This window comes from Opisthorchis viverrini (genome assembly GCF_000715545.1).
Source record: "Opisthorchis viverrini unplaced genomic scaffold opera_v5_174, whole genome shotgun sequence".
NCBI classification, from domain to species: Eukaryota; Metazoa; Platyhelminthes; class Trematoda; order Opisthorchiida; family Opisthorchiidae; genus Opisthorchis; species Opisthorchis viverrini.
Genome location: NW_008751832.1, coordinates 250,327 through 322,415, shown reverse-complemented (window position 1 = coordinate 322,415; position 72,089 = coordinate 250,327). Strand labels below are relative to the sequence as shown.

Here is a 72,089-nt window from a genome sequence, read left to right as displayed (position 1 = left end):
GCTGATTGATTTGGAGACACTTCGTTAATTATTCGTTATACTAAAGCCTTCGCCGTATGTGATTGGTGAGTCTTTACAGTTTGGTGTACTAATGAACACCTTATACATTCCTAGGCCTGTTAGCACGGTTTCGGACTGCGATTCGTAATTTCTCGCCTAGCTTCGTTCATGTCATTTTTCAGAATTCCTAACGCAAGAAAGCTTCAACCTGTGAGCCTGCACAAAAAACCAACCTTCACTCTCCAATTTCCGGTCAACGTTGGTTACTGTTCCAGCCAACCACTATCATCTACAAATCACGTGTCACTACTTGGAACGACACCACAAGCTAGATCAACTTTTACTGGTATTCCTCACTTGATCCCTACTGCTGAACGGCGTCGTCCTGGATTTGTAGAATACACTAGTACCTTCTCTTCGTTTGGTCTTCAAGGTCCCGTCGCCACTGATTCATCTGCGGCTGTAACGGCTTGTGACAAATCCGCCTTGACTTCCTGTTCTGCACTTCAACATACGAGTACAAAACAGGGACTTGTAGATAAATATGATTTGTATGGATCCGGATCACAATGGTTTGGTTCAACTACCAACCCAGGGCACACTTTGAACAATTCTGTTCGGTCCACAAGCAACGCCAATCCTGTTTTCGGTGCTCGACAGTCGAAGGAATCAAATCACCTTCACCGTATCCCTGAAAGTACGTCCCTCATTGAATCAGTGTCTGTACAATTAGTCTGTTTCTCGAAACTTAGACGCAGCCCTCAGAGTTAGTGCACGATTCTGTACTCAGAGGAGACGGTTGGCTCACATTAGGTCACGTTGTGCAGGTGCATATGTTTGACCTTGAATACTCACAAGGTCACGGTGAACTGTCATCGGTTTCCGGGTTTGCTTGTCACATCGAACGACGCCAGTGGACCCCCACATGTGTGACCGAATGAACTTGCCTGACTGATTCAAACCCGGTGGTTTAAAGCAAGAGGAGACAGAACGGGACAGATTTAAATCCACCAGTACATACAACTAATGGCCCTTAGTGGTCAAGGCCACGTAAAAAACGAAACTTTCGAGTTTGCCCTCAGTAATCACAATTGAAACTCAGTTGAAACAAAGAAATCTGGTTAGTAAGTGCTATCCACTTTTCAGCCTGGTCAGCACATAACTGGTCACTGAGCCGCCTTAGCAATATTGTATCCTTAGCGCTTCGGGGTGTCCAAAATCTTGTAGTTGCCATTTGCATATTTATGCATGAAGTCCACATCAAACACGATACAATCAATAAACAATAAGAGGAATCCCACCACAGCATAATACAACAAGACACAGTGCAAAAATGTGAACGTAAGCTAGCAAACAGCCCATACAGCAACCCAAACCAGGGGGCTAAATTGGCGAGCGCCCAGCAGGCCGCCGACCGATGAACGTACAAACGGACGTATTTTGTGAGCATATAATGCTATACTGTAATCTACACGGTGTATTCTGTTATCGAGGGCTCATGTGACTGATCCCTCCTGCGCTTTGCTGGCGCTGTTTGAACCACTAACACATTTCCGCCAAGAAATTCTGGTGAAATTCCCAACCCTTTGTACGGAAAATTTCAGGACCTCAAGAGGAACCGATTACCGGTTGAATCAACTGGACTGTTTGAACAGGGCAACAAGCAGATACACACCGTAGGATGAAACCATTTCACTTATTTTTGTTATCGAAAAGTTTGGGACAAGCGGTCTATTCACAGCCAGACTTGTAGAAACGCAAATACGCCCGTGAGTGACCTAAAGTGAAGTAGGTGAATATAAAATCAAGCTCTGCGCCGTCTCCTTGCTGAGCACAACCTACAAGTAAAGTGACAAACATGAAGATCGGTTAATCAGATAAATTTTGGGAGCTGCGTTGAACGTTGAACTCCTAGTTTTTTGTCGTGCAATTCTGGTGACGTCATCATTAGAGTGCTTCTTAACCATTCTCAGCTAACATTGGTCTCACTGAGCTCTCCATACTGATGCCATCTGTAAGCAACACTTACAAAGTTAAGGTGGATATCATACGTAAATAGGAGAATTCTCTTATCGAGAGCAATCAAATAAGATACATTTTTGTCCAGGATGTCTGGAGAAGAAGGCGCAACTGAATCTATTCTGGTTTGGAATAGGATATTCGTGAATAAGTAGGCCACGTCGATCCAGAAGAGCATGTGCGAACTTTCTGTAGTGTGTTCCACGATAACCGCTAACTGTAAATTTTCCTTCGGAGAATGTGCTTCAAAATATCAAGTACCCACGTCGCAACAATTTTGGCTTTTCCGGTCTCCCAGTATAAACCTCAAAGTTCTGCTTGCTCGTGTGTTTTGCAGCCACCCCTTTTCAGTGTTAGTGAACCTATGAGCTTCAAGCAGTCCCATTAAAATTAAGATATCTGACCATTTATGGAAAGCAGCTCTGAGCTCCGTAATATCTGGTTTTCTATCAAATTATAGTTTGCCAAACTGGGCCAGGTTCGATTTTTCACTGTCATTTGGGAGTGGATTCATTTTCGAATGATACTCCACTGAAATTATTATGACAACTCCCTCGTTTCCCTAATAGTTTACTACTTTCAGCTTTCAACCTATTGCGGCAGGCGAATTGATCTGGGGTATCGACTAGTTTAGCTGGAAGTCGCCGGGCTTCTTCATTTGTTGACGTGCGTCCTTTGAGTTAGTCGTAATGGCTATCCAGCTTTGATTTGATTTCTCGGTTTTCCTCAGCCTTACTCTGAACTTTAGAATGAGTGAATACGTTGTGAACCTGGGCTTTAGTTAACAAAAGCTCTCAGTCCTCTCCAGGGGCAAGTGCCGTGTTTTATCAAATTACCGAGAATCGTATGTGGTCACCGTTCGAGTGCGCTTGGCTGTTGTTGGTTTTGCAGTCCTGTATTTCAGTCAACGATTGTTTGTTTGATGTACGCCAACCGTTTATTCGCGCTGCGGACTCAAGCAGACCTTTGTAGCTGAATGACTTTCTGAACTGCTCCGATGATTGATCAATAGACTTACGGCCGAATTCCCATGGCTGTCGTATTGTCACCCCGAGGTGCTCTACTCTCACTGCAGTTTTCGTATCGTTTCCTTCCTTCTTCGAAAATCTTCTACAGCTTTGTCGAATGGATTCAGAAGCACTGTACGCTTTCTGTAACTTAATAGGTCTTGTCCTGATTTGTGGGCAGAATATACTTTACTATTAGCCGCCGGCTGTGTTTTATGGTTCGGCCGGCCGTTAGTGCAATATTCAAGTCCTACGGACTTTCTACAGAATTTTAGAGAACCCTTACTGATAAAACGCGGTCCGTTATTTCAGTTCGGAAATGCCATGCCTAGCAAAGTTCGAGTGTAATCATTTGAGGAGTGTTGTTGCGTGGATAGCTGCCAGCGCCCTAACCTCAAGGTGCCCATTGTAGCAATCTGTAATAAAAATCTATCGTCTTTAGATGTGCACAAACAGTTCTAGGGTGACTAGTTCTCAGGGCAGAGTTGGTATTTCATGTAAGTGTACAAGCCCGTTATACTGCTTTCAGTTGCATACTCGCCATAATGAACCGTGCATTGTTATTCTTTTATTCGACCTAATCATAACTGGTGAGTAAACTGGTTCCCGGACGCTATCACCACTAAAGTGTGTCACATGTACTTCCTTCATATAGCAATCCATCAGGTCTCAACGCCGTCAGTATCACTATGCGGTCGTTCGTAAGCAATAAGTCACATTCGATGATCATTGTGGGAGAGTTTTAGGTAATCTGAGGCTTCCACTATATTCTGCAGTCAGCTAGCAAACAATACAGACAACTCTTTCATGATACAGACATGCTTTGTCGTTTTTCCGGGCTTTTGTGTGTTAATTTCGTTTGCTGATGTAAAATCGCTTGCAGGGAAAAGGTCCTTTTCTGGGACTGATTTCCGCCCAGCCAAAATATAGGGTTTAGACAGTGTGTCAGCAGAAACATCTGCATTCCCGGCCGTAGGAAATTATGGATGTAAGCAGCAGAAGAAGATATGCTTGAGGAATACACTCATTTGCAAATCAATTGGGTTTTCACGAGAGACTCAACTGAATCTCTCGTTTAGGAAGTTCTTCAGCTGAATGTGCTGCACCCAGGCCGCCTCTAATGCGTAGCTACCCAATTTCTGAACTTTGTGAACATGCCGTCGCCTCCAAGGCTTTGGCGATATCTCCCGTACTCTTCTGCTCTCCGTAGCATCTGGAACCAATGTCCCTACTGTACACGGTCTATAGTCAATAAATTGAATTGTTTGAAACGGCTCTATGCAGCTTCCGGGTGTTTCGTGAAACCTTTAGCTGATGTCACCTAGGACATTCCTCCAGCTTTTCTCAAGCGATATCCCACCCTTTCCACTCGCCATAGACATGAAAGCGTATATGGATATACGTTGACTTCCGAGAACGCCATACTTCTATGCTATTCTCTTGAGTATTCACCAGGGTGATATTTGTACTGAAGGAAATCCTCCTTATGGATGGATTCAGTCAGCACTTACTTGGACGGCCCTCCAGACTCACGGAAACTTCATAGCGTAGATGACGGGTCGGGTGTAAAAAGCCCTACCTTCTTCGGTAGTCTGGCTGCGTCTTCCCCATGCAGTCCACGTATAATAAGATCTTTTCGAAGTATCCTTCTGGTCAGCTTAGTTGAATTCCCTTCCTGGCAATTTTCTGCGAACAATTTTAGCTACTGACAACAGTGGTAGGTAGCATCGAATAGTGCTATGTTTTGCCAACTGGATGTGCGTCATTGATAATTTAGGGCACACGAAACATAATAAGTTCAACGTGCACTTTTTTGTAAATATCGTTTTTCTATGATTTCTCAGGATCCTAGCCACAGAATCCGAAGTGCCTCTAAGTAGTGGAAATTGCCAAAACAACGAAACAATACAGGTTCAGCCAACCGGCGTAAAACGCCTCTGTAGTACCTGGATTTTTGCTCACTAGTGCTCATTTAAAAAAATTCACTTTAAGCATCAAATCGCACTAAACCGACTTTTGTTCCAAAGGGGTCGAATTCAAAATATTTTCAGAAAAGTTATCGTCGCAACTAATTTCTCGTGAAGAAATACGCGTCACTCAAGGGAACAAGAGCCGTATTTCCACTTAAAAGTCGGATAACCTCACAGTCTCACTGACCAAATGTACTGCTTGACAAAAAGCAAATCCAGCATATCATTTGGAACGTAGATAAAGTGATCAGACTACTCGGGTATCAGGAATTCGGTGACACAAGAATCATTAGGCGTGGGCAGGAAATTTATGTCACATACGCCTGTCTGCTAGTACTCTGTTTTAACCAAGTCGAACTTTCAGTGGTTAATTTTTTTCAGTTAGCCGGATGGTGCGACAGTGTTCATTCCAGTCTCCGGTATCTGGTCAACATGTAGCCCCAGAAATTAATTCCTCGACATTATATTCCAAAGGGAAGTTTAGCTGCCCATGGTAACTAGTCGAGCAAGCGATCAACAAATATAAGAGCACACCTAATCCATGTATCTGTCGCCCTTGTTTCGTCCGTGATGTTCAATTTCTGCTTAATGGATACGGCAATTTTATTTGGTATTGCATTTTTTCTGGAAAATTGGTGTATTCTTCCGATATTTCCTATCCAGTGGGTTCCAGACGGGGCCCTGTCGTGTTTTGCTCTGGTGAAATAGCCCAGAATCAAGCCACTGTTTGATTTATGTATTTTCCCGTAGATACTCTGTACTGTGGTAAGTTCCTCAGGATAGACTGGTTCAATTGCAACCAGGAACATTCTTCTGCATCCTTTAAACTACTCGCTTATAGGTACAGCTGGTGGTCTACATTGTGAACAAAATCTCCCATAAATTCGCGTCTTTTGGTTGCACACAAGCTTGTCATTGTGTCCAGCGATCAGATGGGCCACTTTAAGTATGACTTCAGAAGCCGAACCAATTTACTAAACATGCGGTACCGTGAACCATGATGAAATGGTGTAAACACCAACACTTGGGGGTAACGTCATTTGCAGTACACCGGGTTAACGCTTATTCCCGAAGAGATCCTGAGTAAATAAAGTAAATCGGAAACACTGTGGCTTTCCAAAGTTCACGTCAAATTAAGACGGAATTCCCGGTGCATGAAGAAGATCACGTGAACGTATTGAACCAGGAACACTGCGAAGCTCCAAAAAGAGCCAATATGTTGATGAAAGTCAGTGATTGACTAACGTTCACGTCGCATACAAGTGGAGGATATATAAGCACAGAATGGAAACAACAAATAAACATATAGGAACAACCTTAGCACACAAGAAGAATGGAGGAAAAAAATTAACTCAAATCACAAGTGGAGTGTAGTCAATAGGAAGTCTGTTTGGTGGCATCTATATGTTTCCATCAGCGTTAGCTATGCCCAAGAGGTGAGAGCTTAGAGAAATAGGGGAAATCATCCATGGGTTAACGACTACTATGAATATACGGTTACGGTTAAGTCCACACGTTGCCAAAACAAGATGAAAAGGAATGACCATCCACATTGTTGAACCACTGAGCCCATCTAGCGTATTTGGTTCATTAACGTACTTTACATTCTCTTGCAGGATTCCGAACGGCAACTCTTCATCGCAGGTGATTTCCCTGGAATCAACTACCAGCACAACCTCACACAAGGGCTTCATAAACTCGTCCCGCAACGTTCGAGCTGTGATGGCGCGCAAGGTTTCAGTCCCATGCGTCCTGCTACTGTATCTCTTATTTCCCTACCCTTTCATAGCCCTTGCTTATTCACTATTCTGTATTAGTTACGGAAACTTTTTTGTGCTCTGATCCCACGACGCAGCACGTTTTTCACATGCTATACTGTTTTGGTCATACGTGCCACAACCATCACTGCTGTATGACTATGTATAAAGGAACAAAATCGAGCTCCGGTCATGACGCGTCAGATTCTGGGTTGCATTGTAATTGGCTCACTCAAAGTCATCCTGAGTGGAGGTGAATCGATTTGCCATTGAGGTACAGAGCTGTCCGTCGAAAGGGCTCAATCCATCAGATAAAATTTGAATTTAAAAACACACCTTCTAATTAGTTAGCTGGCTAATTCGTATTTAGTTGCCGCATCGAAGTCAGTTTTATATCCCGCTTCTTGATTTAAACCAAAAATCGATAAATTTGTCTGTCAGGAAGCTCAGATTCCTGGAAATAATCCCACAATGCCCGAAACCTACTGAGACCCTCAAACTCAACCAAAATCTTGATAAAGAAGCCGGCAATCAATTGATTCAGCAAAGGCCGATGAGTGTTCGAGCACGCAACAGAAGCACGACCGACTATGTCAGGTGTTCAGGTAATTCATAGGTGAACAGTGGATGACGATGGGTGTTCGCTAAACACCGATCAGACAGTCTGGATCGCTGTCGAAAGTGCCACTGAAATGTCATGAGGTCTCTTGTAACTGTTGCACTTGTTTGTTCGCAATATAGCCGTTGTGCTCCTTGTTGGCGAATCTTTTATGGACACTGAGACACTGAAGCATTGTCACAGCAGCAACCAGGAAACTTGATCCTGTGTTGATAGCAAAACGGTGGCACAGTTAACTTATCTTCATCTTAAATGAGGCCAGACAGGATATGATCGCAACAGCCAGGCATAAGCACACTATCCGGTGAACACGAAAAAAACCGGGACGATAAAAAGGGTGGCTTCCAATATGGAGCTGTCAAAATCACTCGGTATTTCTAATATGAAACGGCCGATTTTACCATTACTACTGATACACTGTCCTGCAGCATTATTAGGTTTCTCAGGACAACGTGAACCATCCTGGCATGCGGGTCAAACTCAATAAATGCGCACTTTGTGATATGTTAGGCAAAGCCTCAGATATAGTGCGAATTGGTAATGTGTTGGAATATTGGTAGCTCTGGTGTATTGGTTGGTAATTGATCAGGTGGCTGTTGATCTGTTCGCCGAGCTTGGCAATTGATTTGCAAACGTTTCGTCACCATTCGAGGAGACATCTTCAGTGCGCTGTTGAAGAAGTGCGCACTGAAGATATCTCCTCGAATGGTGACGAAACGTTTGCAAATCAATTGCCAAGCTCGGCGAACAGATCAACAGCCACCTGATCAATAGTGCGAATTGTAGGTTATGCAACCGAAAACATAGGGTAAAGCAATAGTCCAAGGAGTTTTATGGGCGGCTGATCAGCAGTGTGACTAACTCGCAATTAGGTAAGATATAGCGTCACGTATCCTTCATTCGTGAGGTCCACACCACGTGTTGACTGATTCATCAAGTGAGGAATTTTCAGGTTGAAGTTTCACTCATAACTTGAATTTATTCTTCTTATGGGCTACTTATAGATGATTGGTAGTGGCTCGAAATTCTTTGATTTTGGAAGACGTGTTACTGCTCTACTGGAACCCGAAAATTAGTTATATGAGCAGAAAAAACGGGGAGCATTAACAATGTCAGCTTGTTGAGTAAAATTATTACAATAGGCATATATGCGAACAAGAGACTCGTCGTATTGCAGATACAGGTTGACAAATCCTGTTGCAAGTCCGGATGCAGGTTTTGCGTCTTCTTCGCTGTTGCACACGTATTTCCTGAATATCCGTGATTGAAGCTCCGTAAGTCCTGAGCGGCTATGCTCCGAGTTGGGCGACATGCGTAGCCCTGTTGAGTTGTGTTGCTGTGCTGTTATCCTATATGCAGGAACGTTTACGTGTGTTTGGATGTCAGCACATGACTTGTTGCTACCTTATCAGACGGTAGGCGGTCAGTGTGAGATGAGTCACCCCTGTGTGTCGTGATTTGTACGTGTAGAAGGAAGGCGAGTCTTGGGATCTAGGGTTTGACTGTAAGTCAAGTGAGTCACGATTCTGTGGCGTGAATTGTGAGTGTAAGAAAAAAACAAATCTCGTGATCTAGTGCGTGGCGGTGACCTGCACAGCGATGCATGTGGTGCAGGGATGTCTACAGACGGGCCATGCTGACAATCCACAGTGAAGATGAAACAGCTGTACGGTGCTTCAACACTTTACTCCATATAGGTTGGTTTCACTTACAAGTCGAAATATCTGCTGAAAATTTCAAGATCTCACACTTCTGATCATTCATTTGTCCCATTCCTGGGATTTTAAGATGTTTCTAATAAGGCTATTAACGTATGATCTTCCTCCCGCCACCTCTAACTCAAAAGCACCACACTAAACGTTACACTCGGAATGACGCTCAAGCACGCATACATCATCAACCCATTAATGAGCTATAGCATATTTTGACCCCTAAAGACGGTCTATAGTTATTTGGACTTTCCATTTTGTACGACGACATCCTGAATCAGAATCAGTGGGCTTCAGAAATGTATCGAATAAAAGCTGGTAATAAGCGTCTGCCAGGTCTGTGCAAATCGGACATTGTGCGTGTTCCACCCTCGACGTCTTATACTGCGTGAAGTCCGCACTGGGCCATGTTTTCATTTGCCCTCCGAGGCGGCAACACCGATGGTGTGATATAGGCATCAAAGTTTATTTGGGAATTTAGCATCGCTCTCGTATAGTGAATGATCGGTTCTCTGTGGACGTCATCGTTAAAGGACCCAAAATGGGCGCAATATATCAATACAGCGTTTTCGAATCTCGTCTTTGGCAGTCTTTTCGGTCGAAGGACTTTAAGTATTTGTCGAACACATTAGTGGTTAAAACATTTGAGCCCCCGAATGTTCTGACCTCGTCGGGGCCATGTTTAACAGTCACAAATTAGGGCCACGTAGGTCGCCGCTTTGGTCATACGAAGTCCTGTACACAGGCTAATTTCTGTTCTCTTCGTCTCAGTATGTTCTATCCTTCGTCGGACCATGTTTAGCAGTCAAGTTAGGGCCAATTAGGTCGCCGCTTTGGTCATCCGAAGTCCTGTACGCAGGCTGATTTCTGTTCTCTTCCAGGATAGTTTGTTCGGCTGCATGAAGGCATACCTGATGCTGTCGGTTATCCTTGAAATTTTCATAACTGCTGAGCGGCTAGCCGTTGCATGACTTTCTCCCGATTGCTGGAGTTCATTTTAGCTCGCATACCATGCACCCAAGTACAGTGATTCCAGTTGCTGGAGCTGCATTCACCGGGGATAAGGAAAATAAGAGAATGAAAGCCATGAGTTGGAGATGATGTTCTGATCTGTATATTGACGATAAACTGGTCCGGTTGTCTTGGTACTGCAACGAGTGAGAGTTATACAGTGAAAGCGATAGGTTTGTTGCGAACCCGCAGTAGGTTGCGTGACACACCGGTATCTGTCAGACTCAACAATCACTGGTTTGTCTCATTCCGTGGCCCCTGTCCGGGAAGACAGCAGTTATCAGCGCGACTGGGTTGGCTAGTGAAGACTTTTATGCTTCGTTGGCAAATCATGGACTGACCGCCTTTGGCTCGTCTTCATACGACGCAAGACCGGTCGAAGAGGTCTCCAAGAGACGAACAGTCTTCTGACGTATGAAATGAATAGCCCAACAGGTGTAATCTGTACAATGTAACTAGTTGATCCAGCGAGAGAGAGTTGACTTTCCCGAAAATTATCTGGCGTAACTCAGTAATGCTGATCTAATGTTCCCACCCGATTCGCGCAATGCTTCGGAGGCACCAGTTATCAAACACAGAGAGTCACCGAAGATCTCCCACACTCAGCGACCACTCCGATCTATAAAATAGGACGAATTGGGACGCCCTATACTTTACCCTTGACAATCAAGCTGATGTCACTTAGCGCCACAAATGTCGGATGTTGGTAAATGTTACCGTGGCCTTCCCAGTTGGAAAAGGGATTTCATCTTTCACCAGCCCACCGGGCCCTATGCAGCCCAGACAGACGAACTTATCTACAATATAGACCGGTTTACCTGCATCATAAGGTTTGGATTTGATCCTACCCAGTAACAAAAGACACACCTAATTGTTCATTAGAATTATTCAGGTTATTCAGAATAGTTTGCATTTCTAAAGAGTGTGATCCAAGGACAACAATGCCGTCAGCGTACTATGTCCATGAGAGAACGCCTTGTGATTACTTAGACCCCCGAGATGTTAGAGGTGGGCAACACACCGATTACGAAGGCAAAGAGAAAGGGCGGCAGAAAGCACCCTTACATACCTGACGCCACCGGATGTGGTGAACTCAAGAGAGAACTTGTTTTAGACACGTACGCATCCACTGGAGGGGGCATAGGAGCCTCTATAAGAAAAAAGAATACAGAGGGAAGATCCTTCATCGCTAGACACTGCCATAGTTTCTGTCATTGAAGTGGATATCAGGTTTGAGGTTATGAAAGACGATAATTGTGTTCTTCGGAAGAAGTAGCGCAGTCTCTGTACTTGTCGCACAGTGAAAACATGACTGATGCAACCCCGGCCACGGCAAAACCCAGCTGGATTCTCGTGAATCCAGCCCTCTATGAGCTTGTGCCCAGGTGGCTTTCGCAAGACTTCTCGCCGTATTTTTGAAAGTAGAAATCACCGACGAGGTGCTCCATTCTGTCGGTATTCTCTTCTCATTTCAAGTACTTTGAAGTAAGGCTGTCAGGATAACTGAGAGGGACTCACTATCGTCTTTTAAGGAGGCAGGATACAAACTACCTGGACCAGATGCTTTTTTGCGATGAAGTAATCAGATCGCATAGTGGACTTTCTTTCTGGATGGCGGACTGGTATCAACGTTTCACTCGGGTTAATTTGGTGCAACCTAGAGTTCAGTTGATGGGGCCCAGCTGAAGTGTCCTTCAGTCCATAGTTCAAGACAACGTTCCTGGGAATGAATTGAGGTCCTTTGTTTCGGATTAGCTGGGATAGGGTCCAATTGTTTCTTGTTGCAAAGGCCTTCCTCATTTTTCGGTCTTTTGCGATTTGCCAGTCCTCAATGCTTAAGCTGTTCGATATTCAGCGTTTTAGGGGTCTGCGCACGCCATTGGGTCGCTTGTTGCTGATACAGTCCTCCTAGCTTCAGTCAGACCTGCTGATCATGACAAGCCCTGTAAATTGAAATCAAATCAGAAAACACGTAGGTAGGGGGCATGGCTGTCCTGTGTACACGTGGCTAAGCAGGTCCACCCCGTAGCGGGCACACAAACAACTGAGTCACATTTTCAATCGTCCCACAAACAGTTCTCTGATATATTGAAGGATAGACACGCACGCGTGCATCCAATCAGCCACTAAAGTCACGCACCAGATGGGTGGTGGATTGACGGCCGGACACACACGCACAAACTCTATAGTACATCGAAACGGCCACTACAGTGAGATCAGGTACCCATTGTACTATGCGGCCTTAGGGAGACTGCATCAAAGGCTGGGTGTGAACTCGCTCACCTTTCTCCAGTCGTAATTCATTGTTGCTTCGTGTGTACGATTCCCTAAATGACTTCTTCTAGAAGTAGAACCTGTTAGCCGATTGGCCCAGGCATGCGAACGAATCCTGATTTAGTCAGAGTACTCTGTTCTACCGAAGTAGTGGTAGCTTCTTGGCCGGCTGAAGGAATTTTGGGTGTCCGGTGCCTCACACCAGGTTCTCAAATGCTGTTTTACCTCCATGAGTCAATGTATGAATGGGAGGCATACGCAAATGATCACAATGTCGTTATGTGGAAATGCAGCACTCGTACCTAACATTTTTAGTTGGTTATGAGGCCAATATTCGAAATTCAGAGTGTGTATGACACATCCCCTGACTACAATCAAAATGGCTTCTCACGTTTTTCTACACTTAAACGCGGTATGCTACATTCTTGACACGTTTGGATCACTAGTTGTTGTTTTGTTTGTTGGTATTTGTTGTCGTTCCCCCCTTATGCATATATGCTGTGAAATTTACGCGTTTTGTTGGTATCTCTGTAGCGAGAAGTCCTTTCTGCGGTCGTGACCTCAGAGAATTTTCTTGATGGTGCCTTTTTCATTCTATCTTATACAGAGAGCTATAATTGTGTCCAAGTTCAAGAAGAAACTACGCCGTAAAAGTATGGGCTTTTTGGGAGTGTGACTTCATTCTACTGTGAAAAATGGTTGATCAGGAGGATGGCGCAATCATTTGATCTATCCATAAAGATGCACTTCCAACGCATCGTCACCATATCCCAAAAATTTGACCAAAATACTTTGACAGAAGTCTTCGAATAATGAAATGCACCATCGAATGCTTCTTGAGATTCGGTTTACTGTTCTCTCCTCCTTAGGATCATCCGACATAGTATTCTGCATCTACCACTTGTTTACGCCCAATCATTTCATCTCACTTGGTTGTGCTGCACAGCTGTCAGTCTGGTGGACCGATGGCTCTATCCGGCCTTTGGAATGCAAGTAGTATGGTGGTCAACAAATATATGTGATGATGGTACGCCGACTGCGGACTTTGCGGAACTGGCTGGAAGTTAACTGTGACCGATTGCCAGGGTCGATGGTCCCTGAATGTGTGGACTAGAATTTTTTCTAACACCGATATAGTTGCGAATGTTGCGTGAAGTTTGTGTAGCATTATCGGCACAACTGATCCTTACGTAAGTGGATTTTACACCATAAGTTTCGCAGTAAAGCTCAAGTATTAGATTAGGCTGTGGGCTGATGATACTGTAGAGAGCCAGCTGGTTACTGAGTGCTGAAAGAGAGACTGAGCAAACCGGTATTGTTAGAAGCTTTACTTATTTTCTACATCTAATTGGTGTATTCTTCCGGCAAGTCGATCAAAACAAATCAATAGCCCATCAAACCCTAGCCTGGGAAGCTTTACTTATTTTCTACATCTAATTGCTGTATTCCTCCGGCAAGTCGATCAAAACAAATCAATCAATTTCGGGTACAGTTTAACTCCGATCGAGACTACAGGAAGTGACTCGAAAGTTGCGAATCGTTCTCCGCAATGATGAAAGAATTCAAATTTTCATATCTTCTGCAATACCTGGTATGATAATCGCCACCAATCAAAACGTATGCTACTGAGTGGCTGAAGTTGGTTTGTGTGTGTTGGGTTAGTGAGTTTTTCCGTTTTATCCTCTGGTGATTCATGCACCACTGAGCTTAACTCAATCACCTATACGACAGCGTCCAGAACCTATCACGACCAAGAATGAAAACCGCTAGATTTGTGCACCTACGACCTCCCATACTCTGCACGGTCATGTCCTGCAATTGGGTCAATTCGAGGTGCTGGCCAGTTCAGAGCGGTTGATTGATTTTTCGAATAAATCAATGGCCTATTGATACTCCAAGAAATTTAAATTCGACCACCGACACCATACCATCATTTACTGACTTGGATTCGGAAGCTTGGGGGTAAGCCATGGGTTTTTTAGTGTAGATTATTGCTAAATGGAAACGATATCCACTGAGCATAACATTACTTGTAAGTGAGCGATTCATGGTTGTACATTAGCTGAGGTATTGTCAGGGATCGGTGGTGATTGTCAGGAAGGATTTGATGAATGTGAATCGGAAAGTCGCCCCATTCCTATCTCTGGCCTTCTAATTTTGTTCTACGCATGTGTTGGTGTCTTTGAATCTGTGGATCTAAATAAAAATCTAAAAGAAGACGATCGCAGGCAAAACTAAAGAGGTCTCTCGAGGTTTGTTAGCACGTCTGAGTGCAGTGGCAATAGGATGAACATTAGCTTCACGCTAACCAATGAGAACTGATGTTTGCATTTTGATAAAATACCGCTATTTTCCCCCGATGTACAGCGCAACCCTACTTGTCTAAGACTCTCGAAAACGAACCACTTTCTAGCAATAGAGAAACGGGTGACACAGGGAGAGTAGTGTTTGCTGCCATACCGTCACATCCGCAGGTTCAGCATCTTCAGAGTTTTACTGACGTCGCTATGTTCTTCATCATTGGCAATTTGTCCATTTCTGGGTATCCAAACGCACTAAGTTTAGAAATACATCACATTCGCCTGTGCGGCTTCTCATCGGGCTCACATGAAGCCTGTTTGTTTTCACAGAACCAGTCTACCTACCCTATAAAGTGGGTATTTAGGAATCTGATCAGCACTCACGTCACAAATGGTCCAACCACGGTAACGGATTGGGAATAAAGATGCCTTTAATCCCATGTAAAGGAATTGAGTATTCATCAACCGGTCTGACGAACGAGTTTGTATAATCTTCAGCCAACAGCCTCGACAAAGCAATGGATAATTCGGATTCAGCAACGGCATACAAATCAGTCTTATCTACTGTATATGAGTGTAGGCAACTTGCTATCACAACATAACGATTTTCATGCACACTCAGACATATTTTCGGAGCATTCGAATACGAGGCTAGTCCATGAGACTGGAGTTCGACTTTGGTCGCTAATTAAGGTACTGCTGATATAGCATTAACAGTCACGCCTGTGCTCAGTGGATTTAGGTACGTTTAGGAGATTTGTGGAGAGTAGTCTGCGTATGGCCGAACCTCTGTCATCATCATCATCGTCATCATCATCATCATCATCATCATCGTCATCATCATCATCATCATCATCATCATCATCATCATCATCATCATCATCATCATTGTTGACACCGATGCTTCACTGCCGTTCAACTTTAAGGTTCGTCTAACTATGTTCAAAGCTCTAGAGTGAAAAGAAGAGAAAGTGTGAGGGAGGGAGGCGACCTAGTGCTGTCCCATTTCAAGCATTCTGAGGTGCCTACGCCTCCAAGCGCTCAATCACACAATCTGGAAAGAAATTGACGGCACGAACGCCACTGACATCGAGTAGCCGCCATTTCTTGCCATGTCTCCAGTTAAGTACAGGCGGAGTCACGGGGAACACATCCTGGAGGATGTATTGCACCAACAACCTCCAAACTCTTCGCGATATTTTTCACGCCCTTCTGCCAAGTCATACGTTCTCCACCTCACGGTTGGCGCCGTTTTTAAGGAGGCACGGAGAACATCACTCGTCTCGGTAGACGGTGTTCCCACTTGCGTAACACATGTCCAATCCATCCAACTTTACCTGACTACTATGAATCGTGATGTGAACATCTAAAAAGGTTGTCCAACCGGTATGTTTAGCAAACTGTATGGTCACTCAGTTTGAACAAACTTTGAGGAATAAGAGGACATTCCACTGGCATGATTCTGGTATTGGCAATCTAAATGTCCTCCAGCATTCGGCTGGTACAAAAGCATACACCCAAATTGACAATGGTTTCTGGTAAAATCTTTGAGAGATGTTCTCAAACCAGTTTACCTCTGAAGCTTTCGCAGTCAGATACTGAGGGTGAATTTCTTCAACATCTTGAAGGAAATAGTTCTTTTGATTTTATTTAGGTTAAATGAAGTTTCCTCTGTTGCTGGTGCACCGATTTTCGCATGGCTGTTTTCAATTGATGCACACTTCGGACGCCTTCCTGTTGAAACCAAACAACATTATCAACTATAGGGGAAACTGTTGGTAGCTCAGGTAGGGTAGATGGTCGTTGGCTTGTTCGCTGAGCTGGGTAATTTGAATGCAAACGTTTCATCACCTCAACTGGTGATCAAATTGCCCACCTCAGCGAACAAGCCAGCGACCACATTATCAACTGTCGACTTAATTGGTGTTGTGTATCGAGGTCACTGACTATCAACTAGACATCAGTTGTGTTATCCCAACAAAACAGCCAATAGGTCTGGTGCGTGATACCCGGTCAAACAGTTAACTTGGCTTTGTTTTCAACGTAGGAGGTGCAACAATATGTCATGTATCAAACCCGGAACTCGGCTTGTAAACCGTCTTATTCAGACGCAAAATAATCGACGTTCTAACAGAGTGAGAACTGCACCTCTCTACTTTTATCAGCAACGCAGAAAGTTTGTCATCTTTTAGATTGTCTAACTGCGATTTATGCAATTGATGCAAGTGAGCAAACCTTCAAACTAAGATTTTGTGCATGCAGGGCATATTAATTGGCTTCACACTGCTGGATTTGGATTTCTAATCTGATTCGTGAAGAACTCCATAGTAGCAAATTCGGCCGAAGGACTTCGTTGTGTCATGTCTAACCTATCAGTTCGTCTATATTTCGCAAGAAATTCGAAAATGCACCTTCATTTTACTGGCCACGCATAGAACCAAGCTGAGGTCTCATTGCAATCGCAACCTTACTACCCATACTAGTTCGTCGTGTCATAAAGAACCGGTCCATCAAGTAGCAAGTGTCTCTCGTCTTCACTGTCACTAGCCGTAGTTACGGCTAGGTCTACAACAACTTTGCTTTGTGATGTTCGCAGATGCATCAAGGGTGCCACTTGTGTCTCATCATCCGCTTGACCACCACGGGTGGCAAGGCCGTCGAAAACTTTTCGGGTTTCCCGAGCCCTTATGCCGTCCTGAGAATACTCACTATAGCCCTTGGCACAGTTAGTTTGATGCACTTAGCTAACCTCGTGAGAAGTTGGGCATAATGCAACGTTTCCGGCCATTTTAAGGCGCTTGCCACTGGATGATCTGTTGACGTTCGTGTTATTCAGTAGCGCACCCAGTGCGACGGTGGAGTTCAGCATACTGTTGTTTTTGTAAAAAAACGTCGACTTCTGAGACTGGTAGTAGTGGCCCCACAGTGAGAACTGGATGAGAAGAGGGTAGTTAAAAGCTTATGTTGCTCTAATCCTGTCTTCTGCACCCTTCCGAGAACCAGGGCGTACTGAAGTCAGCTTGGGTTGGGGGACAAGTGGCTCAGTGGTTCGGGCGTGAATTTAATGACCGGGAGGTCCGTGTTTTGAACCCGACCTCTGCCTCTCGACTTATCCGCTCTAGGCTTGGGCAACCTGGCAGTATCCTAGGCCTCGTGCTTCTTTCTTGTGGCATGGCAGTTAGGCACCGAAAAGGTACTACGGCTGAACAAAGAATAAGAAAATAGAGGCCAGGTGATCTATTGGATCGTAAGGAAATTAATTGGGAACATGGGAAAATTCAGGACGACGGTGAATATGGTCTAAATTACGTTACAGCATGATGGAGAAGCTTTGACGGTCTAAAACTGCGAACTCCCAGTACTATATAAAGCGGGAATGATTGCAACAATCAACCGCTGTCGGCTGTGTGCCGACACTCTTTTCGGTATACGTTCAGATTGGCCGCTTGACCCTGATTATGTATATGGGATATGCTGCATCTTCGAGGAATACTTGAAGCAAATTTTAACCGTTCAGCTGACTTGACATCCTCACCAAAGATGTGCTTTTATCTCGTCATACCCATCAATAATAATAATAATAATAATAATAATAATAATAAGTAATAGTTCAGTTCTAACATATTTCGGTATCATGCTACCCGAAGGAGAGACTATGGCTACGTTACCCACGCCTAGAAAGGATTAATTGAAATGGTTGGACTAGGGACACCGACCTTCCGGTTAACCGGTTGGCTGCCTCGAGCTCGAAATTACTCTTCCTTTTGGCTACTTACAAGATGTTGGCAGTCTGAGGAAGTTTTGGAATTTTCAAAGGAGATTTTGTTCTGTAAATGAAACCAGTCCATCCTGAAGAGCCAAGAAGCAGTGTTCAGTTGTTTCATCCTTATGGGGATGTTTCGAACCCATGACCTCTCGGCTAGTAGTTTGAACACCAAACCGTTCACCCACAAGCGGCTGATGCCAATCAATACGTGCATGCGAATCAAGGTCATGGTATGAGTTAGTCATATGATACAAATAGCATTCCCAACCTGCTTGTATTGGATACAGGTGATGCCTAAAAATTCACGGGTAAGTTGTCAACGCTTTGCCAGAAAAAAGGTGGGTTAGGCGCTTACATCAAAGCGTTGCACGAGTGGGTCGTCAGCCACCTCTCAAAGGAATATGGACTTTGGCGAACCAGGCAAATTGGTCTATTCAATGAGGGCCAGGGTCATAGCAACGTGCATTTCCAATGTGTCCAGAAAATGCGGTCGATTCCTTCGACCGGACTGCACAGCTGTCTTCGTACATAGTGAAAACTTCAGCTAGGCATGGTCGCGGAAGGCTCCACAGTAAACGGATTGGAATGGTCGATTGTAGCTTATGAAGCGGGTGTTTTAATCCGCCTGAATCACCTTTATTTAAAAGCATGCATTTTATTCACGACATTTCCGCGACAACTAGTAGGCGTGGAGGTTCGCCAGAGTACTTGTCCAGACATCGTTTGGAAGCCTCATGCGGGCAAAATTTTTAAAAGCCGTCGTGTGCATATGAGTGTAGACTTTCTTAGCGAATACCTGGGGTTTGCGGCATCCCCCTAAGCTTCTTCTACTCAGTTTACGCTACTTCGCCGACGATGAAAATGAATGAACGGCTTGTCAAGTTTTTTTTCCAAGAAACCGTGGTATCAGTTTTCTTAATTGCTAATCAAAGCTGGTAAAATATTCCATTGGCATAAGGCCACTTAGGAGTAACCGAAAACCCTCCTTCATTGGAATTATCAGTTAAAATTAGTCCCATGAGCCTTATTTTTACCTCGCCACCAAATGTTCGCGAGTGTCGAAATACACTTATTTGCAAATCCAGTTGGCTTTAATGAGATCTGTCGAATCGCCCGTTTATGGGACTCTTACAAGTAGTGTTATGTCATGAATAAATAATTGGATATCTGGAACATCCTGCCTGCTAAGTATCAGGAAACATGCGTGCATGAAGTCCGTAAAAGGAGGATTCACCAGAGTCACCTGGTAATACCAAAGTCATTTGCAAAAGCGTGTTCCGCAACTCAGTCAATTCGGTTGTTCCTCGCGAACAGATGAGAATCTCTTAGTGGTGTTATCAGGAAGGTCAGGATCCCAAAAGCAACCACTGCATGCCCGAAATCTGCTCAGACCCTCAGCCCCGCTAGATACTGACCAGACAGATAACGCCCCCTGAATGTGCAATGCGTCACAGCCTCGTACCAAAGCCAGACAACGTGCGTCAGCATTGGATAGACGTCAGACAATCCCCTCTCAATACGCAGCGCTTCACAGCCTTGTAGCAAGCCCAGGCAGCGCGAGTCAGAGTTGATCAAGGTGAGACAACGCCCCCTCAATATACAGCGCGCCACAGCCCCGTACCAAAGCCAGACCGCATGTGTCGGCATTGAACCAACTTCAGACAGCGTCCTTCAAATAAATGGATAGAGGCCAACGTATTTTCGCACTCGCACGTCCTCACGCTCGAAATATAGTGTTGTGTTCCCTTCTGTCTTTTTTCCGGCACTAGGCGCTGGAGCGGGTCAGTAGGCAGACACGACAGATCGGCGACGCCCGAACCCACGGAATCATGACAACAACTGCTGAAGCGTTGAAATAAATTTTGCTGCAACAACAAAACCAGTTTGAAGCGGCGCAATTACGTGTAAACACTGAAGCAGCAACTTAAAATTCAACCACCAAATTCCGTTCCAGATACAAATTCAGTCGACTCGAACGCCAACAGCATCACGGAGTTTCATTATGACCCTGATGCCGGCCTAATCTTCGATTCGTGGTACAAACGTTACGGAGATGTTTTCAAAGCCAAATTGAAGCACAAAAATGATGCCTGGAGAGTACGCTTATTGCTCAGAAAGCTTGGTGTAACCGAACACACACGATACTTCAACTTTATCCCGCGTAACAACACGACAGATCTCATTTTTGACAAGGCCGTGCAGCAACGCTCAATAATATTCGGTGAGTGTTCGTCCTTGTTTAACATTCGCTACCAAAGTATGAAACCTGCGAAAAAAGAATCCGACGACCAAATCATTTATACCGGTAGAGTCAATCTTAAATGCGAACATTTCAAGTTACCTACCATGACGGAAGACCAGTTCAAGTGTCTTGTTTTATATGTGGTCTTTCGCATTCAGGCAGTGACAGACTATTGAACAAGATTGAACAAACTCCCGAGATAACGCTGCAGTCGATTAACCATGAGTGCCAGCGCCTTTTAAACCTTAAACACGAGACGGCTACGTTGAAGAGACCCTTATCCTGCTTTTAACACCGCCGAAATGATACCGAGGTAAACTCCTGTGGTAGCAAATTCGAACGGAGGAAAGGCTCCCTCAAGCGTGCAGCCAATGCGACGAATGGTATTTTGTGCAATTGTGTCCCTTTAAAAAACAAAAAATGTTTAGTGTGCAATCGACGTGGGCAAAAGGAATGCCAGTGCAGGACGCGGAAAGCTAGCCAAAGACTCAGCCAAACCTGAAGGTCGAGAAGCAGACAGAGCTAATCAGAACCCCGGTTCAATGCAGTACTTGCAATATTTGATAACCAGACTGATGCTCGTCGCAAGCGCGTTGCAATCAGAGCAAACGGAAGCACGATTCGATTGCAGCTCGTCACGGCTTCTGATATTACGATTGTTTCCCGGCGCACCTGGAGGAATATCGGATCACCGAAACTCAGACAAACAATGAGCACTGCCATAAATGCTTCAGGTGGTAAGCTTCAACTACCTGGTGAATTCGATTGTGAGATGGAGATAGCAGGCCACTGTGATTGTGGCATTGTCCATCTTGTTGCTTCTGGGATTAAGCTCCTGGGCATTGATTGGGTCGATAGTTTGCATCTTTCAACACTGTCAACCGACAACTTGTGCATATCAAAACCAACCCAGATCTTGAGTGTCTGGGACGAGTAACCCGGTCGATGCCACGATCCTACGACTACGACGGGAATATGAAAACGTTTTCAACGAAGATCTTGTAAGTTGCTCGAAAGCAAAAGCGGTGCTCCATTTGCGCTCGAAAATCCAGCCATTTTTCAGATCCAAAAGGCCAGTGCCATACGCGATTTTACCAATCCTCGATGCCGAACTCAAACGCCTAAATGATGCCGGAGTCCTGAAACCGGTGAGTTACTCCTGTTTATCAAAAAGTCAGAGGGTGCCGGACTGTATCTGTTCCGATTATCCTACAGGTTTGAATGATGACTTGCACGGTCATCATTATCGATTGTCGTTACCTGACGATAAATTTTGTCAAGATAAACGGTGGCGCGTATTTTGCAAAGCTGGATCTTTCAGAAGCCTACTTGCAATCATCATCATCATTTTCAGCTGTAATAAACGCGTACATGTCGTACAGTGGTCGCAGCTGCCACAGTTTCCTTCACCGATGGTTCGGGGAGGTGGGGTAGATGGTTACGCATTGGAGGCGGGAGTTGGCAAATTAGTGCGTAAATACAACACTGTCAGTGGGCTGTCAATTGGGGGGATTGAAAAGGGAGATATGCATTCAAGGCAATAGCTTGGATGCATGAGCGCCATTGAGGGCGCGACTGTCATACCTGACAATGTATTTAAGCACTGATATGGCCCGTCTTGGGTTCCCCATCCACGGAAAAGGCAGTGACCAGCGCAGCTGAGTTTGCTGGTACTGGCTTCTATACTTCGCTGCAAAGTTAATGTTTGACCGCCTCTGGCTCTCCCACCCTTCACGTGGTTGTGCGAAAAGAACCCTTCGAGGAAGTCGGTCGACTGGCATACGCAGCACGTGGCCAAACCAGCGCAACTTATGCAGTGTGATCGGTTCATTTAACGAGGGTGAGTTGTTTCCCCCGAATACCAATCGACGTACTTCAGCATTGCTGATCCGGTGTTCCCACCAGACTCGTAGAGGAATCCAGACACCTTCTGACGATTAATACGCACCGTGGCCTATTCCACTAAACTCGTTTGCCATCCGGAGCAAAAACTGCCAGCCATCTTCCAGCAGATCATGGACACAATGCTGTGTGTGTGGTCTGACCGGAGTTGCCACGTACCTTGACGACACCATCGTCGTTGGGGCCACAAAAGAAGGCCTTCTGTCCCGATTGCATACTATCCTTCAGCGGATAAATAACTACGGGTTCCGGCTAAAAAAAGAAAAATGCGAGTTCCTTTTAAATTCCGTGAAATACCTTGGTTTGATTGCCGACAAAAATGGCCGTCGACACGAGCCGTCTAATATCTCCTCAATTGTGAGAATGTCCCCCACCATCGAATGTTGCTGAACTCAAGTTTTTTGGGTTGATTAGCCACTACAGCGCCTTCCTGCCAATTAGGCGTCACTTGCTCGAACATTTCGACCAGCTTTTGACCAAAGGATACTGGTGGGGTTGGTCACGCGACTGTCAGCTTGTATTCGAAGAAGTGAAGAGGTTGTTGCAGTCCGAACTTCTACTCACGCATTTCAGCCCACAACTGACGCATCGAACCGCGGAGTTGGTGCAATCATTGTTCACACATTCCCTGGTGGTACGCAGATGGCCATCGCTCACGCCACAAGGTCGCTGGCTTCAGGTGAACGGAATTGTGGTCAGATTGAGAAAGGAGCGCTAACCATCATTTTTGGGGTGAAAAAGTGTTGGAGATATCAATATCCCCCAAAAAACGCTGTAGTTTTATGTGTGCTAGCGAGCTTCCGGCATCTTCAAGGTCAAACTATGAATAAATCAATGGCCTATTGATTTTCTAAGAAATTTAAGATCCGACCACTTATTACACGATACCATCTTTTTACTGACTTGGGTTCGGAACTCGGGGCATCGCCTGTTGATCGCGTGCTTTTGGATCATTAAAGTTTGTGTCCGAGGTTTTCGTCTTCTTACTATTCGCCGTGCTAGGAGTCTGGATCAAGCAACATAGCTGGGGATAGAGTATTGCCACAATCCGCATATCATATTGTTTGCTCGCGGCGTAACCGAACCGTAACGTATTTGGCGACGCAAGATGGTGGCAGAACAACTCAAAGTAATGTTTGAGCAACAACTGCAACTCATCAAAGTACTCACGGAGCGACTATTAACTACATCTTTGGCTTCGCCGGCTGCGTCGAGCGTCCCACAGTCGGTTGATGGAATCGCTGGCAGTATCAACGAATTTTGCCATGAACCCTCAGCTGGCATAACGTTTGATGCTTCGTTTCGTCGCTATGAAGATCTGTTCAGGGTCGATTTTTCACTTCAAGATGATATTTGGAAATTTCGCCTCCTGCTCCGCAAACTTGGACCCGCAGAGCATGATAAGTACGCTAACTATATTCTGCCAAAAAACCCGCGCGATCTCACTTTTGATGAAACGGTCAACACGCTTTCACAAATATTCGGTGAGAAAACGTCACTTTTCAACATCCGTTATCGATGCATGAAGCTAGTGAAGAGTGATGCAGACGACTTCCTCACATACTCTGGCATCGTGAACCGAGAAGGCGAACGGTTCAAACTCGGATCGTTAACGGAAGATAAGTTCAAGTTGCTGATTTTCATATGCGGTCTACAATCCCCGAAGGATGCAGAAATCCGTACCCGCCTCCTCAGCCGCATCGAGCAGGACCCATCCATGACGCTGCAGGCCGTCACCTCGGAGTGTCAACGGTTGCTTAACCTGAAGCATGACACCGCGATGGTCCAACTCGGGGGTCATGGCGGTTCCGAGGTTCATGCAATACACCAGGATACGCAACAGCCTGGCCCTGTCAATTCTGGCCCAACCAAATCGACCTCGCAGTGTTCTGGTCCGAAGCAAAACAAAGGCTCAAAGAAGACACCACCTTCACAATGTTGGCACTGTGGAGCCTGGCACTTCGTCAGGTTCTGTCCTTACAAGAAGCATCGGTGCCGCCAATGTAAGTCCGTGGGACACAAAGATGGATATTGTCAGTCACTGATGCATACGGCCTCTGCTGTTTCAAAGCAATCATCACGCATCCGTCCCAAACCGAAATCGAACCCTGTTGGCTCCTCTCTCAGTTTGCTGGCTACTTTCCAGATCAACACGCCAGGTAACCGGAAGTATCTGACAGTCACCGTAAATGGTCATCCAATCCGTCTGCAGTTGGACACTGCGTCGGACATTACCATCATTTCGGAGAGGCTTTGGCGCACGCTCGGGCAACCTCCGATCAGACAAGCAGCTCGAACTGCAACCAGTGCCTGCGGTGGAGAGTTAAAACTTTCCGGTGAGCTCCAGTGCTGTGTATCTTTTCGAGGAACTACATTTGTGGGGTCGTGTTATATAACGGCAACTGAGTTGAACCTATTGGGTCTTGATTGGTTCGATCGCCTTGGGTTAGCCGACATTCCAATCAGCGCCGTTTGCAATGCAGTTCAGTCTCCTACAGCGCATCCAGATCATGCATCCGACATTATGGAGCGATTTCCAATTGTTTTCCAGTCCGGTCTCGGTCAGTGCACTGCGACACAAGCAGTCCTCCACCTCGTGCCGGGAGCTACGCCAGTCTTCCGTCCAAAGAGACCAGTTCCGTACGCTTCCCTCCCACTGGTAGATGCCGAACTTCAACGGTTGGAAGAACAAGGCGTTCTGTCCCCTGTATCCTACTCTGCCTGGGCAGCGCCGATCGTTGTAGTAAAGAAACCTAACGGTGGCATCCGCATATGCGCCGATTTCTCAACCGGCCTAAATGCAGCTATCCAGCAGCACCATTATCCACTACCAGTACCCGACGATCTATTCACTGTTCTGAACGGTGGGAAGTTCTTCGCCAAAATCGACCTGGCTGAAGCGTACCTTCAAGTTGAAGTCGCACCAGAATCACGCCCACTACTGACAATCAACACACACCGCGGGCTGTATCAGTACAACCGTCTTCCGTTTGGCGTCAAAACCGCCCCAGCAATTTTCCAGCAATTGATGGACACCATCCTTTCTGGCATTCCAGGTGTGGTCGCATACCTGGACGACGTGCTGATCGTTGCTGTTTCCCCCGAAGAGCTTCGTGAGCGAATCAATGCCGTCTTACTGCGCATTCAGGACAATGGCCTCCGCCTCCGTCCCGAGAAGTGTCAATTCTTCTTGACAACTGTGAAATATCTTGGGTTCATTTTTGACGCCTCTGGTCGCTATCCTGACCCGGAAAACGTTCGAGCTATACAGCAGATGCCACCTCCTAAGGATGTACCATCATTACGTTCCCTTTTGGGGTTAATCAGCTACTATTCGGCATTCCTGCCTTCGTTGCACGACATCCGGCCCCCGCTAAATCGGTTGCTTGGAAAGGATGTCCCCTGGTGTTGGTCAGACGAATGCGAGGAAGCATTCTGCAAACTAAAGACGATGCTCAGTTCTGATCTGCTACTTACCCACTACGACCCAAAGCTGCCGATCGTTGTGGCAGCTGATGCCTCTAATTTTGGTGTCGGTGCCGTCATTCTACACGTCTTTCCAGACGGATCGGAGAGGGCCATTATGCATGCGTCGAAATCACTAACCCCAGCAGAACAGCGATACGCACAGATAGAGAAAGAAGCGTTGGCCTTAGTGTTCGCGGTTCGGCGTTTCCACAAAATGTTGTATGGCCGCCGTTTCACCCTACTTACCGATCATAAACCATTGCTCTCCATTTTCGGCTCAAGGAAAGGTGTTCCCGTACACTCTGCCAACCGCCTGCAAAGATGGGCCCTGATTATGCTGGGTTATGACTTCGATATTCAATATCGACGCACCACCGACTTCGGTCAGGCCGATGCATTATCTCGGCTGATCAACAACCAGCCAACACCCGAAGAAGACACGGTTATTGCGCATGTTGCATTTGAGGACCCAGCCGACCCACAGTTGGTCCAGTCCGTTCGTGCCCTGCCCGTGACAGTAACAGAGGTTCAAAGAGCTACCACAGCTGATGGAACGCTTCAAAAGGTGATCCGATTCATGAATTCTCGGTGGCCTTCGAATCTCAAAGATGATTCCCTTCGACAGCTCTTTCATCGCCGAGATGCATTAGCGATCGTAAAAGATTGTTTAATGTTTGGAGATCGCGTGGTGATTCCGCAACCTTTACGCCATCGAGTTCTTCGTCAGTTCCATTCTGGACATCCAGGAATCAACCGTATGAAGTCAATAGCTCGCAGTTACGCATACTGGCCGCACATGGACCAGCACATCACTGATTTTGTAAAACGCTGCTCCCGATGTCAACAAGCTTCAAAGAATCCGCCACACCAACCACCGGTTCCCTGGCCTCGACCTGAAAAGCCCTGGTCTCGGATCCACATTGATTACGCAGGACCGATAAATGGCACTTTTTATTTGGTTTTGATTGACGCTTTTTCCAAGTGGCCAGAAATCGTTCCGGTGTCATCTCCAACAACATCTAGTACGCTGAGAGTGTTATCCAACATTTTCAGTCAGCATGGATTACCGGAGTCCATAGTCTCAGACAATGGTTCGCAGTTCACCTCTGCTGAGTTCCGCGACTTCTGCACTCGACATGCGATAACACACGTTCGTTCACCACCGTACCACCCACAATCGAACGGTCAAGCAGAAAGGTTCGTCGACACATTCAAGAGGGCTTTGCTTAAAGCTCGAGGGGAGGAGACATCCGTCGAAGCCCTTCAGAGATTCCTGTTTGTGTACCGAACGACCCCGAATGACGCTTTGGCAAACCACCAGTCACCTGCAGAGGCACTCATGGGCCGTAAACTTAGAACTGTGCATTCTTCCATGTTGCCAACACAACCTACTGAGTCAAGGTCCATACCGGTGGCAGTTGGAACTCCATTCAAGGTGGGAACGCCCGTGCTTGTCCGTGACTATCGCCCAGGACATGATTCATGGATTGCAGGTCGTATCCTGCGCAAACGCGGTAGTGTAATGTACGACGTGTCGGTTGGTCAAGACACCTGGACCAGACATCAAAACCAACTCCGCTTTAACAGCACGCCGGAAACTCAAGTATGTTCGGGTAGCATACCGTTGGACATATTGCTCGATACTTTTGAGCTGAAAACTGAGACAGCTTCGAAAGAGGAGAGTGTGACCGGCAGCTCAGTATTTGATCCAACACTTCTTCCCAGGCGGTGGACAGACCGACGCCGCCGCCAGCCGGAGCGTATCCAGGTCGACCCCCGTCGAGTACGCTACTGACTTTTCACAAGGGGAGGTGTTGGGGATATCAATATCCCCCAGAAAACGCTGTTTTTATGTGTGCTAGCGAACTCCTGGCATCTTCAAGGTCAAACTATGAAAAATCAATGGCCTATTGATACTCCAAGGAAATTTAAATCCGACCACGTACAGGATACCATTCTTTCCACTGACTTGGGTTCGGAAGCTCCGGGCATCGCCTGTTGATCGTGTGTTGTTGGATTATTAAAGTTTGTGTCCGAGGTTTTCGTCTTCTTACTATTCGCCGTGCTAGGAGTCTGGATCAAGCAACATAGCTGGGGATAGAGTATTGCCACAATCCGCATATCATATTGTTTGCTCGCTGCGTAACCGAACCGTATCAAAATGTTCCAGAAAGTGCCCTACGCTTGTGACGGATCACAAACCACTGCTAGCTATATTCGGTCCCAAGAAAGCTATCCCGGTCTACACAGCCAACCCTTTACAATGATCGGGCACGATTCGGCTAGGCTACAACTTTAGTATAAAGTATGCCTCAACCGAGAAAGTTAAGCAGACCGATGCGCCAACGCGCCTATGAAATGGAACCAGAAGACACTGTCATAGGAACCGTTGCCGTCGAAACGGAAGTCCGTGCTGTGGTGTTGGAGACTCTGAACTAACTACCCGTCACTTTTGACGTGGTCCGAGATGTTACTTCTCAACCATTCTATCCCCAATGCAACGGTCAAGCCGGATGGTTCGTAAACACCTTCAAAACATTCACTGACAAAAGAAGGGGAAGGGACCACGGCAGAAGTCCTTGCTACGCTCTTGCTGAATTATAGAGCAACTCCCAATCCACAGTCTCAGGACGGTCGCTCTCCAGGAGAGGTTATGATGAACAGAGGGTTGAGAGTTACTCATGACGCTATCCTGACAACACTTACGTGTTTGCAATCACCAACAGTAAGGAAACCAACGTTCAGGTCTCTCAGGGTCTATCGCCCCGGGCACCGAAGATAGACTGTTGGAATCGTCCTCAAAAGAATCGGCCATGTGATTTACAGCGTCCAGGTGGGATCATTTATATGGAAACGACGCGAATCAATTACGGACGAGCGAGTGCTTGACCTCAAAGATGGAAGAACATTTAATAGACCTCAGCCTACTAGTTGAAACCTTTGATCTCCGAAGACCAGCACCTATGCCCACTGCTTCGCATGTACCACCCAAGACAGATCCATTGTTGCAACTGAGACGTCATACCGGTAGCGCTAGAAAAATGGTGGAACCTATACATCGACAATCTTACGCTGAACAGCCAAAAGGGGGAGGTATCAGGAAGGTCAGATTCCTGAAAGCAACCACTAAAAACCCGAAATCTATTGAGACCCTCAGCTCCGCTAGATGTCGATCAGACAGACAACGCCCCCTCAATGTGCAGCGCGTCACAGCCTAGTACCAAAGCCAGACCGGGTGTGTCAGCACTCAACCAAGTTCAGGTGGTGTTCCTATAATAAACAGCATGAGGCCGTTGTATTTTCGCACTCACGCGCACTCGCTTGTTCCGAATATAGCTGTTGTGTTCCCTTCCGAGTCTTTTCTCCGTCACTAGGCACTGGAGCGGGATCAGCATTCAGATACAACAGGTGCAAAAGTCGGCCACGTAGATGTGTCCCAGTCGAATCTTCCGCATTTTTGTCGTACTGTTACTGCTATTTTCGGTACAGAGCTCCGTGGGGGAAGCACGAAACATATCAACATCAGTTTCCGTAAATGCTTAAGAAAAGTTTGTAAGATGAGACGTTTTTTCATTACCTTTCCCAAATTAAACCTTTCCAAGAAATTGCCCGTCCAAACTTACTGCCTGGTTGTCCTAGTAGCATGGTTTCGTTACTTCCTTTCGCACTGCTCTCAAGGATTTATTTGGAAATGATAATATGAACTCACAGTGACAGTATATCATGAAATAAATCAACCTCGAAGACCCATCGTGTGGTTTAGTTTTCTCACCTGCTCCACAACATTCGCATTCCAAGGGAAATTGGTGAGCTTCATAATTTATATTTTCAGATCCCATAGAAGTGTGATCCACTGCATAGTCTGGAGATCAAGTGTTACCGAATATTTCGATGAACGTGTTCACATTGGTTCTGACAAGAGGTAATGCTGTTCTTCATTTGAGGTTATATTTACTGGTGTGGCCATGCGTGATTTCGCTGCTTGTTTGGTTTCTGTGGTACAGCTTGGTCTTTATAAACGTTGCACACGGACAGTGCGAGACCTTTCGTCACTACGCACGTGGTACAACCTACCCTAACAACAAAGAGAGCATTCGCGAGGACAGGGGTTTTTTGGAACTTTCTATAGACACTTCTAATGATTCTGGAAGTGACGAGTTTGCTCGTTGGAAGTGGCAGGTTGATGGATCGTACAAGCTAATGAGGTTTCAATTGTACAGCATAGAAACCGGTGATGTTTTCTTGAACTGCAGCTACGAATCACAGGACCTCATCGGCCCTTGCTGTGAGCTTCCTAGCAATCCACACACAAATTCCTCATTTCCAAAAGAATGCACTGATGCCATCTATGTTGTCAATAGTCAGCAGCAAAACTACGAACTGGTGTACGGGAACAGACATCACTCCGAACTGTTCATTAATATTATAGCACACATCCATATAAACAGACCTGAGGGTCTCAAGGTGTTCACCCGTGCATCGCTTGCTGAAGATTTTCATACCTGCGGTGAACTAGCTAAAACAAATCCCTGGAGAGGATACTTACCAGACAATGATATTCTGGAACGTGAGTACCACTATGTGAATCGATCTCTGTGGCAAACAGTTATAAGCCCTCAAAACACATTCAAGCTCATCTTCCACGGATGGACAGTTCACAAAATGGGTGTCCGAGTATTTGTATACTCCCTTCACGGATATTCCAAAGATCCATTGGACACAATACGGCGAGAACTTTCGGCTGCACCTAAGACCGCTGTGGTCCCTTTGGATGTTTCTCATTATACGGAGCGTGTGCAGACTACAGGAAGCTTCTCAAAGTACTTCAGGAGCATCACCATCAGCCTGAATATCAATTATTTGACGCGCGCCGTTCTCGTAACTTCTGGTCTAGTTACACGCAAAGATATGGCAATGATTGACAGGGTAATGTATGACTTGCTCCGTGGTAGGCAAGCTGAGACCAGGTGGCCAACAAAAAGTCCTCCAGGAATTCGTCTTTATCGGGTGCTTAAACAGTTCGAAAAGCACGTAATTGTGCCTTATGGGACTACGATAGAGTTTGATGTGAAGGAAGGTTATTATCTTAACTATCCTGAGTGCTTTGTCTCAAATTTCAACGGTGAGGGAGTCGTGAAGTTGTCGTCATCTACAGACTTTGAAATGTACGGTATGGGTGCAACCACGATCACAATCAGTTCGTGTCATCCGGCCCACAGCGCATTATACACTTGTGGTTATGGAGGAAAAAAATATTTTGTTGGCCTTCCGCGTATTTGCTTGCCCAGAGGAGCCGATTATCATCAGTATGTGCTATCCGTATCGAACGATCGGAACGTGCAATGGAAAGATCGGTTTAAGTATTACGATTTTTCCGGGGCGGTCTACATTCCGGAGGGTGCTCAAGTCGTAATCACATGCAATAAAGTCATCGGACATAGGATGGATAATTACGGAGAAGAAAGTCTTTTTCACACAGTTGCTGGCACTTCCGAGCCGCTTCCTTTTGAGCGCGTCAGGAGGACAATGAGTACGCATAAATACAACGATGGAGCACATTTATATTACAACATGGCCGAAATCTACCATATCTGGAGTGTAAACCGGATGGGAAAACTTACAAAACACCATGTTGTATGCCGATTTCGTTATCGTTACATTCCAGAGCTAGTGCGATTATCACCTCGGGCAAGCTGGCAAATAACGTTGACCGCTAACCGAACGAAGCTCATATCCGCCTACGGTAAAAAGCCGCTCATTGTGGCTGACCACTGCCGATATAGCGATGCATCTGTTCAACGCATTCTTCGTCGGCCTGAAGCAGCTGATCCAAAACTGGCCGGATTTACAACACTGTTGCGCCCAAGTGGAAAAACCGAAGAAGGGATCTACAACGGTTCTTTCATTACCTTTCACGCACTCTTGATCGCCAACATATCGGTGTGGACAGTAGATCGAGAAACTCGAAGTAACCTGATTCGGCATGAATGTTCGATGTCCAGCAATCAAATTAAGAGAAAGCAACATGGATACCTTACCAAAACGGTGGAATTTGAAAGAGCTCAGACACTGGTTGCTTCACTTGTACAGTTTACCTGCGTTCTAAGTGTACATACTGTTGGAGTGGTACTTAACGTGCAGCACCGCCATGCAAACACTACCGATAGTGGGGTGATTAGACGGCTGTACACGCAGTCACTGCTTAGCGTTGTGCAACATCGTCTTCAGGGCATTCCAGCTTCCAATGTATCCTTCATTCATGATCCTGTTGGTTCCTCAAGTGCATTTCGTTTCAGCAGAGTGAGTTTGGGGTGGATGGCCACCTTGAAAGTGGGCCAACGTATAAGCTTGATCAAATCAGTGGTCAGAGTGAACTGCTCCTATCGATTTGAGGCTAACCACACCTTATCTGTGATGCCCGAGGGCTATAGCGAACGTCGTCTTGGTAAACTGCTCGAAATTTATCACTCAAATGCCTTGCATGCACATTCCGGACTATACATTTGTAGTATAGGAGGACGCGGGTTGACTACCCGCCGACTGGCAGTTTTACCAGAGTCTTCCCAGTTAAGTATAAAAATACAATATGAGCACATCCTTAGTCAAAACAACAAAATACCAAACGTGCTGTCAGCGCAGCCGATTAATGTTACCTGTTCAGTTTGGCTTCACGTTGGCTTCGTTGTCGACCCCATATTCATCGTTGATTTTATCAGCGTGTTCAACGGGAACAAAACCATTCCTTTGACTGTGAAAACTGTGACCCAAAAACCCAGCATAACTAGACAGTTAGAAAAATATGTTGCTGTTCAACAATTTGAAGTAGTTGCACCGAATCCGGTCCATTGCGGCAAAGTATCCCGCATCACATGTCGCCTGGTCCTACGTGATTTCGAACGGGATGTATCCGACTTGTCCGATATTCCATCGGAGGTAGAATTAAAGCAATCAGTCGAAATTAATGTCACAGAGCGCCTGCAACCTCAGATAATTTTGCAAATGTCAGCATCGGACTGTGTGGCTTTGCACAATGGCATGAAAGACTCACGGTCGACAAATGCAACACAAATGTTGATGAGAAGTCAGCGTAACGCCCCAAATGAGACAGTGGAGACGGTTTTTGTTGAGGATATTTGCCACTTAGAGTACATTGCTTTTTACGGTATTCCCGAAGGTCAACTACTGATATGGTTGGTTCGTCGAACAACGACTGACACGCTAAAGTTGGACGAATGCTTGACCGAGAAGACGTCCGTGCTTGGCAGTGCTATGTACAAAAGTCTTCCAATTTACCGTGAGAGCAAAGCTAGATATGGTTTCAAGGCCGAATGCGTGACGGCTTTTCTGCCGGAGCACGTTGGAATATTTGCCGTAGTTTTGAATGCTTACGACCATACACGTTCTGTTACAGAAGAAACGCGTGCAATAAAGCCAGTTGTGCGTGGGTGGTTTGAACGTTATTATGGCTTAAAGAGTTCTACTCAAAAAGAAGCTGAATTATTATGGCATTCATTTAGAACTAAACCGCAGCACCATATCGTACGATTCCGGGTATATCGGCAGGCCATCATTCGTGCAGGTGATGAGATTAAGATTCTGGGACTTAAAGGACCACAAGCTGCAATGAAATTTGAGTGCAGCTTCCAGAGTGCTGATGGTTCGCTTGAGATTGCCGTTCCGAAGCGGTTTCAATTACAAAGGACACGTTACCCAGGTAGCTTTTTACTTTACACAGAAACCTCATATTTGTCTGATTCTGGGAGCTACAAGTGTTTGAATAAGTCCTGTCCGGGATGCCCCGTCGAAGATGTGTTTCCTCCGAGGAATGTCATTGTTCTTCCAAACGACATCATGTTGGGGTTGGATCTGAGCTACAGGAAGCTACGTGCAAATGATACTATCGCACATTCTGTGAAACTCCCAAAATTATCGACGGCTTATCCTGACCAGCTAGTGAATGTCAGATGCACCCATAGGGTATCAAGTATTGAAAAACTCTGGCCCAAAGTCATACTGAATAGTGAAGAGATAAGAAACCGACACAAAACCGTCTCTAAAGAACCCGAGCTTGTTTTCGATTTTGTGCACAGGTCTAATAACGGCACAGAACTGTATCGTGTATTCAGTTTTACATTTTTCACAGCTCTACCGGAAGCAAAATACGATCTAACCTGTGTATTCCTATTCGAAAACGTGACTGTAACGCAAGTAGATCATAACGGTTCTTTCATAACACCAATGCTTACTAAGAGTGCAACGATTAAAGTAAACGGGACACTTTCTCCAGTCATATTTAATAGACATTTGCGGTCAAAACCAACACAACTTATGGAGAATTTAAACCATCAAGGAGAAAGTGAAATCAGCTCAATAATGTTCCATCAAACAGGCTCCAAGAACCGCCTTGAAGAGACCAATGCCCAGCTTTATATTGTTCATCACGGAGGGTACCCAACTGGTCATCTCCGCGTATGGTCTTTCTACAATATTGAAGAGGAAAAACAAGTGTATGCGGAGGACTGCTATGCCATCAGTGATGTCAATCTTGACGAGACAGAAGTAGAAGCGCTACCAGCAGACATTAGGGATCATGTTCGGTTCAGTCAGTCAGCGGGGGTTGGTTATAAAAACGCCAGTTTTGTGTGCACACTGCAAATACATCATGTCGCGATTGTTGCGTTTGCGTGTCAGAAGAAAGTGCAACATTCCGGGCGACAACATGATAACTGTTTTCTTACAGCCAGACAGAGCTTAGTGCACCACATTAGCTCATTTCTTGTCAACCCGGTTAATAACAAACCACGTTCCGTGTCAGTACCGAAAGACTACGCTTACACCTTCCGAATACAGAAAGTTAAGCTTGGATGGCACGGATCTGTCTATCCAAACGAAACGTGGCATATGTTGCTGTCCTACAATGTGCTGTCTGATAAACCGTCTGGACGTGAAAGATACTTCAGGATTTACTTTCACACTCCCGGTAGTAGTCATGCTTCACTGGTTGAGCAGCGTATTACTGACAGTCTGGAATACTACACGAGCAAAAGATCAACTTATTCGGATTCTGGTTTCTATTATGCTGAGGTCACCCATTGTATGAAGGGCTGTCCAGTTCTTCGAATTGCACATAAACGAAAACTGATGGTTATTCCTCAACCTGATATACTGTCGGCATGTTTACTGCACAGGCGATTTTCTTCAGTTGATTTTGACTTGCTACAAGCATGCTCCCAATCGACTGCAACGGTTCAATCAAGCGCGCTGTTTTATCTAGAGAAGTACTATATTTATTGTGTGATGAGGGTTATTGCGGCTTGGGAGTCTCTGTATAGTTTGAACTTCGAGTTGACAGAAGGTACCGCTTCAGGACTTAGGAACTTTCCTCATTTGAAGCTGGGCTCACTGACTAGTCCGAAAGGCTTCGTCATCCTGCTATTTCAAGTGATTGGTCCTGATCCGATTGAGCACCCGGGACCTTTGAATGCGACTTGTAAGGTTACGTTCAGGGAAAGTGATTTTTTTGAGGATGTTGACCTGCGTACTCCGAAACGTATAGAACCTATTTCGAAATCAGTACTTATTCTCGTTAACCACACAAGTGCTCCCATAATTTTTGTTCAGTCGGCGCAAAGTGTACAGTCAGAGCTGCAAAGTGCTATCCGAAAGTCGGCGATCAGGCCGAACCACACCGCTGTCAGATTTCACACCTCCGGTGCAGGAATGACTAATAAGATTCAGGAGAGCCCGTTAACGGTATCGCAACTAATTTATTTGGGCGTCCCGACAGGTCGGGTATTCATCAGACTCTATTTCCAATCTCAGCATAACAACAAGATATTCGCGGAACAGATGCATGCGTGTGAAACTATAATGACAAAATACTTGTCATCAGTTGAAATCCCTGGAACGCTGAAACTTCACCAATCATATATAGACTCCAGCGGTATCGGTTACATTAACCATTCGTTTTCATGTGCCATCCGGGCAGAGCACGTCGCACTCGCTATGGTCGTTTATAACGTGCACTCAACTAATCGGAACCTCTCAACTCTGGATCATGAACTGAGGATGACCAGTAAGATAGGCGAAACTATTCAATACTGGATGGACCAGCCAGCCAGCGGTGCACCATCCAAAGTTCTGCCCTGGACGGATATCTTAGCGAGTTATAGTATAATCAAACTTCACATGGGATGGAACGCATCGGTGGCGGTCGGTTCACCTGCGAATATGCTTGGAACAGTCCCAATTGGCGCTTATAATCTGTACTGCTTTTATAGAAAAGACAAGACGTTGGTCAATGTAACGGGTCGTTTTCAATTACTTCGAACAGCTCTGAAGCATACCTATCATTTCCAGTTGTCAAAAGTCACATTCGCAGATTCTGGAATATATGGATGTAATGGGACACAAAGCGGTCTAAGTTTTGTTATTTTTGGACCGCGCATGCTGGTTGTCCTACCCAACCAGTATCCCGTCTCCGTTTTGCTAAATGAGCGACCACTGGGCCCCAGAGATGCCTGGGTGGACGACCAGCTCACAGTGGTTGGTAACCGTTCGGTAGCCATCGTCTTCAGTGACTCGACGACCTTTCTGCATTGCCTATTTGAACTGCCTTCAAGCTCTGTTTGGGAATCCGAGCCAGGTTTACAGTTCACCACGGCTGAAGAAAACCATGGATTGAAACACAAATCTTTCAGCATACACAGAAACATAACGCACGAGTTGCATCCTCACTCAATCCATATTCCCAAAGCATTCCAACTCAGCAGCCTCATCAGGGTGAGTTGCACAGTTTCCTACACGTTACAGGTTGTGAATCCTTACGACTTAAATGAACCAGCTTCATATATTCAAAAGAAGGCTGAGCTGATTTTGTCAGTAAAAGCAGCCGTCCGTCCTAACTTATTCACAGAATTTTTCCAGTCCGATATGCCAGCACTTCGGACCTCATTCAGGGCGATAAAAAAGCAAGCAGAAACCGCCACTGAATTTCACAAAACACAGTTCGGACCCCCTCAGTTAGAAAAAATTGTTAAATTTAGCCTTCTCGTTTCCTTAGGGTTTCCTCGTGGGAAAGTCACTGCCTGGTCTTTATTTAAACACTCTAAAGATGAACGTTTATTGGTTGGTGAATGTGACCTAACACATATACAACCGATTGTCGGGTCTAGTGTCCCAGATGAATTGCGGACAGACGATGCTTACAGGAATTCGGAATGGCGTAACTTTGTAAATACTTCATTCGTATGTGTCCTCCGGCCTGAGCACCTGTCAATCCTGATTTTGGCCTACACTGCACCCAAAGACGTACTCCAAAATGTCCATACCCTGCAACGCATTAGATCAAATCTGAATAAAAATGTTCGGCATTGGTTGCTTCATCCAACAGACAGGACAAAGTTGGATTTCTATTGTCCGTTCAACACCCTTGCCACATATCGTGTGTCAAAAGTTAACATTGGTTGGCAGGCATCAGTAGCTTCTGGCAGTGCAGTTTTCATGTTGGGGTCAGGAGTTGGAAGAGAAGAACAAACAAAAATGGACTGTTTCTACCAGCCAAATGCTTCGTACGCACCAGTCCTGATCTCCGGAGGATGGTTCAGTTATTCAGTCCAAATTGGTAAGCGCAAGTATCTCTGGCTTAATAACTCACAAGTAGATTGTCGTGATTCCGGGATCTATCAGTGCCGCCTAAAAATGCTAGATACGGTAAATGACCTCAATTTTTCCGTAGGATTTGAACCTCGTCAGCTATTCGTTAAACCGGATCACTCGTTAATACGTGTACTGGTTACGAGGGAACAACCTGTGCTATCACAAGATCGACTGTTCGACCAGGCCACTGATGGGACAAACCCTGCTATAGTCCCATCTAATAGCACCAGTTATATTACTTGTTTCTATTCGCACCTTCATGCCTATCCGACACAACTAAGATATCGTTTTACCTGCGGAATGCTGAGTGAAAGAACTGCCGACTTAAGCCCTATTAATTCAGAAGCAGTTGGAAAGGAAGTATCTCAAACTTTGAACGGAGAAACCCGATATTTGAAGACTTGGAGGATCAGTATACCTCCATCTAGAGACATAGTGGGTTTCATACAAGCTACGTGTTACGCAGACTATTTCAATATGACACCACCAAATAACGACATAAATCAAGCTGAACTGGAGTACACCATAAAAGTGCACCAAATCGTAACAGTTGAATTCAGGATACCGTCCGTCCTATTTGAGAAATATATTCGGATGAGTAACCCTGCATTAGAGAATATGATCAGGCGTCAAAGTGCTGGTTCAGTAAAAAGTGCACTAGATTTCTTCAGAAGTGGTCCTACCCAGTGTGTCTTGGAGGGTATACTCCGCACTGACATTCTGAGTGCTCTAGGAAAGCCCAGGGGTAACGTATATGTCTATGTTCTATATACACACAGAAATCAAACTCGTGTGGCTGAGTGTATCCAACTGAATGTGAGGAATTTGACGAAACGAGACATTCCTCACGACGTTCAACAGAGTAGCTTCTACAAAGATGCACGTGGCGAGAATTTCATTCGGATTTCCACTGCATGCCCACTGACACCCATTCACATAGGTCTGCTTGTTATATCCATGACCATATTCACCCCTGGAGTAACGCCGCAAGTGTTAAGGCATACGTTCCTCTCATCGCTCCGCAAACATATTGACCAGTGGCTTGCGCGGCCATCCAGCTCAACACAAGCGGAATTCGATTCAATGGCAGACACTTCTATCGACTATCGATTGATGCATCTGTGCGCCCGTAGCCGTGCCACAGTCTTGGCTGGTTCTCCGATTGTTGTGTTTGGACTGTTAGGACCAGGAGGTGACGGTCAACCGCAATGTTATCACCAGCGGGCTGTCGTCTTACTCGACGGACCTGGGCACAAACAACAACGTACTTTGGTTGCCGTGGATGAGGCTGATGGGAATAGATCCAGCTTTCGCATATACACAAACCGCACTACGGCCACTTTTGAACTGATCAAACTAGATGCGGAGCCGCTTGATGCGGGCTTTTACCAGTGTTATGTTGAACAGTGTCCTCAATGTGGAGTCCATCACAAAGCTGTGGCTAGGCTAAGACAGGTGATTGTTTTACAAAACCCATTGGTAATGAGGCTTAACTTGAGTATACCCTTCTATGAACGTCTGACGGGCGATTTACTAACAACCAGTCAAGATCCAGGAGATACTGGTTTGGTCACAATACGTAGTCTCACCGTGTATCCAAAACAGCGACTCACAGCTTCATGCCAATTTCAGTCGCTGTCATTGGATTGGATGCATCCTGTCGTTCAACTACGTCACAAGCATCGTAGTGAGAAACTGCAAAACAAATCGTTACATGTATCCTTTCTTCGAGAGCGAAATACCGTAGACCTAAAACCAGATAGGATAGACTTAATAAGTATCGACCATGAAATACTGGTGCCATCAAAAACCAATGATGCCATCGATCATTATGAGGTAGCGTGTCATTTCAGTGTTTCCCATCTAACCACCGAAGATGACATCAACACGATGAAAAACTTTGTGACGCTCGATTTTATTGCGATCCTGATTGTCGCTGAACTCTACCACCCTGCCATCAAAGAAGATTCAGTCACCACGTCCCATAAAGCACTCACTAAGCGTCTGCAATCGCCATCAGCAACACAATCTACACGTTGGAGGCTGCTTTTAGAACAGACAGAGTTGTTGGAACGTATTCCTGAAGGACCATTACATGGAAGCTATTTGGTTGAGCTGGGCAGTCCGATGGGATGGACTGGTGCATGGCTTATTTACAACTATTCAAAAACCATTGAAAAAGATGTGTGCCACACAACTATTCAGTCTCGGTTTTCACCTGATTCGGCTACTCAGAAAGTGGAAGGTCCCAACTGGCAGCATGTCGATTTTGTCTGTCCGCTGAATTTAGATCATCGTGCCATCCTTGTATACGCAATGCATACATTAAAAACGGGAAATTCGGTAGATGAATACGAACAACACCTGTTGACAACCCTGCAGTCCACAATCAGGGGCTGGCTAGGGTTCGCGGATAAATTAAACATGAACGGTACTGATGACAATGTGACATTCGGCTGTTGCTGCACGGGAGTATACCGGTTCAGCTGGCTGCGCGTCGGTTGGCATGCTTCAGTCCCGCTAGGCACACCAATACGCATGTATGGTCGCCTGAGTACGTCAGTGGGCCAGCTCCCATCATGTACTTTTGCAACAGCTCTTCGGCAGTTTGAAGTAGATACAAAGTTTAAGATACGGTCCTCACGAACGATGGCATACTTTGAACTGCTCAAAGAGGTGGCGGATTTTGCTGATACGGGCTATTACACCTGTAGCTCAATCAATCATCAGAATAAAGGAGTGATAGGATTCACCCGCAGACATCTTGTGGTACTGCCGAACCATTCATTGGTTAAGTTGCTGTTGCATCCAATTCAGGATCCTATTTCGCACTGTACAGTCCGTTCAGGTGATCCAACCAGAAAGCGATTTACATATAGTTGCATTTATCCCATAGCGAAGGGTGCCGAACGTTCAGCTGCTTCCATTATCTCACACATGAAAGGGTACCCATCACCTGCGGATCAGTTACGCTTCAAACCGAAGCGGGTGTCAACACATTATGAGGACTACCGTAGCTTTCGCTCTGTGAATAAAACATTCGTCATTGAAATACCGACAGTCATCGAAGAGGTCAGACGGTGGCGCGTGGCATGCGAAGTGAAGTACTCCAAAATATGCGTGGAGTTCGACATGGTAGACTGCGTACCACATCAGAAGTTTACAAAAACACGATCCATTTCAATAACTGTGGAACGTAAACCACGCATTCTTTCGAACACGATAAACACTTCTCCCACTTTTCTCATTAAATACCTTAGGATTCCGTCAACCCTCTACTCGAATGATTTGGCGGTAAAGAGCGAGTGGCAAACAAACGATGAGTTGATTCCGGAAGGACAAATTCAAGTTACTTTTGAGGCCGACGTTGGTGATCCTCAGGGATGGGTATTAGTCTGGTTAGTTTACGAATCAGATGGAGTTCTGTACCAAGACACATGTTCTTCAGTGAGGATAGATGGGCGCAGTCAGATGCAAGAAGTTAAAGCACATTGCCTGGTGCAGTTCGCGCATGTTGCTCTGTTCATTGCTGCTGTTCACGACCCGACTGAGGAACAGGCGGAATACTCTGTAGAGGCTGGAGTTCGGCAACATTTGCTAGCCAATATGAGTAGATGGTTTTTGGACCTAGAGTCTTCTAATGAAGCCCAAGAACAAGCTAAGCCCTACTGTTTGGGAATTGACTACCGCATTGCACCTCTCCACGTAGAATGGCTCAGTGTCGTTCAGTTGGACAATCCAGTACAAATGTTTGGACGACGAGATGAGCGAGGAATAGATGGACTAGTGTGTTATCACAGTACACAGGTGCAAGAATCAGACGTAGGCACACTGATTCCGTTACACTTCCGTCTTGAGTCCGACAACGCTACAATGCAGTTTCAGCTTCGCACAGAACATGTTCAGGATACGGACACAGGCTACTATCGCTGTACACCAGCTGACAGGCGCCGTGGGTATGACAGTGTTGGCTTGCTTAGGCGTTATCTCCATGTTCTTCCTCGAGTGCATTGCAACGTGACGGTGGTTGACACGGAAGTGGATAGGGGCCATGCACCAGAAACTTTACCGAACGGAACTATCTACGTTTTTCCTGGTCAGCTTATCCACTTTCAATGTATTTTCAACCAAAGCAGGGCTTTTCCTTACTATGCAACCTACGGTTTACAGTATGATACACTTGATAGACAGACCGGAACATGGAAGCCAGTTGCCCATCCTAAAAACTCCACTGTCCTTAGTCAGATAGACGGTGAGAATCAGACTATCATTATTTTCACAGTACCTGTGCTCCAGGCAAGAGACGATGCCTCTGCAATGCGGATAAGTTGTGTAGCTACGTACGAAATTGAAGAGACTAGAGTGGCCAGTGTGAGGGTGAAGAAACATAATGCCTCCTGTTCGCAGACGCTTGTTATTTTCGAACCGGCAAACGGGGAGCTTGAAATCAAAACGCTGACGAAATCATTTCCAAGCAGACCTGTTCCAATCGGGTCCAGGTTCGAATGCACGGGTGGTTATGGCTTGCCTTCCTTAGAATATCGATGGGTTCGCCAAAGGTCACCGAACTACGGTGTGAATGGCACAAGTAACATATCTGAAGAATATGCTAGCTTACTGCCAACAGACTTTGGTGGATGGGGTGGCCCAGACAAACCAATGTTAGACATGCCGGAGCATGGTCTCCAGGTGGATGGAGCAGTTCTTCAAGTTCCACCTGATCCAACTTATCGAGGAATGAGTTTTTTGTATACATGTTACGGTACAAATGAAATAGTAGGAAGAGTGTACTCGATCAACAAAACTATTCATTTGACAGTTTCTATGTGCCCGACTAGTCGCGTCAAACTTGATTTGACGGTGGAAACCAGCCCAAAATTGTTATCCTGCTGTGCCATCTCTCCAAATCCAGATCCCGAAATCCAATTTTATGGTTACTATTTCCTTTCTTTCGTTCGTCAAATTGTGCTGAGCCTTCCTCTTGAATGGGATCGAGTGCGAATTAGTATACTTCGAGGTGATGTCACTGCACCAGCAGCAAATGATGGTGGGAAATATTATTCAAAATCCATTTCTTTGTCCCAAAATCTTCCTAGGACCAAGTTGGCCAAATGGCTGTATTCCAAAGAGAACAAGCCTAGAACAGACAGGACTGCTCGTTCATCTCTGCCGATGTCCTTGGAACAAATCGTCATTGCACTGAATAGATTGAACCCCGTTAAACAAAAATCAACCCATGTGGTTCTGCTCACTTTTGACAGCCTTGTTTCGGTCAATTTGTCCAGAATTGGAATGCGAACGCTTGCCGAACTTCACAGAACTAGGAAGCTTCAATTTGTGCTGTCTTGGGTGCACGCGAACAATGAAAAATTCGGTCCACTTGAGGTCCATATGAATAAATTGCTGAAACCCATCAAGGTGGCCCATATCTTACCGCGATTTCAAGGCACTAATCAATGTGATACTTGCAATTTTCCGTTAAACAGCAATGATCTGAGGATAAGGAGGTCGGATGTATTTGAGGTAATATGCGAACGTGGACATGTCCAGTCCCCGAAAAATCTGACCACACCTCTTATTGTAACTTCAGTACCTGAAAATCAATGGATAGCTGGGACGAATGTGTATGTTTCCTGTATCACCAACTATACGAACGTCACATACGCAGGCTTTCGGTTTCTCAATCAGCTCACCTTGTGTTTAACCGATTCGACCACACTGAACCGATTAATCAACAGGACGACGATAACCAATGCAACTGTGCAACAACTAGAGGATACTTGTGTGATGAAGTTGAGCACAACCAACCCTGCTGATGACTCGGCAGTTCTTTCCAGTATGATCAGTGTTGTTGGGAGAGTCAGAATCAACGGCGCTGATGCGCAAAATACATCGAATTACCAATTAACGCTGTGTTATGAACGCTTGGGTGAGGTCGATCCGGAGGTAAGTATTGTACATCATATTCACTTTATTTTTGAGAAATCACCATGTTTAAACCTGCATATTTGTAAACGTAACCACAAACAATAATCTAGTGTGAGTAGAAACCATGAGGTACTGGCCAGAAACTCTAATACAATGTTTCTCAACTAGCTGGGCTGCGGCAGGCATTCTGACTTCTTTCAGAAGAATTTATCCCTGGTTATCAACACACCAGCAGAATGAAAATACATCCCGAATGCATTACATCTTTACATTGATACTAGATCCAACCCTAGTTTATCAAGATGACGATGAAAGGGCTCCGTGTCTCAGGACAGTATTTATAATGGATCACAGAAAAAGTGCTTTGATATCTCAGCGATTGTTTTGATTTATTGCGGGTGTTCTCATGTTCACTCTGGTTCAACCAATCCTTACACCGACTATATAAAGACAGCATCCTATTCAGGTATCCATCATGTGATTATATTGGTTTCTGTCAACGGGCTTTTGAATGGAAGTAACTCTTTGGAAGACGTACGTTCGCTGAAAGTGTTGGCTAATGGGGCTTCGGATACTGCACTTCCAGCATCTGTCGTAGAATGTACCTAGTTAATAACTTCGCGTTTTAACCTATCTGACTGAACAGTAAAACGACCACTGAGACTGACTGCCATCAACAGAATAATAAGCATAATTGTTCGCTAGATGAAATTGTCATCTCATTTATTTCTGCTTTGATCTATTACCCTGACTGTGTTCAAAAGCTTGTTTCTGATTTTCAACCGAACTAGAGTAGCCATAACTTTGTGTCCGCCTCAACGATCTGCAACACGTTTTCTGGTGCAAGGGAAACTTGGCTCTTACTGTAAGTCGTCGGATGACTGTGATCCTCAACTATGGGTGGCATCACAGCCTCATCATGACGTACTCCCGTGCCTAAGCATGTATAGACTTAGAGTATCCAACAGAATAGGTGCACATACATTCTGGCTTTTTATTATCTCTTACTTAACGCAAAGTTCACACTTCTGTGCATGCCATACAAAGGTCAGCGCAGTCCATCATTCAAACCTTCGTCCTGACGGGTAGTCATTGTCAAAGCGTATAATGTCACATCTTGAGATCTGTTAAAGGATGACAATGACGTGCGTAAATTTCGCAGACTGCTTACAGGCGCAACAGGAAAATCAAGCCTTTGGACCACAATTGTTTCGGCTGTTTTCAATGATCATACTGTAGCACACATCGGTTCTCAGTTGGGCAGCATTCCACTTTCAGCAACAACTGAATGAGCTATGATACAGATGCCAAACACATTCACCACGTGTCACTGTCTCACCCGTCCCTCACCTATCCCTACCACGTAGCATTGTACTCCGTGTGTTCGTATCCTAGCTTCGTTATCGCAACCTATCGACCAAACAGGTATTTGAAAGTCGCTCTGGAACATCCATGCCGGGGTTTACTGGAACATTAGTCCGGCGATGTAATGGGCCAGTCGGGAATTTGGATATGTTGTAACTAGTCGTTGATTACGTAATTCAGTTCTGTTTCTCGGCAATATACAGGCTGATTATCTGAAAACATATCGTTCCTCGCAGAGGACTATAGTATTGGCTTACAGTCGCCTACAGTATGATTAGGAAAGATCTGGTAAGTTTTTAGGAACTTCAGTCATACGCAAGAGCCAGGTGGCAGATTACGTTTACGCCTATCAGATAAACTCAAATATTTGCGAATTTTGGAACAACTATACCCGTACACTAATTAAAACATCTTAGTTAGAAGGGGGAAGATGGTAGATACACACATTTTGTATTTGTTTGTCAGTGTCAAGCTATAGATTGCAAGGAAATGAAATTTTTTCATTCTGTACAAAATAGGATTCGCTTGTTTTCAGACTGACCTTTCAATGTGCTTTACCGTAGGTAGCTCAAGGTTAACACCAATTTTCTTTTGGACACAATGTAGGCATGAAGCGAGTGATTTTTGTGGTCTCGAAGAACTTGAGAATGCGTTCTGAACAAAACAGTGTACACTGAGGTCAAATGGACTCAGTGATCTGTTACTGAAATATGTCTGATAATTGATGATCGGGTAGGCCACGATTAGTCAATGGTCTCGAGTTTCTATCTGCTTTTGCGTTCTGGAGTTTGAGTTTTTCTGGCTCTGAAAAGCTTGTCAGTTCTGCCAATGTGACGCTCTCCACAGTTGCGTTCGAAATGATACATATAGTGTAAGTTGGTTTCAACAAGTTTCGCTGATTAAGGCTTAGGGGGCCGGCTCTTCACAGCGCTCACACTAGACTTTTCGATATCCGAGCAGCTGACTTATCCAGAATAAAGAGGAAGTGCGTGAGTCTTTTTGGATATATTGTCGCAATTATGAAGCCTCGGTCTGATTTGATTATCGTTTTATGGAACATCAATTTCACCGCCTGCCTCAATCGAACCTTAAGTGCATTTCCAGCGTACTCCCCGAAACAGAGTTTTGGCGACATCACATTTCTGCTTCCTAGGGTTAGTGTTTGAAAAGAGCATCTACTGCATTGACCATGCAGATCTTCCGTACACATTCAACAGTTCCGTCGGGACTATGTGTGACAAGTAGGTATACTTAGTGAACCTAGTCCTCAACTTCTGTGAGATTAGAGTTTATTTTATTAGGGTGCTGGACAAAATTCGTGGCTTTTGTGCCTTAACCTTAGACGGGATCAGTGCGTCATCGCACAGTTTATAATATACTATCTGCGTGTTGGGGATATCAATATCCCCAAAAAACTCTGTATCTTCGTGTGCTAGCGAACTTCCGACATTTTTCAAGGTCAAACTATGGATATATATATATATATACTGTCATTTTTTCGGATTCGCCTGTTGATCGCGTGTTGTTTGGCTCATTAAAGTTGTTTCCGAGGTTTCCTTCTTCTTACTACTCGCAGTGCTAGGAGTCTGGATCAAGCAAGATAGCTGAGGATAGAATACTGTCACAGTCCGCATATCATATTGTTTGCTCGCTGCTTGATCGAACCGTAACACTGTGGTATAAGATTAGTAGTTTCCTTACTATTGGTAATTTGGTGACATCTTCCTGTTCTACTATGGTTTCTTTGAGGCTGGTAGCTGGTGTAACGAGGATGGGTTTGCCGATCCTCACGCATTACTTCGTCTATTGACGCTTCTTGAGCTCCTCTGTTTTATTTTTAAACAGAAGTGACTGAAAAATAAGCGTTTGCCTAATTTTGAACTGGACCGCAGCAACCAGCTAGTTTTGTTTTATCTGAATCCACTATTATTATTGTCTGCTGTTCCACAAAATATTCCATTATTCTTTCAGCTGTTCGATGCCACCATATACTCTACGCTACCACTAAAACCTGTCGAAGTGACCATCGGTGCCCCGAATCTCACGGTTGTTTGGTGGTCAGGATTGAGGGAACGGGTTGCTGTATTCCAATGCACATTCTTCGGCTTCGTCAGTGACCTCGAGGCTGTGTTACTGTTCAGATTAACCAAGGATGCTGCTGATGGATCCTATTTTATTGGAGCTCGAGCAACACCCAGACCATTTGGACCCCTGTTTACTGAAGGTGTCAGCCGGCTTTTGTGGTTAGAACCCGCTACTCAGGAAGAATTTGTCGATTTTTGCTGTTTGATATGGCCGAAATCTGTTGCCATTTTTAAGAACCAAATCACTTTGACCGAGATTCCTTTTCAACTTAGTTCGGTTAACATCGGCTGCACATTCAACCGCACGCGCCTTAATTCCGACTGTCCAGTAAGTCCGACAATCACTTTGGATCCTGACTTGAACGAAACTCATTTGCAGTCGAAACCAGACTCATTGCTTGCTGCGTGCATCTTGCCAGCCACCACGCTTGCAGTACCACTGAAGATGTACTTTTTATCATCGGAGCGTTTCGCCGGTATGTGCAATATAGGCTCAGGGGATATGAAGGGAAACGAGACAGTAACAATTCCTTGTGAAGTTGCCAGTGAAGAAGACACGAATTGTACACAACTCGTCACTAGGAACGATTTGTCAGGTCATACTGCAGGCTTTTCTTTCACCTGTTCGATGAGTCGGCAGCCTGGTTCACATTACTGGTTTAGACATATTGAGCTAAAGATTGATGAAGTTACATACAAGGATTTAAATGGTCGTTTGTTCTGCGAAGCCCTTCCGGACCCAGCAGTTTTTCCAAATGTTCATCCCCGACTAACCAGCCCGGTGAAGAAAGTCATCTACCGTATACCTCCAACAATCGATCGTTTCGTATACAATTCGGAAGGAGAAATATGGGAATGCTTTGGATTCGAGTATCCCACCTCTGAAACAAAGAGAATTGAAGTAGTAAAGGCAAGCCCTATCGAGAGAGCAGAACGCATGAAAACCTTCCGGAGCACAAGCTCCAAGTTTACCGTTCCCCTGAAGGGTGCCACACACCTGCCAAGAAATAGTGCAAAGTTTAATGTTGCCCACAACTGGAACGTTACGCTGTCTCCACGCCCAGCGATACTTCCGGTGTTCGAGGACAGCATTATCACGCTACGTTGCATCTTCGGCACAGAACACAAGGAACTGACGATCACCATACCTAGTATGAAACCCCCTGTGCAAGCCGGAGGCAGGGAAACTATCAACTGTCTTTTGCAGCATGAGGTTGGGGACCCAATTAGACAAATAATCCTGCAGCGTCGACTGCATTCATCCTGGTTAGATTACACTGTTACAGTCGGAATCATAAGCACCATCCAGTGGACAGGAAACGGCTGGTTCTTAGTGGCAGAGGAAGAGTTGCAACTGCGTACGTTTGGACCATGGATATATAACAGTCCACAAGTCCAGTTGGCCATTGAACATTTTTCAACTCAGATGGTGGCGTCCCTAACTGTTATTGGTACAAGCGTGAGTTACCCAAATGTCGAAGTTCGTACATGGTAGTATTTCATTATGACGTAATACACTACTCTTCGAAAGAATATATTTCGCCAGCTGGGTTTTTCACTTGTTTCGTCTTGCCTCTTCCCACTAAATCTCTTTTTAGCAGCGAGTCTATCTTTTAGATAGTTAACCTGAACAGTGACAAGAAGCAAGTGATATTCCCTTTATTTTCGTCAGCAAACAACGTAAGGCAAGCTGGCTCACAGAAAAGATGGTAGGACCATTAGTTACCGAAACACATGCAGCTCAGAAAAAAGGTAGACGTGGAACTACGTTAGCGTTAGTTTCGGCAGATGCTTAGTGGAGACTTTCTCTGCGCACAACTGGTTAATGTATCCCAATCAACAAAGCTTTACCGATTTCCAACATGTAACATCACCAAAAATGATCACAGTGGACTTCAAGGTGGAGCAACAGAACAAGCCGAATCAGTGCCAGCAAGAAGTGTTTCCAACCTCTAGCCAAACGTTTTCCGGCTCAATGTTTAGACCATACATGCGAGTAGAAAAGTTAGCCTATGAATATGATGATAGGTGAACCCTAGACTGTATAAAAAGGATACTAGACAGGAAGTTCTTCGTCTACATGTGCACGACAACCGTTTGGAACGTTGTGATTTGAGTTCACCAGGACAACAACGCGCCCTCTGAATTGACATCAACATTCAACTTCCACTCATTAAAGTAAATGAATTCTGTATCTGATTCTTATCCGGCATATGCAGGTTTTCTCGAAAACCGTTATATGTGGAATAAAAAATTTTTGCATAAAAATGTTGCATTTTACGGTATGTATGACTAAACCAACAACCACCATAATCGGCCTTGCTTTCGTTGGAAAGACCAGTCTCCTCTCGTAATTTTTGGTGCGCATTCAGTTTCACAGTTGCACTGCTATGGCTCAACAAGCTGGGGGTTCGACTTCAGATGTATTTGTTGAGAAATTGGCGACTGTACGGTTTTCATCCTTTACCGCATTTTAAAAGGCGTTAAATGAATAAACGGGAGAAGAGAATGTGATATTTGTGCGTGCTGCGGGAAAAAGAAGTACCAGCTCTGCTTCACGTTATGAATGGGTGTACTACAAATGCAGCAGGCAGCCAGCGGAGCCATAGCGAATTCGGGAAATCCGAAGAAGCTTGTAGGTTGGGCGCATTTGTTAATAACGTGCACTCCATCAGTATGGTTTTGTCCGAGGGGACAGGGGAACTGTCTCTCGGCCACCTCTTATTACCTTGAATACAACCATAAGTTGAGAACGATTTTTTAGCGACCGACGCCATGTGAATTGACGGCTAACCGAGGAGCCTAGCGCCTGCGGAGCCTTGCTGAAGTATAGAACTTCATCGTATGAAGTGCGGCATTTTGTAGCCGATGATTCTACAGGGTTCTTACCACCCAGGACGTATACATTTACCGCCGGTGATGTCGAGTTGAGTAAGTGACGGACATTTGGGCTTTATGGTGGCAGATGGTATGTCTTCCGTCATGGTTAGGCTTTGCGATTTCGTCGGATGCTGGTATTGCAGTCTGGGGAAGGTCACTACAGTCACATATGTTCCACCTGATGGCCATAGATAGCAGTGTTCCAACGTTTCCCAGATGTACTAAATATCAATGTTATATAAACTACCAACCGATTTGGGTTTTTTTTCAAGCAGCTAATATATGGCCTGTATACACAAGCCGTACACGTTCCTGACCACAGGTAGCACGGGTAGCGTGCCTCCAGTTATGTATGCCTTTGTGGAAAGCGAACAGTTCGCTCCTATGCGTAAACTGTTCGGCTTGTTTAGAGACATGATGGGCAAACAGTATCAAATGAATAAGTTTGTAGTGGACGTAATAGCGGCAGAAATGCGAACGGCGAGATTTATGTTCGGCTGCCATGTTATATTCGCATAGCAGTCAGGAGGCATGTACGTATCATATAGCATCCGTGTATTTTGGCCACAGGCACTCTGCGAACAGCTGACGTATTCCGCCGTATGGCTCTACTAGACAATGCCGTAGGTGGCTTTTTTGTCTATCATAATAGCACAAAGATTCCGGCAAGACCTGCAATTGCTGCGTCGCGTGGAGGCTAGATTCGTCCCATACCTCACATCCCACTGGTTGTATATCACCCGAAAGTGGGTGGTGCACCCACAGTCCAGGATGGTCCACTTTGGCAATCTGACCAATAACTGTCTAGAGGACTCCAACCGTCGCCTGAAAAAGTGGGTGCATAACACAGACGCTCTCAAACCTGCCATACAGAGGATGTCACGGCACGCTGAGTGGCTCATATGGGATTAGGAGATGCATCTATCTATCTACCTACTACCTGTTTATCTATCTATCTATCTATCTATCTATCTAGCCATCTGTGTATGTATCGCCGACATATTTGCACTCACAACTCTTCCGAAATTGGACGAAATATCACAATTAGACCACTCAGTTTCGAGTCCTTTTTACTATCCCAGGAGTTTCCATGCAATAGACTATTACGAACTTGTGACCTCCCTTTTGTACTTGATCGCCGACGGCGTCTGTCTAAATTCGTTAGCATCAGGTTTGGTGAGAAACTTCCTCGGTTGCCTGTACCATGTTTCTTGATCGGAATCGATTTCAGCTCACAAATGGCACCTCATCAATGAGGAGTTTGAGGCTAATTAGCTGGACCGTATGGTTGCATTTATGGTTTTTGCTGTTGCATGTTTTAGCATAATTTTTTACTCGGTAGAATTCGGTCGTTTGGCAACTCCATAAGAACACTATGGCGTGGAAGAAAACCCAGAGCAAGCTTCATCCATCTTGAGGCACCTTGGCTACACCTAGTACCTCAAGTTTATCTCAGTTTTTGGCATTTGCTTGACTATCCGGCAAAATGCACTTGTATCGAATATGCTTCTGAAATCTGGTTGGATTTTGCTTGCCTAAAATTCAGTAAAGACGCACAATACGGTGATGTATTCACTATTTTCGCGAACGATAGCCAGTAAGTTCATGTGAGAGAAACCCTTATGGTTACCTTGAACCTGAATGCCAGTAGCGTTAAAGTGCTCAAATTTGCAGAAGCATTACATAGACTAAAATCGCCTACGAACATTCCAGCATCCAGTAAAAATGGATGACTCATTAGCCCGCTAAGTCTCTGTTTTTATTTTTCAGTCTTATGTTTCTTGTCATCGAACATGAAGGACCACGGGATGACTAAAATTTATCGACTGCTTGGTCAGTCCACTGGTAGTTCACTGATAATTCACTAATAGTTCAATTCTTTCAGCTCTTGAGTGTTCTTCTGTTTTTCTTTTGCCCTAATGATTTACAAGCTCACCCGACCGCGCACTGATGATTTCCCCTCGTTTGATGACTAGACATTTACGAATTAATTTCCAAGCTCTGTGAAAAAAAAATCACCAACCCGTTTGTCAATGGGTCGAAATATTGGTAGCTCTGGTGTTTTTATTGGGGTTTGCTAAGGGGCTGTTGAAAAATCACCAACCCGTTTGTCAATGGGTCGAAATATTGGTAGCTCTGGTGTGTTTACTGGTGCTTGCTAAGGTGGCTGTTGATCCGTTCAGCGAACAATTTCGGACACAATAGTGCTCACTCGATATTCTATCTTTATAGTAGAATCTTAAATCATCAAATTGCGATCTGGCAACCTGGACTCGGTCATGTACGAAGAAAACCAACAAGGGGGAATATCCGCTGTCAAGAATGTCTGGGTCTGATTTTTATCATTTGTTCAGCTTTCCAGTGTGCAAAACTCTTAGAGAATCCAGAATGAGCAAGTGAACGGGGTAAGCACTTCGGTGTCTCAAATACCGGGTCTTCTACTGAAGTTTCATTTCACCTCTGAAATCGAAAACTGCCCTATTCTTGTGCGATGTATTTTGGTGGAAAAAGCACCACTGTTCTCTGGTGAGACTGTTTGAACCGATCAACTCATGACTGGAGTTTGGTTGAGGTAATCCTTTCGGTGAGATAATTTCTTGTCAAATTTAGGAAACCTTTTCCGAGGATGGTCTCTGCCGGAGTAAACAGCTAGGAATAGAAAAGATGTGCGTTCGTGCTGCTGCGAATTGATTGTTGTCCGGCGATGTCCATTACGGTGAATACTGACAACATTAAACTTTTCCATTCTACGCACCCCTGAAGCACATTTGTCTTCCTCTCCAAACAGGCACCTGGTCTTTTTGTTTTGTAGGAATTTGATAGCGGCGAGTTCTACTGCACAGGATCAACTATTCGTGGAGTTTATGTCCACCAAGATCCAACTGCAATCACTTTGCTCGGGAATCAAAACGATTTCGTCATAGCACAGCGACTGGTACAGAGAGAAAATCTGTGGTCCACCTCTCTGCCGGTCGTGCTCGTTGAAGATGTCATCCAGACCAGGTGTACCGTTTGGACCACAAATCCAGGGTACCGTTTCCCTTCCACATTCCAACTGATTCCATTCGATCTGCCGGTGCACTACAACCGTACCATGTATACAGAAGCCCAACGAAATTCTCTGATCGTTCGCACAGCAGACCAGTACCATATGGCAATCTCAGGTCTAACTCCAAATCAAACACGAAAATGGGTTGGCTGCAGAGTTCAACAGTCTGGTGGTCCAGTGAAAGAAAAGTGGATAGCTCACCCACACGTTACTTGCGAATCACCCAAAGAATTGTACTGGGAACCACAGAGCCATACAAGTTACACACGTTCTGTTCGATTGCAATGTCGATCAACAGGAGGATGTGCAAATCTCCGATATTGGTGGGAATGGACTGCAGGACCTCTGCCACAAGCCACTTTGGATGCAGCGGAAATGTCAAACGTGACACATGCCTGTCACAATGAATATCTCCTCTTGGACCGCCTACCCAGAGCAGGGCCGTATGTATTCCGATGTATGGCATCTTGCTGGTGTGGTGAAACTCATTTGACCAGCAAAGTAACTGTCACCTTCTTCTTGGTAGAGGACGATCAAGCTGATGATATTCTTGAAGGTTTAGCAAATAGGACACGAGTTGGAATCCCTGTGGACCCTGATGCATCCGAAACTGAAATAAAGCGGCCATTGGACCCGCTCACAGAAGACTTGGAGGAACGCAAGACTGATATACGCGAGGACTTCGAAGGAAAAGAAACAAAGGCTGCCATGATAGGACCGGAGTGGCCACACTACTGCCGCCAAACAGCTGAAGGAGATTATTTATGTGTAGCCCACGAACTAGATCGGCTTGAAAGCCGTCAGCCAGATTCACTGGATGGCTGGGCTTTTCCTTTACCAACAGAAGCTGATTCTCATAAATTGGAAAGGAAGCCGGAATACCCTGTTGACCGCGTCCAAAAATCGAAACACATAACGGATGAAACACTGTTGCGCCAGATGTATGAACAATATACCTTAAATCGACGTGATGACTACAGACTGGTTCTTGAGCACCGGAAACACTGGTTGCTAGATCAGTCGATCGCCCTAAGGCCTGATATTTATCTACCGGCTTACCAAGAAAACTTTCGTTTATTGGATGATGTTCAAGTGGAATGGGGAGGCAAATGGACTGAAAAGAGTGAACGTCTGACAAAGTTAGAAAAAACGAACAAAACCATATGTTTGGACTTTGAAGGAAAGAGAATAGTGTGTACAGCTAGGCTAGTCTCCGAAACAGGAAAACTGCTGGAAGAAAGAGAAATAGTTGAGTATCCTTTTTGTGATGCACACTGCCGTAGGCTTAGACTTCAGAACTCAATGAATGATTCACTGAGTGCGTTTGCGGAATTCCAAGCTAGGACTGATAATTTGAGATCGCTGAAGGAGAAACAAAACCTAAGTCAACGCATCGGGGCGATGGGTTTGAGTTGGCCAATGGAAAAAAGTGAACGAGAAACTGAAGTCTTGGGTGCTACTGGAAGACCAGGAAATCACTACCAAACGCATGGCAGGTCATCAAGAAAAGCCATGTCCAGTGCAACAAATAAGTTTGAACTATCTGGTAAAGTGGACTTTACAGAAGTCCACATCGTTCCACCAATTGTCGTCCTACCCGGAACCGCAACGGTGTTATGCCCAGAGTTTCCGTACAGGAAGACATCGCCCAATTTCAGACCAGTTAGAGTGTACTGGAGACACGCGCATTCTTTGAATGACCTGTATAACCAAGAAATAGTATACGAGACGTCCCTTTTGGTGCGAGACACTAGGAGTGGTTCTCCAAGATACAATAATCCGGACCGTGTCTTCGCCTATCCACCGCATCGCTGGTCTAATGCGTACACACTCGATATTAAACCACTGCACATAGGAGACTACGGTTTTTATGGATGCACAACCACAGTGATGAGTAGTCGCTCAAATTCAGGCTACTTAAATTTCACGAGGGTCTCTCCTGTTCCACTGTGTGTTGTCCCCGAGACCAAAGACGTCAACCCACCCTCGCTCTACTTGGCCGATGAGTATGTTGGTGTACTCCAAGAATCTTCACGGGGAATGAAGTCTGTCGACGCCGGTAGCTGTCTTGCTGCTGGAACTCTTATCCTGGTCCGCTGTGAATCGGTTCCAATGCAGATGTTTTGTGAGAGGAAGGATATGCTGAACTTTGGACAGCGTTTGATTCGTACTGAGTTGACTGCAAGCATTCGGTTCACTGCAGAAGGTCAGCCGTCGCGTACGATAACACTCAGTGAGGGGCATGAGGTATCGGAGTCAAAGATTGCAGATTCAGAGGACGAGTCAGTTGATGCTCATGAAATCATGGCTCTTCCCAAGGTAATCCGGGAATGGTTCGTAAGATTGACTCCAGAATTTGGAGGCGCTCAGCTGAGTTGTACAGCTAGACCACAGTTAACGAACGAACACACGCTACCTGTTTCAACCTATTGGTTATGGCTAGTAAAGCAGTTTGTGAAACGCGAGATTGGTTTAAAATCAGCCCGTCAGTCTTTATTCAGTAGTTCACTGTGTGTGGTTCCGAAAAGAGGCCAACTAGTAATTCAACCGAAATTGGTCATTTCAGAAGTGCATCCTATAGGAGTCGCAGTCGCTGAGGTTGGACACACTATACAATGCAGCGTTGGGTACGCCGGCATCACCCACCCAGTTATCCAAGTGTACCGGATACAACGGTCACAACTGAGGCGAATGTTCACCCACTCGAGACATGAATTTCTGCAAAGCTTAGCTAGGCCCTTAAACTGGCCGAAGCAGGAGACGCCCTATTTCGCACGCCTTCTAATTGCAGAAGAAGCACAAGCCGAGGAGACCTATTACGTTCGCTGTTCCATTGAGCGAGAAAACATGGAAACAGTGAGTTTCGTCACTTTTCTGATTTTTTTCCATTTTCCTTCCAATTATTTTCAGGCGACCTATCAGTCACACCAATAAACTGGGCTGATACCGCACAAAAAAAAACAAGCGTAGATGTATCTTTCAACAGTAACCCCCAAATTCATTCTAACTCCATAACCTCTTATTGAAGATCATATATAAATAACCTTTTTTCAAATTGATACAGGCCATAGCAATAGCTGGAAACCCTCTGGCCCTCTATTACGCCCTCTGAATTGGAGGTTGTAAATGTAAAGGCATTACAGTTAGCTTGTATCAGGTTCTCCTCATGGGGACAGTCTCTTTCCTCATCAGGAAAATAAGTCGTTCCGCATGTGACACAATGTTGCTTGACTATTCATGTCAACGCCAGATTGAAAAATGGGCCCAAAGTGTAGCAAGGGTGCAAATGTACTGATCACTGGGTTTGTTGTACAAGCCCGTCTACCGTTTTCAGCCTGTTTTGGGCAAGTCCCATGAGTACCCGAAGCGACAGCGATTGACCACATTTCCCATATCAGAGGAGACCAGTCTAACTGCTGCTTTTTTCAGCTGTCTATTTCGGGAACCATAGCACGAAAGTGTCAGTTTTGAATACCTTCCTGCCAAAACAAATTAGTCTGCGTTGAGAAGCCTCATGGACACTTGGATGTAGAACCCAGAAATCCATTGGTGTAAGAGTGTTGCGGTGTAATGAGTTAACTTTAAAATCATCCCAGCAGTAGAAAAAAATGGCTTATAAAATAGACAAAACCGAACTTGGACCTACGCATTTCAAGAGCTTCGAAAGATCCTTTTTTGGCATACAAAAAATGGGTCTTCAACTTAGCTAAGTTAAATTACCACTCTGATCTTTTGGTATAAAACGAACTGAGAGAACTTGCTCAAAATTTGGGAATGAAATCTTGTGGTGTGAGAAAAGGAATTACATTCCCAGGTGGTCTCTGGTTTTATCATTTTTTCTCTCTGTTTGTTCCCTTTTTCCTCCGACATACACGCAGGACTTTATCATTGAAATACAGGCAACACAGGACAAATTTTGGAGTGGTTCGTTGTCCATTCTTACTCCGTGCTTGGCCATTGGCCTGACGGTATTGGTGCTGATGGAGATATCGGTCTGTTGGTGTTGGCTGATCAGTCGGAGGCGTCGGTTGCTGTTCAGTCAGGTTGATGACTTGGAACTCGGATTGGCACTATCAAAGTGATCGAGGGGGCATACAAACAAGAGACGCCTAAAAACAGTTTCGTGTCTGTTCGTTGCTGATCCGAATCCAGAGGGGATGTAGTCATCCTCGGTAAAGAAAATATTGCGTGCCTGCGGACCCTCCGCAATGAATCGATGTTTGGCCGTCAATCTGGTACGGATTAAAAGCTGACCGAACTTCAGCATATTCTTCCTCTCATAAAACAACTGTATTGGAACCGATTCACAGCGGAGCAGGGTTTGATGTCCACTGATAAGACTATACTGAAGCCGTCTAACTTCGGATTCTTGCCCAATTGCTACAAGTCATACCATGTGCATCCACAATACTAAGACATACTGTTGTGATAACCCTGGACGGATGAACACAAAGCAACGCAACAGGCCAACTATGACCGAAATATCACCAAACTATGTCACCCAGGCATGCAAAGTCAAAGCGTTCTGTTCCGAAATTCCATTGGTGCGTTGTCAAATACATAGAATGTTGTCTGATGATGTTATAAATTGGGAACTACATCTGGAGCAGGCCTAATCTTCCCATTCAATCTCCCATTCATCTCCAGTAAAACGATAGGAATGTCACTCAACAATGGACCAAGACGACAACCCATGGCGACTTCATCGATTTGTCAGTAAAATGTGGAATTAAATTGAAATTAAATTGTAAGTGTACGTTGAAACCATAGTGAAGAAGTAGTCCCTTTAAGGAGATGAGCAGTTGGATTGTGAAATCCAATGAGTCGGTATAAACACAAAGTTTGTAGTCTCCAAGAGTGGGACTTGGTAAAAAAAAACTTACGTTAAAAAACACAAATTTGGAACCAATATCAACATCTTTTATCAGCTCCAGAAACTCAGTGTCATGGATACTGGCACAAATGTCGGCGTAAGGGTTCTACAGTCTGGACCAACCATTGGGCAGTTGCGTGATATGGGGAATTACACATCCAAAATCAGTCTCAATAGAACACATTTCTCACGAACCATAAATCGGCCGAGCTATGACTGCTCCGGATTGCCACCCGACTGGAAGACTGGTGTGCGCATTCGTGACCAGTTAACGAGCATGACACAAAACAACTATAATAGGTGAAATCAAGCACGGACATGTTTTGTTTGAACACGAGGTCGGGTGTCGCAGCGAATAGACACACGGAGAAATACAGACCCACCAAGGTGGGCGCACGTGATAGCGCATGACTTGATGCATCTCCCACCGTGGGAAGATACTCATTAGTAGCGTTGCTTCCTTGCAGTTCAAACCCAACCTTCTTTTTGGGCTTTGGCAACCTAGTGGTATCCCAGCCCCCGCCCCTACTTCCGCTGTCACGAGAGCTAGGCACAGAAATGGTGCTACAGCTGGAGGATCTTTTTTTCTTTGTGGGGTTCATACAAAAGCACTGGCACGAGTCCGTCAAGAATGTCTGGCTTCAGAAGCCACGGTGTGCTTGGCTTCACAGTCCTCTTCTGTATTTTGGATAGTCCCCCTGAGTGCTTCGAATGCATCCGAAGGAACATCAAGCGAAAGGTTATTGTATCCGGTGACACTAACAGATGTAGTTGTGTAGCATGGTCAAATGCGCTTGATGATACATGTTTGCATATTGTTTCCAACTACAGGTTCATAAATTATATCTCCCAGGCGATAATTCACAATACCAGGAACCACTATTCGTTTATGGCCTTGAAGGATAGGCAGATCTACAGAGCAGCCCGGCGAAACACCCGCAGATTTGCTTCGTGATGTTGCTTGAACTGACAGTCTGCTTTTTTGTTGCATTTTACTCTTGTGGAACTAGTTGTGGTCTGTGTTGTTCCAACTCTGCAACTAAGAAACGCCTCCAGTGGTGAGCACTGGTTTGAAACTATCATGCTTGATTTTTCGCAATGCGTGCACAGAAATAGATCGAGAATGCCACTGGGAATCCTTTTTCCAACAAGTTTCTATGGTTATACCTTGAATACATGGACAAGTCCTTCTGCTGTCTGTTAGGACTGGGAATGGCATGATGGATTCCGCACAGGCTTGGTAACAAACTATCTATAAAAATCAGCGAATTGTGACAAGGTGAACCGCGGGTCATTGTAACTGACTACTGAATCTGGCAGGCCGAATTGCGATAACAATCGATTTAGGTACGAAGTGATCATCGTAGTTGAAATTGCGTCCGAGGTTAGTATTTATGGCCGTTATGAATAAGCCTCGATAGACACAAGATAGCTGATTCCGTCAATGAGAACGCGGACTTTGTGAGGCTGGCCATGACTACCAATCACATTTACTAGGCAACTTTGAAGCTATGGCACATTGGGGGCGTGTGCGAACCGACTATTGTACATCCTGGTCCGTGAATGGCTCATACAGAACTTACAGTGAAGCGTAGGTTCGACAATCCCGAATATCAGAAGGAAAAATTGGGTTCGTAATTCTACGGTAAGTCAATGTGTACAACAAACCTGATCATGTTCATAGCGTCAACAAGTTCACAAGTCTGTCACTCACTGACCGACACAGTGTAGTGTCAACGTGAGCACACCAAACTGAATGTTGGCTCAGTAGTGTGGATTGTGGTCGTCCCTTCCGACGACGGTCTCGTGATTCTCAATGGACGTGCGATCACACGGAACCAATGAGAAAACAAGTTAAGGTAGGCTCAGCAAACGGGACATGAACGCGCATGGGTAAGTAGGTCAGGAGTGCACATTCACACACAGACAAGGTTTGGAAAGGACGGCCTCTGCGGCAAGGTGAGTGGCGAGTATGGGTAGGCAAAACAACTGAAGATCAAAAATACGTGGACAGGGTAAGCAAATGAATGGGGAATTATCATAAGGTCAAGTTAGGTTCAACAGCCAGTAGGTGCAACCTATAGAAATCGATTTTGTTCGGCCAGTTCCTGTGTGTTTACCATGGGTTTGTTCTAGTGCTTTGTCTTGCAGTTTTTTTAGGTAAAATCCCCCGATTATTAACACCACACACCCGTCAATGGCCATGAATGCAAAACTTTGCCTTCTGACCGCAGGTCACCTGTCCTGAAGATACCTCGTAATTTGTTGTATTCCCGGATCTTTAAATATTTCAGCCGTAGCCGAAAGATGGGGTCAGACGCGTGAATTGCACGTGAAACGCCCTAGCCTCTGATGATGGAAGCTAAAAACAAAATCCTCATCTGACTTCCTAGCTGTGAAATCGGTGATCAATCCTGACGAACAGTCTGAGCGTTCTTCCGCAACTTGGTTCAAAACTGCATGCCAGTAGTGTTGTTGTCCATCTTTGGAGTCTATTAGCTGTTTTGCTGCGGTAGATGGATAACGGAGGCTTGAGGTCAGTATGCAACTCAAAATATCGACAGTGAATAGTCTTCTGAAAGTTTATGACAGCAAACACAAGAGCTAGTCCTTCTTTTTCGATCTAACTGATGCTTTGAATTTAGGTGAAACGTGTCATAGCTTTTTGCCTACCATCATTGAAACGATTCCATTGGAATCATTGACAACATTGATAGGCTGCATAGGGTCGTACTGCGTGATTAATAAGTCGAGGTAAGGATGATCTTAATTCACTCTAAAGTTTTTGGTATATCGATACCCAAAATCAGTTTGCGCCTTCTGATGAAAGAGCGTTAAAAGATGGCCGTAATCCAGACGGCTGGGGTACAAAATTGTGTTGCTAATTGACTGGATAAAGAAATGTTGGTAAGGCTGTTCCAACAAGAGTGATGTGAACACGTGTAGCACGTGTGTTCATTTTGCGCAGTGTGAAAACGCTGGTCTGAAACCATGTACGGCCATTCCAGCTTGACAAACAAAAATTACTTGACCTGATGTGGGTCAAGGTCGTAAGCATGGCACTTGATACAGATGGTAGCAGTGTAAACAAACTGGATCGGAATTTGTGAGTGCGCATGTGGTGATCAAACTGTTCGAAAGACTAGTTAAGCAAAGGGAGCCTTTACAAATCTGATGACGGTAGTCGTAGACCCACCAACTTTCTCGATGAGCCGCTAGGGTATGCGATTGTGACAGTGGTTAATGGTGTCTTGTGTAATCTCTTGGAGGAATAATAGGGTGCTTTGAAAACTCGGGCAGGATGTTATTGGCCAACCACTAAACCACACATTGAAGGTAATTGTGAATTATTGGGTATAACATGTGAATCGAGGAGTTATCACGTAGCCTTGCACTGTATAGCAGTGTCTCAAGTTTATTGGTGGTACTTAGCACTATGGAGCTGGAGAAGACTGAGTGCTTGGGGCGGAAACTTACGAACCGGAGGTTCTTTGGCATCTCTGCTGTCTCCACTGCTTGGGTAATCTGGGGCCAACCACTAAACCACACATTGAAGGTAATTGTGAATTATTGGGTATAACATGTGAATCGAGGAGTTATCACGTAGCCTTGCACTGTATAGCAGTGTCTCAAGTTTATTGGTGGTACTTAGCACTATGGAGCTGGAGAAGACTGAGTGCTTGGGGCGGAAACTTACGAACCGGAGGTTCTTTGGCATCTCTGCTATCTCCACTGCTTGGGTAATCTGGCAGTATCTTACTCCTCGTGCTTTCTTCGGGTGGCATGGCAGCCAAAAGGGCCCAGGGAGATGTTATTATCTGGTATATTTAAGCACCGTGGGGAAAGTCTGTAGCTGAACATACTGCAATATGGATTACTCTACTTTGTTCTTTGAACCGCAAAGTGTTGTTAAGTGCGTTATGTTTTCCAACCATTTTACTGCTAAGGTGGGATAAACCTGATAAACCAAGCAACCACCCTCTACAGCTTCATCCACAACGAACAGTACGAGAGCAACACATCTGTGGAAAAGTAGACTGCCTCAATGATCCTCTTCAGTTCCATGTCTGTGGCTTTAGAGTGAAGTTGCTTGACATCCGTCTTAAGTCACTGCAACTCATCACACTCAACCAACTCAGGCTCTTAAATCCGAAAATTTCATTAGGTGAAAATGTTATTTGTGGATGCCACGTGAGACACAATCGGCAGGGTTCATGTTGGTCGGGAGGTTTCTCCAATAAGGAGTGCTGGTATGTTGGTGTGCGAAATTTATTGTGATGGCAATGAAAGTTTTAAATCTCCAATTGGTGTTAAAACGTAATGCAGGACACTCACTGAATCTGTTCAAAAGTTTCTGTTATTAAGCTAGATTTCTAGTTGCTTAACAAGGTGAGAAATTAGTCTAAAGGTCAATAGAGCAGCCTGGATTGCGATGTGTGAGATAATAACCGGCTTTTTTTAGGGAAGGGGTACTATTTGTGATCCTTCTTCAGGAAGCTGCAATATGGTTGCTGCATCGACTCACATCTCATGTAAGCCAACGCTCCTAAACGAACTTCGGATGCATCATAGAAAACATGCAACCCAGTAGCCTCGCCGTTCCACTTGGTGGTTCCACATCCGTAGATGTACGGGAAATTCAGGGATATTCGTACTGGCGAATACCACTCAGACACTGGTATGAGATTTGGAAATAATTTCAAGTAAAAGCAGTTGCGCAGGTATTTACTAATGCATTTTACAGTTGTAAGCCAACTTAATAGCTATTTGGCCTACAAAGAAAACGAACGCTTATTAGTTCTGGTTTACACAACATGTTGTGGAACTTAAGTGTAGACGGCTTTGTAGACCGAACAAAGGTCGCATACAAATCTTTATGTTCTCAGTTATCCGTGAACTGGACACTGCCGCGGTGGCCTTGCGTATACAGTACTAATAACTGGGGCTAATCACCCGTTAATAACTATTCCGCTTCACTCTTTTCTGCGTATGAACTCATCCTAAAGATATTGCTAGAGATTCCTCTTTGGATGGAATGCTGATGAGATTCACTAACCAAAGTTCGCTGTGCTGTTCTGTATGGATTTAATTTGTGGTTTGGACGATGATTAGATCTGAAAACCTGCCATCATTATGATACGGAGCTTTTAGCTTTAGTTCCGGGCAACTTTAATCATTTGCGATCATATTGTGACAGCTTCGGCTGTGTTCTAGCAACGCCGTTGAAATGATAGTGGCAACCTATTAGGTGCTCTGCAACAGCATGGAACAACTCATTTGAACTGATCTCGTGACTGGAGTGAGTGGGTTACGAGATCGAGACTTTGACTGAATCACTGAGTCTCGTGATATTTGTCCGAGAGGAATGCTGACGTATGGTCTTAGCTATATGCCTTGTCGCGCACCCAACACAGTCCGCTGAACAGCAGTAGGAAAAGGAATACACAGCCAAATTCTGGATGAGCAATGACATCTTGTCTTTGAGGTCCATGCTAAGGAAAGGGTTGGTTCTTAGCCAAGATTGCTGGCAACTGTCTTATGGGGTTACGTGTTGACTTCATCAACCACATAATCGTTACCTTCAGACTCATTCGATGCATCTGTTCTGACTTTTGCTAAGGTTGTTACTCGGCAAACGCTATCCCGTATGTACTTTCATAGTCATACTGTGCGGTGGACACAAAAATCACGCGGATGAACATCACAACTAAGAACCCCAAGTTCACTGTTAATTATTGTTATATCTGACTACTGTCCCGTTCCAGTGCCTAGTGCCGGAAAAAGACTCACCGACAAGGAACACAATATATTTATTGAGAACAAGTGAGTGTGCGAGTGAGAAAGTACAAGGACCTCAGGCTATTTTATTGAGGGACATTGTTTCTGTTTGATCCCATGCTGTCTGGCTTTGATTCAGGCTGCCTGGTAGGCGTCTAGTGGAGTTAAGGATCTCAATAGATTCCGGATAGTCTGCGGTTACATTCGGGAATCTGACCTTCCTGATATCTACCCTATCCCTTGCCAGCTGATTGATGTTCAGTATTATTTCCTTGGCTATCACAGCATGTTTTGGTTACCAGGGCTTGGTAAAATGTTTTTGACGGTGGTTCATTTACTGGTTAGCTATACTCAAATAGCACTCACTGGAATGTCAAGTTAGCCACCATTCCACTGTTATTACACCCTGATTACTTACTGTTCAGTGCTGAATGCAACTGTTCGTCAACTACGACTAGTAGGTAGCTCAATGGTCATTGAAGCTGAGGCCTATATGACTACTAAAAACTGGGTGACTGTAGTTTTTTTATTTGTAGGATATGTGTTCATTACCAAGAATGTACACGGTTGATGAGTGCTCATAAGAGCGAAACTCAAGATAGATGTTGTACTTCCACGAAACCAGTCCAATTCCTTCGCTTCGCCGAGAAGGTTTTTACTTCCTTTGGTCCACTTGTGAAATATATCGCTTTCTGCTCCACTTCGAAGCAGAAAGGAACCTGAGGGCGCCCAAACCACCAACTAACCAGCCCACATATGCTCCTTTGAGGCCGCAACAGCAGATCAAGGTCACAGAGGACTATCCCCTGCTGAAAATGTAGCGGTGTGGCCAAGTCGGATGGTAAAACACGGGTCTAAAACTGGATACATTAATCCCGAGAGTTAGCCGGGTGCCCGTAATATGTGGTATGTATGTATGTAATATGTAATATTACTCGAGTACAAAAAGCGTAGTAACTTTGAAACCTTCGTCGATGCATCTTCGTCTACCACCGAGGGAGATCTTACCGGTTTGTTTTATCGTACACACTCAATGAAATGGGGTTTTCAAAGTTTATTTCACGCAACAAGCTGTCTGTACATACATTTTTCTAGCTGTACTGGTGAGCGGTCATACTGTTGATGGCATCCTTGAGAAGATTGAAAATCAGACACTCAGATTGGTTGATCATAGTATAAACATGTAGACATTTCACTGGTTTCTGATTTGTTCAGCCTTCCCCTTGACGAGCAGATCATACTTAATATTCCATAGACTGTCATCTATGACACATTCCTATAAAGAAATGAACTTTCTTACACGAACTCTCACGTTTCTGCCCCTGCTCGGGTTGATTGCCACAGAGTATGTAATAACTTGAGGTGTGAAACTTCATAACCGCAGACTTTCGGTCAACCGAACGGTATCCAATATTCAACAGGATTATGAAAGGGTGAAGCGAGATGGGTCACTCACAGTGGACCTCCACGCCACCTTTGATGTGAGTTCATCATACTGCTGATAAGTTCAAACCTTCTAGGATATTTACTATGCTGAGGTAAATTTTGGAACACCGGCCCAGAGTTTCAGAGTAATTTTGGATACGGGCTCGGATGTGCATTGGGTTGAATCGGTCAATAGTTTTGGTGATAGACAAGGATCAAATAAAAAATATGACGCATCCGTGTCGTCTTCGTACACAGATCTCTGCTACAACTTTACCGTTGTTTATAAGATTGGGAGAGTATTCGGATATGTGGGTGAGGAGAAACTTCAAGTAAGTCCATCTTTATCTGGTTTGACTGTCAATTGACACACAATCACTATCAGATCGGCGGGGCCATTCTGGGGAATTTCCAATTCGGTGAAGCAATAAATGTAAGCCTCTCTATTCCACTGAAGCTGGACGGTATCCTTGGATTATCGTATGACTTATACGACGCACAAGGTCGAGAAACCTTACTAGATGCCATAGTGTCCAGAAATTTGATAGCTGAACCAGTTTTTGCCCTTGAATATAGTCGGTGAGTGCTCTTCAGCTTGTTTACTCGAACGTTTTTCCTGAGTTTTGAAGGTAGATGGCGCACAACAAATAGAACTTTCCTTCGGGTTTGTGACGCTGCCCAGAGCTTACGGTTTCACACATAGAAGGATGTTTCTGGGATTTGGTTGAATATACACCGTCTGACCAAACCAGCCGCATGTACAGACAAACCATTTACGCTAGTTTGAGAAGTTGGCTAAGCGGTGATGGCGACAGCATTGGGGCAAACGGGCACATGATAACCAACTACGCAAACAGAAGAAAACTGTTTGGCAGGGAGATTAAATGCACCTGATGGTTGATGATGCCTAGCGTAACAATACACAGTACCATCATGTTCACATGAATTTAGCCGAAATCTCGGAAAACTGAAATATTTAAGGAATACAGTAAGGCCAAGAAGTGTAGTGAGCTCAGATCACTTCCGTCTGCACACCACATATATTGAACCGAATCGCTGATAAAACTCAGTAACAGAACCATATTATGACGAATCTATGAGAACTTTTTGGAATTGATGAGACGCGTGGAAGTTTAATTATTTAGGATCGATCTAGTCCATCCAGAGAGTACTGGATTAGCAAGCCTTCTCCACTTGCGAAGTTAAGTAACCAGCTTTAAACATGGGTGTCTAAGATTTTGATGCTTAATTTCGTTACTAAAACTACCAGAAAGAATAAATAGCAGGCTGCACTTTTCAGCTCACCAGCACTTGACATTTGCTTTGTCGCGTGAAGCAATCGGGCCGGTCAAATAATAATGCATCTTATCCTGAGTGAACACGCGTAAATTGCAAACTCAGTGAAGGAAAATATGGGGCAAACTGGTAGGAATTTATTGTTGAGAATTACCCCAACTAGATGGCATCCTGAGGTAGTTAAATGCTTTTGTTGTGTTAATTATCCACTTTGTTGCTGATTACACACCAGTTCCTCCGATTTGCATCCGTGTAAAAAGTGGGCTTCGTTTCCAGAGGTAACCTTTATGCCCTTTAGCTCCAATGGGTCCATTAGTCCTTAAGCCATGGAAAGAATCACTTTGGTTGTGATAACTTCTGATACAAAGACCACCTGGGTTGAAGATCTTCCACGTAAAACGGTTGAAATAATACTATCTGGATGAGTTAAAGTCGACCATAGAACAAACTACTTTCCAGGGATAAAAAATGTATTTTTGAGCTCATATGCGCAATGAAATGTCTGCGAATGGGGACGTCATGGAGTCTCCATTAGTTAGGGAAATACTGACATTCGGTCTGTATGTTGCACTCTACTCGGAAGAACATTAGTATGCTTTCGACTACAAAGGACTTCACTGAGTCTGTAGGTCTGGCAGTTCAATGGTGCGCATCAGCACAAACTACTGTTGAAGTCAGGAATCGATTTTCTCAGCTTCCGTGAAAACCATGCCTAATAAGCCTCAAAAAAACATCCGCTGGAGCACTATTTGTGGATTTTGAGAAATCGTTCCTTACTATTTAAATCAAAACGACCGGATCTATAGACTTAACAGACGACATATAACGTTTCCGAAAACCCTTCAGGAGCCCACGGTCAACCTCTCCTGGAACTCACTAGGTAGACGCAGTCTGGGATTCAGTAAGGTTTCCTGTGAAAATCAAATAAGTATGCAAATATACGTATTTTTCTAACGAAAGTAACTCTGTACAATACAAAATACTAAACAGATGAACACAATAGAGGGAGTTGTCTTTGAATATCCTTCATCACACATTTGTGAACCAATTTTACCATAGGAGAATTTACCGATGGATGTTCATATTTATCAATAAAACTAACCACTAGCACTCCTCCACTATAAGAGCTGATGAGCGACTGCAATCAGAAACGGTGTATAGTTGAACACCAGGATTCCCCGGAAGTTGTGTTGATTGTTTATATTTTAAACGTCATTGAAAGTACACATCTAATGTCAGTCGACCAAAAAATACTTCTATAGGTGAACCGAAATACAGAGTTCACCAAATTTTTGGGGCCGATCATCAGCGAAACTAAGAGTCTAGTCCAAACCGAAAAATACGAAATGGGGCTTGGAACAAAACATTTATGCCGAAGAGTTCTGGTGATACTGAGTGAGGTTATTCTTCAACAGAGTAGATGACTAATGCGACGAGCCTGGCCGATAAACCGGGACCAAAATGGGTCGAAAAGCCCTGCATAAATTTGCATTTGATGTATTCGGTATTGCCTACCAATAGTATTGTATAGCGGGAGAAAATTTGTAGAAGCAACACAAAGCCAATCGCGACAACATCCGGAAGCTCTCATTTCATGCTCGTTCATTGTTAATCGTAGTTAATCAAGACGATAGCGGTCAAAGTCTGATTGCTGAAGTTCCCAAAATGACGCAAATCCCATGGGTGAATGAATAACCTGATTCTAGAAGGATCAGTGCCACAAAGACTTATGTGGTTGCCACCGACTACATAAGGGCACGAACGGGCTGCAATCACTGCTGCTTCTATTTGTAACATTGCTTTTATCAGGTCCAGCGTTATCAGTGGACCTACGGGGACGGTCACTGTCTTGTTTCCTTTTGCTCCATTTGTCCGTCTCGCATTAGCTGATGTAATTCCATTCCGTTTTTATATCAATGTCCACAGCATCGATGACCAGATACTAGCTTTTCGCACTGTGTGCACCGCCAAAATGAATCATCTTTGGTCTGTGTAGGTATACTAAAAACATGTTAGAACACGCGACACTGAAACTCCGATATCGCTCTGATTCCTTTCATGAGTACGACGATGAGTAGTCGTTTTACTTTAAACAAATACCCCAGTTTAGATGGTTTGTTAGGTCGGCTAACCTAATGAAATTCGTTTGAGTGTTGGTGACTGTTCGGTAGAAAGAATGGACCCCATAGCCTGCATGCTTACTCATGCGCACGGCACAGTTTTGCTACCAGTGACGATGACAGATAGCGGTCTGGTGTTCGTTATCCCGGTTGCAAGTGGAGTTTGGAAGAGAGTGACCATAAAGCACCCAATTAGACCCCTTACTTCGTTTTCTGAGCAAAATTAAGGTTAATTCTTCCGTCGAACAACGGGAAATATTTTGAGGGACACCTCCAACATTCCTTGTTTCTACCAGGTTTGTGAAAGTCTCCCTAACGAGCATGGTCCATGTGTAAGTTATATCAGTCATCAATCGTTTAGAAGTCCCTAAAGATCAGGCATCCATACTCGAATTTTTGAAAGTCGATGACAATTTATTTCGTCATGTCAAGTGGTTTCTATATAAAAGCGTTAAGTACCATTAGGTATTTGTGTGAGTCCATACAACCGTTGTCGAAAGGCAGCGCAAAACATTAAATTTGGGTACTGCTTGTGATGAGAAGCTCTATGGTCGAAAAATTTGTAGTACTTATTGTTCACCTGGTAAAAGTACTCAGTGTCTTGAGTTTACCCTTACTTGAAGTATGGATAAAGTCACTTAATTCACGACAGCAACCTCTAGAGCGATGTAGGTGGATGTTCGCGGTGTGTGTTCGCTCTAACTCAGAGGGAAATGTCTGAATCCGAGAGAAAAGCTAAGCGGAATACAAGATTTCAGCAAATTCGGTCTCTCAAAAGTAGACGCTCCTATGAACAAAACGTTTTAACCGGTCCTATTTTTTTACCTGGTGGGTACATTTAAATGTTTCAAGCTAAATTTCCCCAATATCGATTCTCCCCAAACTACTAAAGGGAAAACAGTAAGTGACTATCCGTAGTGCAGCGTTGTTTCATGTTTCTACAACGTCTGCATGCCTTCTGGAATGCTATTCCAAGGCACTTTGTCAATCGTAGGTTAAGAAGCAAGTTTCCAAAGGCATTAATAAGTGCATGAGATCCCTACCTATTTATAATTTCTGCTAATGTGCCAACATCTAATGCTCGTTTGAGCGGGTAGAACAGCCTAAAAGTGGACGACTATTGTCACTAAATTTGAATAACCAAAGGATGGAATTTAAAGAGAATGAAGGTAGTTCAATGATCAAGCGAACTGTTTCCCACTGACCACATTTTAGAGTATCTAAATGGACATTTTGAATATTCCAACCCCATTTTTTAGGACTGGAAGCCGAAAAGGAAAAATCATCTTTGGAAATGCTGCTGAGGAGAGCAACTCAGGAAGATTCATATACGAATCACTAGCATTCAATGAATGGGTTATCAACAGTACGGCGTAAGCGCATCTTATTCCCAATCCATTCGTTTATTGTGCTTCTTCATAATTCTATTTTCACTAATTCGATCTCTATCTGTTTACCCGACAAGGATGGCTGTTGAAGAAAGGCTTTTACGTTTTCAAGGACAAGTGCCAGTACTAATGGACACTGGTTCGGCCTACATACATGCTCCCGAAAGACTGGTCGAGTACATTCACACGAAAATTCCCTATAAATCGCTCGAACCAAATGGCTGGTACCTGGTTGATTGCAATGAGGTGGACAACTTTCCTGTTATTCGCATTTACTTCAAAGCTAGTTCTCTAAGGCTGACAGGAAGAGACTACGTCGTTGAGGTAGCTATATTCTTATCTGGTTACACTATAGTACGATGATTCGCACTATCAGGTTCATTCCATTAGTTGCTTGTGGGCCCAGGAACTAGTACTTCCAGCTAGCTCTGCTGATTGAGCAACGTGGTGTTTGATACATTTACTGTCCTCCTCATCTATTTCCATTCAAGAGACCACCTTACGACGGCACCGTTTGTATGAGCGGATTCGTGAGCTCCGAAGGTGCAGACGATTTGGTGTTCGGAGTCTCCTTTCTGAGAAACTTTTGCACAGTATTTGACAAAGGCAGAAGACGAATCGGGTTTTTGAGAGGACGATGCTGAAGATGGACATTTTAAACATCATTCACTGAATTGGAAACTAACCGAAGAGTATGTTTTTACTGTAATCAAGTATAGTAAAGGTAACGAAATATGCGACTTTATTGAAAAAGGGTGTTTTTAAAAAATATACTTGTTTTCCAGTTCACCAAAGCTCTGTTTGCTTCGCCTGCGATGGCATGTGACTAGAATGCCCCACTCATTGTCGATCGTATTCGAATGACGTCAGTTTCGTGGCAGCACTAAGCAGCCACAAAATGAATGGGAGCTCTTTCTACCACAAGAATTGACATGTGAACCAGCCTGTTCAGAGTCAAGGAGAGGCCACGAACATAGTTTTTTTTAAAAATAACGGATTTTCATCCTCCCTTCAGACGGTGAAGCAATTCAGGAAATGTATCTGCGGCACCAGCGTCAACATACAGCTTTACATCGCTCATTAGAGACGCTCAAAAATGAACCTTCGAACGGATGGAGGTCCGTCAAAGCAGGTACTAGATACACCTTAGGTAGTGACCTGTCCGAGCCTAAGGTAGTCACATAATGGTTGTATTTAACTACTGGAAGTAGTGGAATTGTTTTGGAGTAATGGTATTCAGTCTGTGTACAAATCAGCGACACCCACTACAGTGGCTTGAGTATTTCCTCCGAAAACTGGGTTCAAGCAGTCCCGGTCGCTGCTGCGTTAATCACAGTGGTGCTGTCACATCAAAGAACAATCAAAAGGGCAACAGACTTCTGTATGGCCATAACATCTACGAAGTCCAATGAAAGATCGATGAGGTTACTCTCTCTCTGGTTGTTTACTGTGTTTCATAAGTAGCAGAAATTCGGGCCATTCTTGGAGTCGACTCGTTGTTTTAGCGGTGAAGTCTGATGTAAAGTGCAAAAGCTGAAATCAGAAATCCTACGACGACTTTTGTAGGTAAGCTAGTAGGTTAGAAGCGAGGGTCTAAAACTGACAGCTCAATAAAATGAGTTAAATGGGGACTTAGGTTGCTGAAATCTCAAAAATTCGCAACCGTTTACTAAGCTTAAATTCGAAAATCATGTGCTCAAAAGGCCGGTTGCTTGGAGTAATTCTACGAAAGAATTGCACCAAAGATTACAGCTGTTATGCCGCTGGCTGGGTTATTTCGTAAACGGGCTGCCCGCATCACTCCCTTCCGGCGTCAGCTGCCAGGTTACTTTGGGCTGAGCCAATATCCCATAAATCCCTAGAAAATGGAGAATAAAATAATAAAGATTTCAACATGAAACTTCTCGGACTATTTTTTTCTAAATTGTCTTGTTTAGCTTCGTTGCTTCATCATTTGTAAACACACAACCCTTGTTCACCTTGACTTTGGACTTCTGCAAGAGTTTCCCGATGGCAGGTTTCATTACACCGTTTGTTTTCTATGTCCACTGTTTGTCACTCAAACCAAGACCTGTCTCATCAGCTGTGCTCTAATGCGTAATTTCACAAAGTTAGCCGGTACATCCTGCCAAGATTTGCTTAATTTATCCTATTGTCGCCTTACAAACCTCTTCACGTCTCTGTTTTAACATTGACTGATG

General features: G+C 44.7%; 2 protein-coding genes across 2 annotated transcripts in view; both read left to right on the top strand.

Moving 5' to 3' along the window:
• T265_14319 (hypothetical protein) overlaps positions 1-6,942 on the top strand; it is a gene marked incomplete at both ends in the record, with an annotated part of 18,799 nt that extends 11,857 nt beyond the window's left edge. Inside the window, 2 exons of the mRNA XM_009173115.1 lie at positions 183-697; positions 6,613-6,942. Coding sequence (XP_009171379.1) covers positions 183-697; positions 6,613-6,644 — 547 coding nt within the window. The remainder of the gene's footprint in view (positions 1-182; positions 698-6,612) is intronic.
• A 22,993-nt stretch (positions 6,943-29,935) lies between these two features.
• On the top strand, positions 29,936-58,942 carry T265_07548 (hypothetical protein; the record flags this gene model as incomplete). Its single annotated transcript, XM_009173098.1, has 4 exons — positions 29,936-43,648; positions 46,967-48,538; positions 52,772-55,864; positions 56,887-58,942. The coding sequence occupies 4 exons, from the start codon at positions 29,936-29,938 to the stop codon at positions 57,088-57,090; spliced, it is 18,582 nt and encodes a 6,193-aa protein (XP_009171362.1).
• Between the last annotated feature and the right edge of the window lie 13,147 nt (positions 58,943-72,089).